This window comes from Elaeis guineensis, chromosome 4 (genome assembly GCF_000442705.2).
Source record: "Elaeis guineensis isolate ETL-2024a chromosome 4, EG11, whole genome shotgun sequence".
Lineage (NCBI taxonomy): Eukaryota > Viridiplantae > Streptophyta > Magnoliopsida > Arecales > Arecaceae > Elaeis > Elaeis guineensis.
Genome location: NC_025996.2, coordinates 38426278 through 38491901, shown reverse-complemented (window position 1 = coordinate 38491901; position 65624 = coordinate 38426278). Strand labels below are relative to the sequence as shown.

The 65624-nt window shown below is 36.0% G+C and overlaps 1 protein-coding gene across 1 annotated transcript; it reads right to left on the bottom strand.

Annotated features, from left to right (window-relative positions):
* Positions 1-14643: 14643 nt before the first annotated feature.
* LOC105042928 (phosphoglucan phosphatase DSP4, amyloplastic) lies at positions 14644-48336 on the bottom strand. The gene is given in 16 exon segments (XM_073256363.1): positions 14644-14737; positions 14740-14773; positions 14857-14964; positions 17647-17706; positions 22648-22743; positions 32473-32529; positions 36730-36789; positions 38449-38531; positions 38534-38580; positions 43433-43513; positions 44655-44731; positions 44824-44900; positions 45033-45135; positions 47882-47923; positions 48023-48086; positions 48180-48336. Coding segments are annotated over 16 exon segments (1104 nt in total). The 5' UTR covers positions 48206-48336; the 3' UTR covers positions 14644-14648.
* Positions 48337-65624: the final 17288 nt, after the last annotated feature.

Below are 65624 nucleotides of genomic sequence, written 5' to 3'. Positions count from 1 at the left end.
TCCCTATAATGGTTATTATGATCTATATCTGGTGTGGTATATGAGTATCACTAGTGATTCTGTTGGGAATAGTGTCCAAAGTCAATCGTCAGCCTGTTGACGGTTGTACTCCTTTTGTATTAGTACATGAATTATAAATAAATAAAAGTTATTTTGATATTTTTTCATCACAAATATTTCATCTTCTAATGAACTCCTATGTTGTGGTGAAGTCCTTAGGACTATTTAGACTCGACAAAGGAGGATTTGTCGCTTAGTCCTTAAACCTGTTCGCGACCAAATGATACGTTGTTACCAAGGACGACAATATGTTATCGAGCATAGGTCGTTGTGTGCCATATGGGTTGGTTGTCCTCATAACCAAAGAGTGTGGAGACACTGGTATGGCATACAGGTGAGATGTAATGGTACATCTGCACTGAACGTGATCGACTCCCGGAGCTATTTCTGCTGTCAAATTTGCTCCGATGGGATATGGGTATAAATGTCCCTCCGATCTGAGACCGCCACGGTGACCTACAAGCAACTCACTGCACTTAGGCACTGGACTACCTGAATTTTTAATTCAGTGATGGAAGGCTGCTGGGGTAGTCAAGTACTTGACTTGTCGGTGCGTGTGTCAAGATGGGATTGACCACTCCAGTTTAGGACTGTGTACAGTCGTTATTTCAATTTAGCAAAAACCTTGGCCAGGGTAGTCCTAGTGAGGAGTCACAGGATTAATTGAGTTGAGCACGATTCGGATGATCTCATCAGGATTGACAGTTTAACCCTGAGTCGTCCTAAACACAGGAATCAAAAGGATGAATTATACGGTAACCATATTCACATAGGTTTTGAATGTTGCGATTGTGACTATTCGACCTATCCGATCATCGGGTACCATTGCTAGATGGTCACTTCAATTAGTACAGGAATTGGTTTCTGTGCTACCGGCTTAGGTTCGAACCTGTGGGGTCACACACATTAGATGTTCCTTTCTGATCTGATGGCTGATTATGAGTCTTATGTGTCTGGAACTCTATGATTGAGAATTAGGATTCTCTGATCATGAGTTCCACACATTTTGGGTACCGGGGTCAAAATTTGAATTTCAAATTTTGAATTTGAAATTTGAACTCTTTGATCAGGGTTTCATATCGATGGTCTCTGATGCCTAATTGCCCATCGGATTTGGACTCAATATTTATGAGAGATTTAATTAGTGATTTGATCGTTAATTAACTCAATTTGATTGAGTAATTATTTTTAGATCAAGTCCAATTGAATTGGATTCAGTTTGGATTGACCCGATTAGGTTAAGTGTTGATCTAATCGCTAAGGTGGCTTAGTCCCTGATTTGATCAGGGTTAGATTTAGTTAATTCCTGATTTGATTAGGATTTTATTGAGCCTAATTAAGCCTAATTGTATTGCGTTTAATCTGATCTAATTGTGTTTAACCTATTTTAATTAGGTTAGCTCAATTTGAATCAAACCACCTTGTTTTAAATTTCCTGTGCCACCCAACTTTCTTGCATCCATTTGAATTCACGAGAAAAAATTTTTTCGGAATTTTCTCCCATGCAAAGCTCTCTCACACCCATGTTTCTGTGCACCAATTATTTGGATTAACTTGGTTTGTTATCCATCCAAATTCAAAGGGATTTGAATTTGAATGGATAACCAAATAACCATGCACCAGCTTATCCTCTTTTGTGCGCCCCATATTCACACGAGAAATGGTTTCTCGTGAAAGTCTCCACACACAAAAAAAAGCCACGCCATCTCTTCTTTCTCGCACAAATGGATGAGGATAAGATTGGTTGACACTTGAATTCAAATTTGATTTGAATTTAAGTGAGCAACCACCTCTTCTTATCCACTCACACGCTTTCAACATCTCTTGCGATGTTTTATAAAATGAGAAAGGGAGGGGGCATGAAAAAAGAAAGAAAGAAGAGATAAGGGGCGTGGAGAGGTTCTGGAAAAATTTTGAAGTGTTCAAAATTTACCGAGAGGAGAGAAAAAGGAGAGAGAAGTGGACGCAGGGTTTTTGGTGTGTACCCTAGGGTTTCTACCTAGGGTTCGGGAAGTGAGATTGGTGTGCCACGAGTATCGTGAGTCCACCAAATTTTAGAGAGAGATCCATCAGCCTCTCAACCAACTATGCAGACGATCTGGAGCATCCGAGGAGTCGGCACACATCGATCGAAGGAGTTCGATCAACATCAGCCATCAAAAGGGTGAAATCACGAACTAGCATTCGTGAGGAACCGATCAGACGGGAGCTTCGTGTGGATGATCCGCAGAGGCCAGACACTAGTGTGGCTGCGACGTGATGATCAGAGCCCCCAGATGGCGATCAAATTATGATGATCGACTATCCGCAAAAGGTGATGTGTTTTGAACACAGTACAGTAAAAAGTTTACTGTTTCAAATTTGAATTTCAAATTTAAATACATGCTGTTGTATCATATTTAGATCCTAGTGTAGGGTTAATTAGTATTAATTAATAAGATTAATTAATAATTCTGCTGTAAAATAGTAATTTTGAAAAAATTTTAAAATTATCATTTTGTCCTTGCACTGAATTTTTGCTTCAAATGGTATCAGAGCATGGTTCTAGAATATGATATACATATGCATGCGTAGATTAAGGTGTAATCTATAAGTTTAAATTTAAAATTTAAAATTTAAAATTTGAAATTTGTTAGAAGTTTCAAATTTGAAATTCAAAATTTGAAATTTGAATTTTAAAATTTAAATTTTGAAATTTGAAATTTGTTTGAAATTTAAAATTTAAAATTTGAAATTCAAAATTTAAAATTCAAAGATTGAAAATTCAAAATTTGAAATTTAGTTGAAATCTCAAATTTGAAATTTAAAATTTAAATTTTGAAATTGGTATATTTAGATATACTTGATACAAGTAGCAAGTAATCTAATTGGATTGGTTTGCCATGACCGTCCGGTCATAGGAGAAAAGTAGGGTTTAAAGGCCCTCTCTTCCCATTCGATGGGGTCTCCTATGGCGGTAGGGGTGCCGATGCAATTATATCCCATGCCGATGAACAGTGAAAAGACTTAATTATAAAATTTATCATGCATGTGTTAGATTAGATCTAAAAGAAAATTTATGATTTATTTTGAGTTATTTTCTGTTATGAAATGAGCAATAGGATTGCTGTTTATGAATTGTGCTGACCCGTTTGTGAAATGAGTCAACACATTTGGTGAATAGAAAATAAAATCTTTCAAAATTTGAAAATTATTTTCGAAATGCCAAATCCTGACCCATCAGCCCAAGTACTTAATTAAAAGAATTAAGTGTTGTCTAGTAGGTCTAAAATTGTGAATTAAGACCTAAGACAATTGCATAAACTTGTGGGTCAATGGGTTAGATGAATTAGATCCATAATTGGGTTAGACCTAAGGTTAGCTTAAAAAATAGACTAAATAGAGTAATTGGTCAAATCTAATCAAAAGTTGAATTAGATTAGGTCAAGGATACTCTAGACTCAACTTCAATAGTTGTAGTTAAATGGGTCCATGTCTTTAACTAGACCAAGATGGACTTAATTCATGGCTACGCGGTGGAGCCCTATTTACTAAGTTGATCAAAATTAAAACTAATGAACCGGTTAGTGTCTAAGGTAAGTTCGGCAGTTTTGACCAGTGGTTCTTAAGCGGGAGCTACTCGCATTAATTCGATCATTGACGAGTTAATGGCAAATCCCCACCACTGATCTCACTTACCTGGCCAATCTGGTAAGTTAGATTTTGATTAGATCACTTGGTGATTAGAGCTCACCCATGTCATTAGGTAAATCAGTGTGACTGATTTAGGTGCTCCTAATGCCAGCTTTAATTAAATCCTTTTTAATCTGACTTGATGAAGTCAGTGGGAGGATTGAAATTGGCTGGATGATTTTTTCTCTACTATCCTTTAATAAAATTCTCAAAAATTATTAGGTCCCTAAAATGATTAAGTTATAATGATAACTAAGTCAATACCTCCCATTAAGTGAGTGATAATGAGTCCATTAGTTCAATGATCATTGGAGGCCCAAAGGCCTGGTGCTTATTGGCTAATGGAATTATCATTCATAATATGATAATTTGGTTGAGTCTTTCTGATAGTGGTTAGGTTGGCCGGCCAAAGTCGGGCATGATCATTTATTGGACCTAACCAGATCTTTTTAGTGGAGGCCAAAGCCTACTGATTAGGTTCTGGGGAAAAATCAATTACTAGAAGTTGTTTAGAGAAACAACTGGTTAAGAACCTACCCATAGATGCACATGGGTTGACTAACCAAAGTTGGGCTCGTGTGTAGTCTGTGTGGATTCTAGTACCCATTAAGGAATTAAAGTAATTCCTCGAATTGGAGGTTGAGGCTATCAGTTCGTAAAAATATTGGGAAAAACTTTAGACTAAAGTCCAAGTCTTTAGTATTAATATATGTACTAATAGAGGTCTGATTTTTCTTTATACAGCTATGGCCACTATCCTGTCGCTCCGGTCATTATTAGATAATGACAAGCTCATGGGACCTAATTTCGATAGCTGGTATCGAAAATTAAAAATCGTCTTTGAGCATGAGCGGATCCTTTATGTAGTAACGGATCCAGCACCTGAGGAGCCAGCTCCGAACGCTAGTAAGGCGATCCGAGACACTTACCAGAAGTGGCTTAATGACCGCATCACCATCCGATGTATTATGCTGGCAGCAATGAATGACGAGTTCAGCCGCAGGTTTGAGAACGCCCAGCCACAGGAGATGCTTCAAATGTTGAACGACTCCTTTGGCACGCCTGACAACGTTGAAAGGCACAAAACTAGTTGTGCCATTTTCAATGCTCGGATGAGGGATGGGGCCTCAGTCACTGATCATGTACTCTACATGATCGAGATGATTGAGTGCCTGAGCAAATTGGGTTTTCCTCTGCACGAGCAGCTCGGTAAGGATGCGATCCTTAATTCCTTGCCCAAGTCCTTCCTCCCATTTCTTACTCATTTTTGAATGACAAAGCCTGCAGTAAACTACCACGGGTTGTTGGGGTTGCTGCAGAACTTTGAGAAGGATCACCAGCTTCATAAAGAGTCGGTGAATGTAGTGAGAGGGTCTTCTTCTCGTCATCGATCCTTTGGGAAGGGGAAGAAGAACAAGAAGAAGAAGAACAAGAAGGTCCAGCCTCATGCTGGGATGGTTGCACAGGGTCAGACCAAGAAGCGCAAGCCCGACCAGAGCCAGGCGGAGTGCTTCTTTTGCAAGAAGCAGGGGCATTGGAAGAGGAACTGTCCTCAATACATTGCCTCCCTGGATTCGAACAGGCCGAAGAAGAAGCAAGGTAATTATATGATAACTCCTTGTAACTTTTTCATTTGTGATACTACTGCCTGGGTATTGGATACTGGAAGCCCTTATCATATTTGTAATTCGATGCAGGGTCTGCAGGTCAGTAAGAGATTTGATGAAGGCGAGAGGTTCCTGAACGTTGGAGATGGAAGCAAAGTTCCAGTTCTAGTTTTAGGAATCATGAGTCTTGTAATCAATTCTCGTAATGTAATTCTGAGTGAATATCACTATTGTCCAAGCTTTTTATTAAATATTATTTTTGTAGGCCTTTTGGCCATGTACGGTTATAATTTTTTAATAAAAAAAAATATTTGCAATATCATTTTGAATGGTGTTACAATATTTGTTGGACAATTAAATAATAGAATTTACTTACTATCACAATCTGTTAATGTGGTTCAAAACTTTGGTAAACGCCCTAGAATAGATAATGTGTCAGAAGCCTACCTTTAGCACTGTAGGCTAGGTCATATCAATAAGAACAGAATAAACAGGTAGGCTCAAGAAGGAATTCTTGAACTTGATGATTGTGAATCACTTCCAACCTGTGAGTCTTGTCTTCTTGGAAAGATGACCAAGTCACATTTTACTGGAAAAGGTGAGCGAGCCAGTGAACTCTTGGGTCTGGTACATTCTGATGTATGTGGACCTATGAGCTCAAATGCAAGAGGTGGATATTTCTACTTCATAACCTTCACAGACGACCTATCGAGGTATGGATATGTCTACTTAATGAAGCATAAGTCGGAGTCGTTTGAAATATTCAAACTATTCCGAAATAAGGTAGAAAAACAAACTGGGAAGTGTATTAAAATTCTTTGATCTGATCAAGGAGGTGAATACCTTTCCAATGAGTTTCTGACGTATCTAGGGGAGAATGGGATTCTCTCTCAATGGACTCCTTCTGGAACACCACAGCATAATGGTGTGTTTGAAAGGAGGAATCGGACCTTATTGGACATGGTTCGATTCATGATAGGGTTTGCTGGTCTGCCGATCTTTCTCTGGAGATATGTGCTCGAATCGACTTGTTACCTTCTAAATAGAGTTTCGAGTAAGTCTGTAGCTAAAACGTTATATGAGATATGGATAGGACGTAAGCCAGTACTCTCGCACCTTAGGGTTTGGGGGTGTCCGGCTTATGTTAAACGTTTAATTACAGACAAGCTTGGACCTAGGTCTGACAAGTGTAATTTTATAAGGTACCCAAAAGAGACCAAAGGGTATTATTTCTACCTTGCTGATGAGCAAAAGGTGTTTGTCAGTCTTAAGACAATCTTTTTAGAAAAGGAGTTCCTTAGTGAAGGAACTGTTGCCTCTAAGGTCGAACTTGACGAAGTTCGACAGGTGGAAAAACCAACACATGTTACTGAACCTGAACCGGATTTGATTAGATCAGATCCGGAGCCCATTGATTATGCACCCTTAAGGCGGTCTGGTAGAGTACCACATCAACCGGATAGATACTATGATTTCTTGATCTGGGATGGCGATCCTGTCGAACTTGATGAAAACGATGAGGATCCGATCACCTACATGGATGCAATTCAGAGACCTGACTCTGAGAAATGGCTAGAGGCCATGAAATCCGAAATGGAGTCCATGAAGGTCAACAATGTGTGGACATTGGTTGACTCACCCGAAGGAGTGAAACCCATAGGGTGTAAGTGGGTCTTCAAGAGGAAGAGGGGCGCAGACGGAAAGGTGGAGACCTATAAAGTCCGTCTGGTTGTCAAGGGATATCGTCAACGTTATGGTATAGACTATGACAAGATATTTTCTCCTGTGGCAATACTCAAATCCATTCGAATTATGCTTGCGATAGCTGCCCATCTAGACTATGAAATCTGGCAGATGGATGTGAAAACAGCTTTCCTAAATGGAGAGCTGGACGAAGAGGTGTATATGATACAACTTGAAGGGTTCACATCCACAGATGAGTCTAAGGTATGCAAGCTACAAAGGTCCATTTATGGACTTAAACAGGCATCTCGGAGTTGGAACATACGTTTTGATAGGACGATCAAAACGTATGAAACGGAGAAGAGCCCTGCATTTATAAGTGGGCTAATGGTCCAGTAGTAGTATTTCTTGTATTGTATGTGGACGACATTCTCTTAATCGGAAATGATGTCCCTGCATTACAGGGAATAAAGATTTGGCTATCATCACAGTTCTCCATGAAGGATCTGGGAGAAGCTTCCTACATCCTAGGGATGAGGATCTATAGGGATAGATCCAAAAGGTTACTTGGCTTATCCCAGTCCACGTACATTGATACTATGCTGAAAAGATTCAGCATGGAGAATTTCAAGAAAGGCTATCTACCGATAGGCCATGAAATTTCTCTCTCGAAAAGGGATTGTCCAACAACACCTCAAGAGAGAGAGCGTATGGGTAGGATTCCATATGCTTCGGCAGTGGGATCTATCATGTACGCCATGACATGTACACGACCAGATGTGGCATACTCACTAAGGGTAGTGAGTAGATACCAATCTGATCCAGGGAGAATCACTGGAAGGTTGTTAAAACCATCCTGAAGTATTTAAGAAATACTAAGGACCAGTGGCTTGCATATGGTGAATCAGACTTGAGACTTATAGGATTTACAGACTCTAGTTTCCAGTTTGATCGCGATGACAGCAAGAGTGTGTCAGGATTTATTTTTACCCTTAATGGTGGGGCTGTCTGCTGGAAGAGTTCCATGCAGTACACTGTGGCTGATTCAGTATGCGAGGTGGAGTATATTGCTGCATCAGATGCTGCCAAAGAAGCGGTGTGGCTGAGAAAATTCATCACCGAGCTCAGAGTAGCACCCTCCCTTGTTGGTCCAGTTTTGCTCTACTGTGACAGCTCTGGAGCCATTGCTCAGGCGAAGGAACCGAAGGCACACCAGCGGACGGAGCATATTCTGTGCCACTACCATCTCATTCGGAAGATCGTGGATCGAGGTGATGTCGACCTTCAAAAGATTGACGGGAAGGAGAACCTGGCCGACCCATTCACTAAAGCCATTGCGGTGAAGGAGTTCAACGACTATAAGTCGAAGATAGGTATTAGATACTGCACCGATTGGCTTTAGGCCAAGTGGGAGATTGTTGGGAATAGTGTCCCAAAGCCAATCGTCAGCCTGTTGACGGTTGTGCTCCTTTTGTATTAGTACATGAATTATAAATAAATAAAAATTATTTTGATATTTTTTCATCACAAATGTTTCATCTTCTAATGAACTCCTGTGTTGTGGTGAAGTCCTTAGGACTATTTAGACTCGACAAAGGAGGATTTGTCGCTTAGTCCTTAAACCTGTTCGCGACCAAATGATACGTTGTTACCAAGGACGACAACGTTTATCGAGCATAGGTCGTTGTGTGCCATATGGGTTGGTTGTCCTCATAACCAAGGAGTGTGGAGACACTGGTATGGCATACAGGTGAGATGTAATGGTACATCTGCACTGAACGTGATCGACTCCGGAGCTATTTCTGCTGTCAAGATTTGCTCCGATGGAATATGGGTATAAATGTCCCTCCGATCTGAGACCGCCACGGTGACCTGCAAGCAACTCACTGCACTTAGGCACTGGACTACCTGAATTTTTAATTTAGTGATGGAAGGCTGCTAGGTGTAGTCAAGTACTTGACTTGTCGGTGCGTATGTCAAGATGGGATTGACCACTCCAGTTTAGGAGTTGTGTACAGTCATATTTCAATTTAGCAAAATCTTGGCCAGGGTAGTCCTAGTGAGGAGTCACAGGACTAATTGAGTTGAGCATGATTCGGATGATCTCATCAGGATTGACAGTTTAATCCTGAGTTGTCCTAAATGCAGGTGTCAAAAGGGATGAATTATACGGTAACCATATTCACGTAGGTTCTGAATGTTGTGATTGCGACTATTCGACCTATCCGATCGTCGGGTACCATTGCTAGATGGTCACTTCGATTAGTACAGAAATTGGTTCCTGTGCTACCGGCTTAGGTTCGAACCTGCGGGGTCACACATATTAGAGGTTCCTTTCTGATCTGATGGCTGATTATGAGTCTTATGTGTCTGGAACTCTATGATTGAGAATTAGGATTCTCTGATCATGAGTTCCACACATTTTGGGTACCGGGGTCAAAATTTTGAATTTCAAATTTTGAATTTGAAATTTGAATTCTTTGATCAGGATTTCATATCGATGGTCTCTGATGCCTAATTGCCCATCGGATTTGGACTCAATATTTATGAGAGGTTTAATTAGTGATTTGATCGCTAATTAACTCAATTTGATTGAGTAATTATTTTTAGATCAAGTCCAATTGAATTGCATTCAGTTTGGATTGACCCGATTAGGTTAAGTGTTGATCTAATCGCTAAGGTGGCTTAGTCCCTGATTTGATCAGGGATTAGGTTTAGTTAATTTCTGATTTGATTAGGATTTTATTGAGCCTAATTAAGTCTAATTGTGTTGGGTTTAATCTAGTCTAATTGTGCTTAACCTATTTTAATTAGGTTGGCTCAATTTGAATCAAACCACCTTGTTTTAAATTCCCTGCGCCACCCAACTTTCTTGCACCCATTTGAATTCACGAGAAGAAAATTTCTCATAAATTTTTTCCCATGCAAAGCTCTCTCACGCCCATGTTTCTGTGCGTCAATTATTTGGATTAACTTGGTTTGTTATCCATCCAAATTCAAAGGGATTTTGAATTTGAATGGACAACCAAATAACCATGCGCCAGCTTATCCTCTTTTGTGCGCCCCATATTTCACATGAGAAATGGTTTCTTGTGAAAGTCTCCACGCACAAAAAAAAGGCCACGCCATCTCTTCTTTCTCGCACAAATGGATGAGGATAAGATTGGTTGACACTTGAATTCAAATTTGATTTGAATTTAAGTGAGCAACCACCTCTTCTTATCCACTCACACGCTTTCAACATCTCTTGCGATGTTTTATAAAATGAGAAAGGGAGGGGGCATGAAAAAAAAAAGAAAGAAGAGATAAGGGGTGTGGGGAGGTTCTGAAAAAATTTTGAAGTGTTCAAAATTTACCGAGAGGAGAGAAAAAGGAGAGAGAAGTGGGCGCAGGGTTTTTGGTGTGTACCCTAGGGTTTCTACCTAGGGTTCGGGAAGTGAGATTGGTGTGCCATGAGTGTCGTGAGTCCATCAAATTTGAGGGAGAGATCCATCAGCCTCTCAACCAACCGTGCAGATGATCCAGAGCGTCCGAGGAGTCGGCACACATCGATCGAAGGAGTTCGATCAACATCAGCCATCAAAAGGGTGAAATCACGAACTAGCATTCGTGAGGAACCGATCAGATGGGAGCTTCGTGTGGATGATCCACAGAGATCAGACACTAGTGTGGCTGTGACGTGACGATCAGAGCCCCCGACGGTGATCAAATTACGGTGATCGACTACCTGCAAAAGGTGATATGTTCTGAACACAGTACAGTAAAAAGTTTACTATTTAAAATTTGAATTTCAAATTTAAATGCATGCTGTTGTATCATATTTAGATCCTAGTGTAGGGTTAATTAGTATTAATTAATGAGATTAATTAATAATTCTGCTGTAAAATAGTAATTTTGAAGAAGATTTAAAATTACCATTTTGCCTCTGCACTAAATTTTCGCTTCAGATTCATCTTGCCATTGATCGAGCAAGCGATCAGAGATGAGGTTCCATCCTTCGAGCAGTGTGATGGATATTGTGGTAAGTACATTTTACTTTGTTATGTTGTTATTGTTATACTTAAATAATATATGTTTTCTTTTTTATACCGACAGTTTTAGAGGATCATGTCACTATACCATCGGGCTTGGAGCGGCTTCCATTCAATTTTGTTGGGTGCAAGGATCGATCGTTTATCGATATTATGGATGGTCTTGTTGATACTATGTGAGTCGTCTCTGAGGATAGATGACTTCAAATTACACCATCGACGGATAATCCGAGTATCTCATCATATGCCAAGCACACCTCATATCCTGGCTTCTCGGACTTCGACCTTCCCATAGATGATGCATCCATATCACAGATGATGAGTGAGTCGGAAGACACATCGTACCGATCCGATGTATAGCACATCGATCGTACGTATGGCAGGATCAGAGGTAGGGATAGACTGAAGGTTTTTCGAAGTAGAGGTCAGGCACATGTTGATAATCCTAGCACGCCAGCACCTTTTTTTCCACTTGTCGATACCGTGCTTGAGCCATCACGACAGCGGCTAGAGGTGACATATATTTATGAGAAGCGGATACAGAGGAGGTCCTAGTATCTTGATATATACATCTCTCGACAGTTGTGATATTTATATTTTTTTTTGCTAAGAAACTTTATAATGATCAATTATTTTGAAATTAGTGTTACAATTTTTTTTTAATTTGAATGCACATGTTAGAATTTTTGTTGCTTGTGAAAATAAATATTGTTGAGCTTGATATGATCGATAATATAAACTAAGAAAATAAATAAAATGAATTAAATATTAAAAAAATATATAAACCAAAAAAATGAATAAAATGGAATACATAAGCAGCATTATTGGTGCATGAAAGCATATCAAGATGTTACGCAGTTGAGAGCGAGGTCTAAGTGTGCACAACAATTTAAGCAAATAGAGAACCATGGTTATGGAATAGTAAGAGCCATAAGTGGCCTACCATGCAAGACCACTCATCTCAATAGCCAGGTTGAATCATAATGAATCACTCTTTACACTATATGGTTGTCACCCTAGGACATTGGAGCATTGCCAGAATCTAAGTCTATTATTTTTTAATTAATTACCAACAAGTTCATCCAATTGAACTCATAACTTCATCTTCTAAAAGAAGTTTATGGAACTGGGCATAACAAACCAACATCTTAGCGATTATTTCATTAACTTCACTGAGACTGTAGGATTTCATTTTGAAACTGACATGATTAATTTGGTTGAATTTACACAGTATAAACAAACATCACCCTTCCATTATAGAAGTCTAAGCTGTTTGATGATGGGCTTGCCAAAGTGTGGATTGGGTATATCATAGTCGTCTTATGGTAGGGCGATTTATAAAGTATAAAATCGTCCTACCATAAGGCGGCTCATATTGTCCGACTTGTCCTCCCAAACTCATGCAATGGGTGGTGAGTTAGCATCGAAAGTCGTCCAATGATAGGATGATTTTCGTTTGGACAGTATTTTGATAAATACTTTCGAACGAACATTATTTTCATAATTATTTTTTAATTAGACATTAAATCGGTAAAAAATTCTTTTTTTTGGCAGCATTTCAAGTTAAGAAACAACAACGTGATAGGATTACAGAAATCGGTACCATTAATCATGGGAATGACCGGAAGAAGCTAAAGAGTTTAAGCCGAAAATTTTGGAAATATTCAGAAATTAATGATAAACAGGGACTGTATGCATTAATTAATTATATATGAAAACTAAATTTCGCTGGAAAAAAAATAAACCTAGAGCAGTTCCAAAGAAGGGATTTCGTAGTTGCATGAGAAATAGGAATCTACACAAGCAAGGCTTGGAGAGGAAAGAAGGGTTACTGTTGATTGGGTTGGCACCGTGGACCCACAGATTCCAGCCCTTGGTACAATCCTGGCACATCACTTTCCCTCCCACGTGGATGACCTTACTCACATCATAGTCCTTCCATGCCTCCACGCCATGGGACGTCGTCCCCAGCGCAGCTGCAACAGCAACCAAATGCCAAGGTCCAATTCCAATCCCTTCCATCTCTCTCCCTCCCTCCCTCTGAAGTCTGAAGGGATGAGGTCCACTCTTTTACGTTGATGGATAAATACAGGTATTTTGTTATATATAGAGAGAGGGTGTTCCACAACGTGAAACCGAATGTTACGTCCTATGGACGTGCGCTCCACTTCTTTTACCCAGCATATTTATTTTAGTTAGGAAGGGCCCGAGCATGTATACATGCCTGAATATTGAAAATCTATAGGGGTGGGAAGCTTCTGAGAAGCACATCAACTGTTGTAATGGAGCAATTTGAAGAGAGAAATGGTTATAGTTGCATTATTTCGTAATTTTATTGATAAAAAGGATCATAATTTTGTTTGGATCTATTATTTGAAATTTTAGGATCGACGAAATTGGCAATCCACAGCGGTCTGTCAAAACTCATTATATTTCACGGAACAATTTCTAAGGTGATAACATGAAAATGTCAACTAATTACCACCTTACACTTTAATTAACTTGTATATTTTTGTTTCTAACAAGATATGAGTCAACTTTCATGATTTGATTTAATTAATTATATTATATGTATCAAACTTTGATGATAATGCAGCGCAAATAATTATATTAGTGAAAAATGGAGCTGATAGACGTGCAAGGAAGTTCTAAGAAATATAAAAAATTAAAATAAAAAAAAATATAAAAACCCTAGACTTGATAGATGGTGAGCTGCATTAGTCATGCATGCCTCCTTATATCTAAGACATAAGCTATATTCCACCGCAGCCTCTCAAGTCAAGTAGCATCCGATCACAGATAAGATCATAAAACAGGAAGCCATTCCTAACACACTGCAGAGCAAAAATTGGATTTGCTGTCAACAGTCAACATACCGAGATTCTTCAAACAATCATTTCCTAAACTTGAAAATTCTCTATTAATTTGTAGTTATTACTCCATGTAACCATCAGGCAACAATTTGAGTGCTCGATGCATTGTAATGCCAACAAAAGGGCGATCCCATCCTCAGCTTCTGGCAAATGCTCAGCTTTGAAAGTTTAAGACACAGAAGTTTAGAAGAACAACAATTACACCAAAAGCCCAGTCCAACGTCAGAATTATAGTTTTTTCTGTACAAAGATGGATAACAGTCTCATCAACATGTTTAAGGACCGACCACAATACTCTCAGCTCAGCAAGGATTTGTCAATAACAATTGCAAATTTGAGGCAAAAGTGAGGCGCTGGCTGATTATTCTGTTACAATTATTTGGATCAATGTGCCCTCGAGCATTCAGGAATCCATAAAAGAGAAGTAAATGCGTAAGACCATTACGAACTTATCTTGCAATATTGAAGATTTACATATCTGACCAGTTGTTATATACATATAACATGGCATTCATCTTTAGCACTCTATATAGGCCGAGTGCTCCAATTCGTATTGTGATTTGCTGTTCCTCTTTTCCATGATCACTTCCATCACCAACCAAATGTGTCCATCCATATCTGAGATCTGCAACATTACATAGCTGAGGTAATGAGAGATTCATTATTGGTCCAATAAGAGTAGTTGTGAATTATACTACAAAAGCATAGAGAACTAACCTCTGCTACTCGCTATATGACTCTAAATACTCTCTGATCATTTGCCTTTCCTCCTTCGTGAGATCTGCATCATTACCAGTTAAACGCTTTCGAGCTCTCTAGTTTCCACAGTAGCGTCATCACTGACGACCTACAAGACAAAAGAAAAACTCGCATTACACTATTCAAAGAGTTAAGAGTTTATTATAAATGCTTCATTGTGGAAGATCTTACATGGACATAATTGTTCACATGGCCATCACCATTTGGTCTAGTTACCAACTCATACTTATTGTATGTCCATTCACCATCTATTATGTACTTGTATTCATAGCGTCCTTCCTGCAATTAGGCATGCAAATAAATGTAACAGTTCACAGTTACCAAATCAAAGGTTTAACTAAATTACATAAGCAATATGTGGCTAAGTTTTATACAACAAAAGAATTCCCAACTCAAAGATGAAGATCATACTATTACTCTTATCACTCATTTTTATAAGCAGAAGGTACAGAATACTCCATTATATGGTAACAAGAATTTAGACGGTGATGGCACATTTTGAGTTGATCAAGTTATTTCATCTTTTTTAAACACCTTCTAACACTTTTTGTTTTTATCTGCATTAGGTCTGGGTCTCATAAGAGCATACTCTTCATAGGTGATCCCTTATTTTACATGAAAGACTCAACCACACAACCTCCTCAATTTCATGTTAGATCTTGGACTCATGCCTGGTGCACTCCAAAACTGTAGTTGCTTACCAAATTTTCAGCTTGAGCCTTACCTAATCCAAATCGGTCTTCACCAATGACCTCTTTTGGCCTCCAAATTCTCCATGTGTTGCTTTTAGATCCTCCAAGCCATTTCCATCTCTATATTAGTTTTACATCCTTGGTCCCATTTCCTTCCTTCTTTGGGCTTAATATACCACTAACGGATGGTATACAAAGCTGACGAACAATTTTACCTAGTGGTAGACCTTGTCAAAACTTTCAGTATTCTAATTATCATGGTTATCTATTTTTAAATTGTTTTTAGGCTTATGGACTCTTTTCTTGATTTTGGAGCTTCAAGAAGGGCCACAACCAACACAAAATATGATTCACATGAAGATTTTAAGTCCCGACAGGATGGGAGGTGTCCCGGCAGTCCCGTACCATTCCTGTGAGAAAATGAGACCGGGATGAGGTCGGAATTCTAAGACCCATCCATGCGGGGAGAGAAGAAGAAAAAGGAAGGAAAGATGAAGAAAAGAAAAAATGAAAGGAAAGAAGAAGAAAAAGAAAGAAAGAGAGAAAGAAAGCGAGAAGAAAAAGAAAGGAAGGAAAGAAAAAAGAAAGGAAAGAGAGAGAAAAAGAAAAAGAATGAATGAATGAAAAGAAGAAGTGGAGAGAGATGGAGGATATCTATCGGGATGCATGACCGGGATTGTTGCCAGGATGGGATGGGACAACGGAGCATCCCATTCCATGGAGTAACTGGGATACCCTTGTCCCATTAGATTTAAAACCTTAATTCACACATCACACCTTAATGCCCCAAGTTTAGTTAATAGTGACCTTATTTACCTCCTTTCTTCATTTCTATTAAACTACTTCACCTCAATTTTCATGACAAAAATAGATGTGAATCTCATAATCTCGTCAATCCTAAGCAAAATCATCATTAGCCCATAGTGGCCTTTAGTTGCCCTCCAAACCAATCAAATTATCCCTCAATTTGATGATTGACCTGTCTTTGGCTAGACTTATTCTGCTCATAACTTCCCCAAAAATGTTGCATAATGGAACCATTACCCTTGTACTAATCCAAGGTTCATATATCATTATTTATAGATAGCTTATTGCCATTGATAATGATTGGTTCTCTCTCTAGTCTATGGTGTGCTTCTATATGCCATATAATGGGCTAGTTTCCTAACTAGCCATGATCCCACACCATCTAGGATTTTATTTTTTTGCCTCTTTGCACATCCTTTTGATTAAAAAAAAGAAAAGTTGCTTGCATGCCCTACTTTTCCACCTGAATTTTGGTCCATATGCATTTCAAGGTGTATAAATCATGATAAGCAGTTCGAACTTTGAAAAATCTCTATTTATATGACCCATCATGTATTTTTTTCTTTAACTACCTAGCTCGATTGTAGAATAACATATAAGTAAACCTTTGCACCATGATTAGCAGCTATATCCAAGGTTTTAAATCCTGTACCAAACCTTATACATTTCAGAACACTATGGTATTGGTACGCTACCTATATGGATGAGCATATTTTGAAACTGAAAGCATCAAAAGAAAGGGAAAATCATTGGTACCAACCAGTACGGTATTGTTGGAACACATGGGTATGGCCATATACCAGCATAGGTGGTTTTGTCATCAGACAACTATTCATGTGCCAATGCCAGTTTGGTATCAGAATGGTATGGTACCAATGGTATCATCCCATTCCAGCAGTTTTTGCATCCATAGTCATACCTAATTGGCTAATATCAAAATGAAAAGAGGTCTCATATATTTCTTACTTATGCATCTTCGTATGTTAAAAGGACAACTTCATTTTATTGTAACTTGCTAAATTTTGGTCCATATGAATTTAAGTGGTAAATCAATTTTGGATAGAGTGATTCTCAATTCCACTGGGTGCTGCCCTATATGATACCACATCTTTATTGTCATTGTCCATTTGGGTCCACTTATTGCGTTAAGGAACTGTCAATTTTCATTTTTTTAGTTTTTAGGCATTTTGAACATTGTAGATCATGATCGACGATGTGGATTCTCAGTTTCCACTGCTATGATTTGGGATCAAATTTTAATGTATGTTTCTAGCTCAATTCTCTTTCTCTCTCTCTATGTACACACACAACACACATCAAATAGTGCCAGCATATCTTTCCAAATGTACTTTAATAGCATTTCACTAAACATTACAAAAGCAAGAAATTTCACAGATATGGAAAAGTTAAATTGAACATACTGGCATCTTCTTAAATGTAAGTAGCAGATCACCATACTCACAGGTAAGTCTCTCTCGATAATCCATGATCTTTGGTCTTTATCAAATTTCAGAGGGAGTCTCTGCAAAAATATTAGAACTTACGATGCTTACATAAGCAACTGAAGCGAAGAACTGAACTTTTGAATGACAAGCTGAAAAAAGAATCTAACATTTATTATTCAACATGATGGTAATGACAAGGTCAACATCAATTAAATTAGATGGGAAAAAGGAAAGCTATGAATGTAGGAAATCCTGACGAAATTTTAAATAAATCAGGAACAATGATAGGACCTTTCAGGGTATTCCATCGCTTTGACACACTTTTAAATGTTGTTTCGTCCATCATCATGCTGCTTAGATGGATATTTGCAAGGTTTTCTCTAGTCCAAGGTGAATATAGAAATTTCCATGTCTGATGCACATAACTTTCAGGCACTGCTGATAACAGTTCTATGTGATAAACAAATATGTTGATCATTAAAAAATGACTTTTTTGTGAACTGAGAATCTTCCAAGTAGTCATACTCACCTGATTGGGCATTTTCATTTCCACATAAATGAACAGCCCAAGTTGCATTTCTATTGTTATTGGTTAGTTCCTGATGGTGTTTCCATGAATGCAGCATGACATGAGATCTTGAATTCCAATTTCAGCAGAAAAGCAAGCTTGACTTCGGCCTTGGCCTTTGAAGTCAAGTTACATGTGGGTACTACTTTAGTGTGCTCCCATTCATCCCCTCTTATAAATGCACCATTTAGATAGTGTTAGGTGATAATTATCATGAATAATAACTTGACAAAATTAATGCCTGAAATTTGTTCTTCTTCTATATTGACTTCTCTCTTGACATGATTGGAGTCACCTTTTACACTTAAATGGACACAAACACACCCTTTGGAAAGGCCCAAGTTTGGAACTCAGATAAATAGAGTTTTCCATGCCTATCAAACTATCACCACTTTGTAGTTGAAAACTTTGGGTATTTGATACTTGAGGAACAAAAGCAAGAGATTGCAAAAAGAAATGGAAGAAATGAGGACCAAATAGAAGCTTGGTGCCTACATCTATCAAAACCCTTGGATGCTTATGTAGAATAGTTGCTAGCAAGGTTTAAAATAATGGTAGTGAGCCTTGTCCCAATATTTAACTAGAGCAATATTGTCTCGACCAAGATTTTCAGAACCGTCCCAAACCGGACGGTTTGGGGCATTCCAAACCGGACTGGTGGAGAACCGGGACGATTCCGGCTTGACAAGCGACACATGCCAGCGCCGAGGGAGAAAGAGAGGAAGAGAGAGAGAGAGGACGCCACCGGAGGCTAGTGGTGGCCCACTGCAGCCGTCGAAAGGCCGCAGAAGCCTCTGTGGCTCAGTTTGCCCAATAGAGTTGTTAAACGAGAGAGAAAGAGAGAGGGGGAGCAACTTACCAGAGGGAGAATAGGACAGCGGAGGGGCTGCTGGAGGTTTTCGAACAGCCGTCATGGCCAGCGAGCGGCGAAAATTGTACGGGTGGAGTCACGGCCGTGAAACAGGGATGACAGTCCGTTCATGCGTCGGCCTTTTTTAAAAACGGAGATGAACAGTGAAGCCGGTAAACCATTTGCCGACTTCATTTTTTTAATTTTTTTTAAAAAAAGCAAAAATAGTGAAGCCCACAAATGGTTTGCCAGCTTCACTTAAGTTTTGATTTTTAAAAAAATCCCATGAAATAGGAAGCCCTGTTTCACGCCCGCGGCACCGCACGCATAGAATGCGTCGTCCAACGGCCATGATGGCCAGCTGGAGGCCGTCCGGCGGCCCCTCCGACTCCTTCCCCTCCTTCCTTTTCTTTCTCCCCCCTCTCTATTTCTCTCTCTTTCTCTCTTTTCCTCCTCCCAGTTCCCTTTCCTTGTGTCGGTTTGCACCGATACGGACCCATACCGACCTCTACTGCCGACCGGCCAGCACGGGCTCGATATTAAGTCCATCAACCTGGGTCTTGACTTTAGGGTAGTCTTGCCTCTTGGTATTGTATTGGACTTTTTTTATTGTTTCAATTCAACTTTTTATCTTAAATAAACCTTCAGTGAATATTGATATATTTTGGCATGATTTCTCTTTTTTTTATATATATATTTGCCAAGTTAGTGGTGCAAAAAGGGAAGTGGCGAAATACTAGATGCATGAGCTGTCTAGCATAAGAAAGATAGTGATGAAGGGAGGCTACATTGACCCTTATTCCCCTCCTTCGTCTCTCTCTCTCTCTCTCTCTCTCTGCGCTCGCTCTGCCCCTCACTCTATTTCTATTTACGCACCCTACCCCCATGACTAACGGAATGAGAAAAAAGCATGCCCCCTTATTGAGTAGCCAAATAACCTGAAAAGCTTAAGCTATTGAGAAAGGGTCAACAACATATATCAGACTTAACATCCCCCATATATGCGCCTAGACAATACATATAAGAATCATCAAGTTAGGACAGACTGGAAAAGGATAATTGATAACTGGAGACAATTAAATAAATAACAAAATTGGAGGAATTCGAACTCAAGTTCTCTAGCAAACCTGAGCTTTCATATCATGTTGAGTAACCAAATGACCCTCAAAGCTTAAGTTGATAGAGGTGTCAAAAATATATGTGAGGTTCAACACCCCATCCTTGACAACTCTCTCTCTTTTTCATTGAAAACCAAGCAACTCGATCAGGTCATGCCTTGGCATTGGACGGTCCCAACCAGTTTTGATCAGCAAGGGTATAGCATCTTGGCCCATGAAGGGATCAATGTCCTACACCTGCTTGAGTGTTGGTTTTTGGGTGGAGAGATTCAAAACCAGCGACATTGACTAGACCTGCTGATACCATAGTCCATGATTGCTAGTATCATGCTTTGGGGAAATTCGTTAAAATTATGATGATAAGATGTGTGCTTAACACAAGCATCCCTTTTAAGCCTCTCCATGTAATCTATCATCCTATCCCACTCTTTAGATCAGGCATGTGATGTGGAGTGTAATGAAGTAAGAGAGAATTAGTTAATACCTCTTCCTAAAAGATAACTAGATAAGTACTTTTGTTCATACAGATAGACTTTGTTCCAATATCCGATCATTTAATTCCACCATATCCTTTATGCCTTCTCATAGAAAGAATAACACCAGAGTGTGAGAACACTAAAAAAGAATAACATTCCCTCAATCTCACGATTTTTTTAGTAAAACCCTTAATTCAACATAGTCATCAATATCATCCTTAATCTTGCAAAAATCATATGATGACAGGTCATCAATGGATGCTGTCTGTAGTTGTATTGAATATATCCAAAAATTTTGGATCATCTACAGCCTCCATTTAAATGTCACAGGTTCTAAAGAACTGAAGCATGGATAATAGGGCTCTCTATCAGTGCAACTTGCTGATCGGCATGTTGAAGAAAGATGCTCAGGATGACAAATTTCATGTTTGCTTTCCTAAAACCCCCTATCCCTAAGCTTTGCAACATAAGTAAACAAATTGTCCTAGGAACACTAACTAGTACAGTTAGAACAAACATCTGATAATTGCAACAAGGGACATGCAGATACCACTTATTGTCTCCACCAAACTCATCCTAGGTATGCCCAAGTTGCATAACATCTCCACCAAATTCTACATGCAATACATAAATTTGAAATTTTTCCAACCCAATACTTTTAGTCCATCGGACAATAGCACAAACAGCCGCACATATGATATCTAGTGGAAAAAGCCTGGCAGATTAAAGATTAACTTAAACAAATGTAATTATATTTATTAAGTCAACAAATATGATATAAAATTAAAACAATTTCAATATTGTTTTTGTAATAGTTTCGGATTTTCTAAACAATCAGACATGGAAGTATGGAACAAATAATATCCAAACCCTTATCTGTATTTATTTGGTGGATAGAAATATGCATATGGATCAGACATTGGCCACATCCATATTGTTTATAAAAGATAGAAATATTACTAATCAAAAATTTGTATCCATCTAGATAAATTCAGGTGAGGGTACGCCTTATGAGTATGGAGCTGGACAACAAACCAAACGGACAAATTTTCCTTCTTATAATTCATTGATCAAATTTTCTGGAAAATTTTGTAGCAAAACCATTTTTCTCAGAAAATACGTTACATTTGGCATCATTCAAGAAGCAAAGATATGAAATCAGGGAAAAACATATGCATATGCTTTCCTGAAAAGATTCATCCACTGTTGCGTAGGGCATCATATGTGACTGAAAAGGGAATATCAAAAATCCCCTAATCTTGTTGAGCACATTTATATCATGGGATGGAGAATCTACAGCCAGATTCAAAGTAAAACCTATGTAAAAAGAATTTTATGGGATAAAGTACTTGAAACCCAACAATCTTGACCAAGAAACACAGATTTGGGATTTGTTCAACTGTGAAGTTGTTTCAATTTTTACTGAATTGTGATGGCACAGATCTAAGTGTATCACACTATATGCTATGGGACCAGAATGATGGTATGATACATATTGAACTCTGTAATCAGCCCTGAATATTATATGGGATATTTAGCAAGATTAAGGAACCACTGAATGTAGTAATGCAAATGGTGAACCATGAGAAACATAAAAAGTTTAGAAACAGTGATGACTAATTATGATTCTGAACTTGTTCTTAAAGCACATTTGTTCCATTTCTCACTCACATTTCTTGTTTCACCATGAATTATGGGTAACATTTAATTTATGATTCCATCTGTGGAATCATGTTTCCTTCCTGCTCCATGTCTCTAGCTGCAGTCAAAAGAGTTCTAGGTAATCCTTGTTGTAGTTCTGAAGTTTCTATGTGTCATACCTAATTATCCTTGCACAATTTGTCATTGACCACATAGAACGACATTTTATTCACTGCTAATGGCTTTAAACTGTCATATGCAAGATAACTAACATTTTATAATGAAAAAAATGTGCTTACCATCAACAGAACTCATTTTTTAATTGAAAAAGTAATAGTAAATAATTTCTATATTTTCAAAGATACCTGGCCCCATCCAATATCAAGTCCAGATACTTCTACCAAGGAGCAGTTATCACCTTCCCACATGAGAGTGACACGGTTCTTGGATAGACCTGTAAGCTGTAAACAAGAAAACAGGTTACAGAAATGAGTAATATTGCTTAAATTCATAAGATGGTCGTATGTGATTACTTGTAAAGAAAAGATTCATCAAGAATAACTCAGTCTCAGACCATAAGGTGAGTTTGGTATGTAGTTGCTCAGTATACACACAGAATGATACAATAATTGAGAATATATTGCCCTAACAACAGTTCAGCATACTAACCCAGTTCAACCAGGGCAAATAAACAACAGTATAATAGCTGGTAAAATGTAAACCCATAAACTATACAAGAACTACTGGTATATTCGATATGATGGATGCTAACATAAGGATTAGTTCTTTGTTAGATCAACAGTCGGAGCACTAAAAGTTTTAACGTAGAAAAGTATAAAGAGGGTCATATTCAGATATATAGCAAACGATAACAACTTAGCAAAAGTCAAGGTGTAAATTATCTAAAGAGGTCTAACAAGATAATGGATGGTCGAGGTACTATTCAGTTACAATCTCGCATAATCAATAGTCTAGAAATAAATCATCTAAAACAAATACAACTCCAGTCTCAAATACAACAATAATTTCCATGTAGCAAGATGATCAACATTGCTTACAAATTGCTAAGAAGATTCTGCTGTACATGATTTTAATGTCCAATATATTGGGTTGGCTCTAATGGTGGATCAGGTGTGATCTTCACACGACATACAACCGAAAATTAAATTGGGTCCTTGAAGCAGGCAGACTTTCGTGCACTCAGTTACCAGAAGCAGGTACAAGTGTCAAAGCAGATTTGGGTGAAGATGCAGGAAGTGAATCTCATAAAACAATAATAATAATAAGGAAATACTCAGGAAGCGGACATTGGGATGAGTTTCAAGAGAGAATATGGAGGGGGTGTGCCTCCCAAAATGGAAGTTTCCTGCAGCTAAGGCTATGCACTCAAAAGGTAGATTTCATTTTGCCAAATTGGCCCTTCAAAATATGTGCTTTTCATGGATGTAGTGAGATGATTGATGTAAGAAATTTAACAACTGTAACATCAAGATACTTTCTTTTCCTCAAACAACAAGTGTATTAAGTTTTTTTTTTTAAAAAAAATGCAATTAAACTAAAATATTGTACATGGTCAGCCTTTATTGGGAAAAAAAGACTAACAACTCTAAATGCGTTGTTGAAAAAAGAGAGATTACATGGATGTCATAACTCATAACATGTTAAGCTTGAAGTTGTGAACCAATTCACAATCCACCAGCTCTTTGTTAACAACTATGCAATTAGCAAATAGGTTTCTTATGGATATTCCCATGGATTTTTTTAAAAAAAAACATCAGCCAAAGAATCAGCATAATATTCAACATCATTTACCAAAACTATTCTTGCATCAGTTTCATTATTGACATAAGTAAAGCCATTTCGCAATAGATTATGCCAGATTGCTAGTAAATTCAAGTAGTAGTAAAGTGGCATAGAAGTACGATTTGTCACTTCTAACAAATGTCAAACATGACAACGGAGACAAGTGGATCCCATGGTGCTATCTTGTAACAAAAAGACAGGCTGGAATCAGGCCATGATGAAAGGAACTACTAGCAAATAGTGGACTGTGGAAGTAACTAGTCTCGAAGATATGGCAGTTTCAGGATGTTGACACAAGTGTTGTCAAGGTAAATATTCTGATAGCCAGCACATTAGTGGGTGAAGAAGCAGGCATATGAAGTATAATGAAAATGATGATTGAAGAGCAAGGGATTCAATGATGGAGAAATCAGGCTGTGTTGTGAAGAAACCGAAAAACCAAAATATGAATTAAAAGATTGGACATAACAAGGCAACAACAATAAAATCAACAAAGAAATATGAAGAGTAAACCAGATTTATGAACAAGGTTTCAGATCTTGTGGTATGACCCCATAGTTCATGTACTGTCACAGTATGCCCCTTGTATCTTCACATAGTTCGCTGAACCGGATGATAACCCCCATACCTTACAAATCAATACAACATACAATGCAGGTCTTTGTGGTATGGTGCGGTCAAGATATGAAGGCTTGGTCAAGACTGTGAATTTATTATGGCCAAGGTTGATGGTGTGATGTATTAGAGTATTCATTGAAGTCCATTTGGTTGTAGTGGTAGATTCTACTCGCTGTCACGGTGTCACGCTTCTTCTTCTTCCACCACTTTAGTCTTCTCCCTTCTGCGCTGAGGAGATTGAGCTTGTCTGCTTAAGATCAATTGGTATAAGAGCAACAGTCTCATCACCATCCTTCTTATTGTCTACCATCTTCATCAATCAACAAATATGCCATTTTATCAGATCATGAATGCATCCCACGGCAACCATGGACATGGTTTGCAACAACATTTCTAGGAGTCATACCAACAACATGAAGACAAATCGTTTAAATGGAAGTTTGAGCTTACGAAGGTTTCAAAGAACAAACAAAAGCATACATGATTAATTCCAATAACTTCAAGCCATGATCTCAAATCATGAAAACATAGTATCTTCAAATGATTAACCACTATACCACAAGTTGCTCATCCTATACAACATCAAGATCAACAAAAAGGCAGGTGCATATAAGCATAAACCCATGCTGTTGTCTACCCTCCTCCATAACAGCCACATAAAGTACATTCTTGTTATACATGAGCCCTTGGTGCTGTTTTATGAGTGCAGAATATTGTAAAGTACATGGAGTATTTTAAATAATTCACATAATGATACCAAAAGTAACTGAGCTACCCACAATAACAACAATATGTTCATAGAATCTATAATATTCTAATCAGTGCAAATATATTTACATGTCCCATTATAAATTTTATGGGGAACTTTGATCTTCTTTCTGCTGTTAAGGTTTAAATACAAATAACACTTTTCAGATTCTCCAGTCATCTCATCATGCAAGCCTTATTACATCAAATATTGGTCGACCACAAAGCACAAGCCAGAGTCAAAATTGCTCCATGAAGGACTGGCAGATTTTACAGGTACCAGAAAACATCAATCCTGAAGAAATTGGTGCAGATTTCTTGGTGCACAGGCAAACATAGGCAAGAGGGACTTTACCATGAAAAACATAAGGCTAGTGGCAGGTAAGGAAATTTACACTATTCACTGCAGCTTAAACTAATGCAACTAATAAGCAGACCTCCAAAATTAACAAAAGCTTGGAAACATACTGGACAAAGGAGGAGGAAACTTTTACGGAAGCAAAATGCATTTTTGTGTCCAGAACAGAAGTAAAAAGCCAAACTGCCAAGTAGATGCACTATTAAATATTAATAATAAATCACTATTTGCTAAAAATTCTGCATCCTAAGAGTTTAGATTGTTCGTTAAATTACTTCTCTGCAATGCATGTGATCAACCATAAGGAACAACTGATTATCTAATGTGATCTTTTTTTGATGATTATCTAAGGTGATCTTGCGTGCTAGAATTCCACATAGTAGCCAAAATCTATGTTTGTTAGTCCAAAATATCACTAAACATTATCAAGACCTCTAGGTTGACAGTTGTTGTGTTAACCTAGATACACGTTATACTTGAAATCTGATGGAAAAAATAATCTTTTGTATTCTTGTATTATTGAGTATTTGTCGCTATGGTGACCATATCACCATATAATTGACCTATCCATGTATAAGTGGATGGATGATGGTGCAGCTTTCCTTGACTCCCATTCCCCAAATAATTATGGTCTCTAACTCTCTATAATTATAACACACATACACATAAATATATGCATTTGTCTGATTACTATTGTTAAAATCTCATGTTCCAGAATCTGGATCCTGTGATCCTAATCTCATTCTTGGATCATGATTAGTTAAAACCATGGTTTTGAAAACCGGACCGAACCACTTGGTTAAGGGTGTACCGAGCCAGATTGATGCCGAACCGGATTGGTTCGACCCTGATTTTCGGCACCCGACAAGAAAAAATAAAAAAAAAATAGAAACCACTCGGTTCGGCCTCGAACCGGACGATTTCAGCTTGAACCGGGCGGTATGCAGATTTATCGAGCCGAACCGCTTGGTTCGGCTTCTTTTTTTAATCTTCTGAGACAAAGAAGAGGACTTTCGACTTCTCTATTTCTTAATCTCTCTCTCTCTCCCTTTCTCACTCTCTAACACTGAGAGCGGTAGGAAGACTCCAAGAATATGTGGATTAAAGCCCTTTAAAGTATGTTTCTCATTTCTATCTCTCTTTCCTCTCTTCCTCACTTTTTTTTGAAAAATTCGTAAAAAATGAAAAAAATAAGGGGAAACCATGTCAAAAATTTTTTTAACATGATTTTAATACATGTTATAGATCTATGGATGATCTACACAATGACACTAAAATTATTAATTTTCATTAAGTATATAATTTTTAAATTAAAAATATATATTTGAAATAAAAATTATTAAAAAAATAAATTTAAAAAAATAACTGTAAAATCAAATTATTGTTTACAAATTTGCAAGCTACTTTTGACATAAATTTGATGTCTATTTATCAATGTTTCAACACATCTTGCGTATAGTAGCCTAGGCCTAAATTTGAAAAAAAAAATAGCATTTCATGCATGTCCACTATCTAAGAAAATTAAGTATCCATGATAAGATTCTACATGAATCTAAGACCAAATTATTTTTTAATAATTTTTTAAATTTTAATATATTTTATTTTAAAAATAATAATAAAATAAATAAGTAATTTAAAATATATAAAAAATTACGTAAATGAAATATATCATTTTTACGTAATTATTGAAGTGATGTGCTTATCAATTTTTAGGAATGGATCCATCAAAAAAAAAAAAGATCCAGAACGTGACATTGGTTGAGAGTATGGGGAGATGCTCTCAGATCAGCATCATTGAAGATGTAAATGGTGTAGCATAGAATTCAAGGAAGGAGTAACACGATTGAAGCAACATTTGGCTGGCGGCTATCTGAATGTAGCTATATGCCGTAAGTATCTATAAGAGGTCCGTCAGTTAATGAAAAAAATACTTCACTGATTTTAAAGCAGTGAAGAAAAAATTGATGAAGAAGGCAGAGGTGGACTGTCGAGCAGCAGAACTACTTTTTTATCACTCCAGAGAGTCAGAGAAAGGATCTGTTCCAGATGTTGAGCAGACACAGATTGAGACTGCCTTTCAGACGAGCTTGAATAATCAGTGACGGCTAAGCAGGTAGCCAGGCATAGAGCTCGATTTGGACCGTTAACTTATGAAGGCAGGTCAGGCTCAGAGAGCACTACAGCAGAGTTGAATCACGATTTAGGAGGACATTCTCAGTTAGAGAGTCCACCAGTAAAGGCACCAGCATTTTGCATCCATGTTGAGAGCATTTGGTAGTAGAAAGAAGTCCCCTAGAGAGATTCTAACAGGAGCCACTATCCACGATTTGGATCCACATGCATTTTCTAGCAAGGATTCCAAGCAACAGAGGATTGATACTATGTTGAGAAAAGATAAGAAGAAAAATATGTGACGAGCTATTAGATCTTGGTTTCACTTCAGTCACATCCCAACGAACGCAGCAGATAATCCATATTATCGCTCTGCCATTTCATCTATACAGGTTGCTGGTCCAGATGTAGATTCTCCAGGACCAAGAGATATCTATGGTGAGCTTCTTGACTAGAATAAGAAGGATCTTGAAAAATGGATTGTTTCGTATCACAGCAAATGGCCTATGCATGGGTTGACTATGATGTGTGGTGGTTGGACTGATTCTACTAGATGAAGCATCATCAACTTTATGACATATTGTGATAGAAGAATATTTTTTAACAAGTCTGTTGATGCTTCAACTGAGGTGCACGATGCCACTGCATCCTCAGATTGATGGAGGAGTGATTGATCGGTAGGAGAGTGGAATGCCGTATAGGTTATCACAGATAATGGATCACAATATAAGACTATAGGGGAGATATTAATAGAGCAGCGATCGCATATTTTCTAAACCCCATGTGCTGCATATTGTATCGATTTGATGCTGATGGATATTAGGAAGATTCATAAGGTGTAGAGGATAGTGGAGTCAACATAGAGCATCATCAGATTCATCTACAACCATACATGCATTCTATCATTGATGCGGCAGTTTGCTGGTGGTGATATATTGAGATCAGGTGTCACACGATTTGCTACTAATTATATAGTACTTGATAGCCTGATTATAAGAAAGTACATCTACGTCAGATGTTTGTTAGTCTTGAGTGGCAATAGAGCAGATATGCTAGAGCAGGCACTGAGGAAAGCAATGTGGAGAGCTTAGTGACGAGATAGTTATTCTAACAGCGGGTCGAGAAGATAGCGGGGCTATCAAGCCCTATATGAAGTGCTTCAATACATGGATGGTGAGTGATACCCTCAGATGGACTTCTTATATTATATGATGGAGAGGGTAAAGAAACAAATCAAGGTGATAGATCCACAGTATGCCGATGAGTACATCAGGATCATCGACCATCGATGGGGCTATCAAATGGGTAGGGAGTTGCATTTAGTAGGTAAGCAGCAAATTAAAAACTTTTTCAAAATTTGTATAAATAAACTTAATCAATTATGAAAATCTATGTATAGCTTATTATCTGAATCCAAGATTCTAGTACTCCATATCTGAGATTGGCATGGATGAAGAGCTTTTATCCGCCTTACGAAATGTAATAGATAAGATGGAGCCCGATCCAGATATCACGATTTTGTGTCTTGAACAAGCTAAGTTCAATGATGTTTATTAACTTAGTTGTATCTTTAACAAGATATTATAACAAATAATTTTTTTACAGATGAAAATATTTAGAGAGGACATAGAATCATTTGAAAGTAATGGAGCGATCAGAAGCAAATCAAAGATGAATCCAGGTATATATTAATAAATCTATTATCATATTGACATATTCAATCTTCTTTTTGATTTTGCTAAATTTTAATGATTTTGCAGCTGAATGATGGATGCATTTTGTCCCATTTAAGATTGCCATTAAGATCCTCTCCCAGATGGTTTCATCGAGTGGATGTGAGCGCAAATGGTTGGCTTTTGTCCTCATTCACAGCAAGCAAAAGAACCATCTAAAATAGAAATGCCTCAATGATCTGATGTATGTGCACCATAATTTGAGGCTGAGGCTCAAATACATTGAGAAGGAAGTTCAATTGAAGTACTCAGATCCGACTACGAGTGATTTTGTTGATGAAGATGAAGATCCAATGATCGGATGGATTATGAGTCAACAGCAGGAGCCAGAGCTTGATGAGCCAGGATCGCGTCCACGACCTTCCAGTTTTGTTGCTAGTGAGGCTGGGGTGGATGCCTCTGAATAGGCAAGTAGCAACATTCATGTAGGCTCCAGCCAATACGCCACAGCATCCACCCTCGCAACCTAGATGGCCAGAGCAGGCATGACGAGAGGGCAGGCAGCTGCCATGCACAGAGATAAAAGAAAAGAAAAGACAGTTGCAACATCAATAGAGAGAGAGCATTCGATTCACTTAGATTCAGAATCAGCAGAGCAGTGATGATAGTTCTTCAGCTATTCATGGATCTGATGATTATGGAGGGATCGAAGGACAAAGATGCAGTCGATTGGTCTTCAATTCACTGATGAATCTCAATTTACGCATGTCACACAGGATAGAGACCACGACATACGAGCTGGTAGAGCCCGTGATAATACAATTTCATACAAATGACGGATTTCGCGAGGTCGTTCAGGATATGATGCAGCTACAGATGACCTCATACGTGGAGTAGGATCCATAGATGTATCAGGTTCTCTTCGTATTTTGGATCCTCTTATCCGCAGCCACAAACAGCCTATAATCCTTATGGATATGGATATGGTGCATCGGAGATATCATCTTCTAATGGCTATTATCTTGTGTAACCCAGAGTGTCTTATGGATCGAAATTTACTGTCGGTATATTTGGATGGATCCTTTCACAACCAAGCTATCAACCCGATGATAACTCTTAAAGCCAGGATCTCAATGAGAGATCGAGGATGAGTTACGATCCAGTGCGCTTATCTTATGGAATGAGTATAAAGATTATAATGCTATGTGGCTAGAGGGATGGACTGATGTTCCTCCTGACTGTAAATGATTCAGATATTTATGGACATCGACGATCGATCAGATTCTGATGATCGGTACGTATTGAGTATTTTTAAATTTTTTAATTGATTTAAATATTTTAGGATCTAATGATATCTACTTCATGTATTGATTATTTAAGCTGCTAAATAACATAATATCATACTTAGATTTTTGTCACACACGATTAAAGATATATCAAAGTGATATGAACATTAGTAAATACCATTAAATATCAATTTAGACTTTAAAATATTAAATAATCCATAAAAATTTGATTGGACATCCCCTCCAAAAAAAAGCAAAAAAAAAAATTGGCATGTCGTTCGACTAGTATGCCCGCATACCGTGTGTCGGTATGGTACCGAACTGGTCGGTCACCGGTACCAGGTTTCAAAACCTTGGTGAAAACCATATGATCTAAATCTATATTATGCATTATATAGTCCCTTTCGATCATATAGTCCAACAGATCATGTTATTTAGATATTAAATTATGTGGAGGTCCATCGTATGGCTTTTAGAATTACTTATTTATCTTGAACCCTGGCATGTAAAATTAGTGAAACAGATTTGGAGTTTATGGAATTAAGATCAAGAGGCAGAATTTTTCATATTTTTACAATGACTTGTTAATTGTAATAATCTGATTTTTTTTTTTTTGTGTGTGTGTAGAAACATTCCATCTAAAAGTTTAATTTTATTATTAGATTGCATATAAATACCTTGAATAATTAAATATGATGCTTGTCTCATTAGACATTATATATATGGAATGGACGCATGGTTGTCAAAACAAGATATCTTATATTATGGCCTTTTACTCTTTGTTCACTTATTTTATAATTGACTCATTTTCAATTTTCACAGTTTTTAAAATTTTAAAATTTGAAGATCAAAATAAAACTATGGTTTGTGATGCAATCCAATCTAACAACGTACATAACTTCAGACTCAATCCCTTATCCTGATCATATCGTGTGACTTCAAAGTTTTATGGAGATACAAAAGAAAAAGAAAGCAATATTAACCTCATCATTAAGTTTTGGTCAAAGAATGCAAATTTTAAAACTCAAATTTTATCCAAAAAAAAAAAAGCCTTTGCATGCTAGTTTTCTTCTTAGTTTCAAGACATGGAGAATCCTTGCCAAAATGATGCTACCTGCCTAACAAATAAAAAGGTGGCAAATTGAAGAATTCATGAAGCATAACTTATGAGTTTTTATGTTAAGCTCCTCAAAAAAGGATATTCCCAAATCTCCAGATTTTTGGTTTCTATGTTGAGCTACTTGTTTGGTTTAGCAGAGTTCATTATTGTATTACAGTTACTAGTAGATTAATTAGTGAATGCTCACTTGAAACAAAGAGCGAGTCTCAGGTTAAGAGAAAAGTTATATCTTTAGATATAATTACACCAAATGTGTAATATACAATACTTAGCTCCAGCAATCAATACTGTAACCAAGAGCAAGAACATATTGTAAACACAAAATTAACATAACATATGGTAGGAATAAATGTAGATATATTGCCTATTAAATACTAATATTTGGAAAAAAAAAAGATTTCAGGTTGTAGATTGATAGACAACAACATATAGAAGAACTTGTAATATCTTGAGATACAAATGATTTGACTTACAATATCAGCAGTTGCACTCTTAATGGCATCCAGTTTTGGGAAGCACGGTCGCTTACTCTACAATCAAATTAAGGATCATAGATGAACAAGTCAAAAAAAGTTATAGCTCGATACAATTTGATTCAATTATTCATGATAAAAGGCATATCTAATTCAAAATTTATGTACAATTCAATGCAAGGTTCACCATTTCAGTGCCAGACTGCATATGGGGACTATCCTATTATAGTGTCAGTATGCTTGGTACAAAAGCCGATTCGGCATACCGAGTATTGGTACACTCTCATACCAGATACCGATATGGTACAATATGGTTGTTACGCACCGGTATGATAAACCACAATTCAATATGAATTAATTAAAAATAATGATATACTTTGATAAAATGATCTAGTATTAATTCTCTAATCAAGTATCTCATGACAAATGTCTAGCCTAGTACCATGCAAATCTAAATCAGTCTTACCATGTAAACACAAATCAAAACCATTATAGGTAATGTATATGATCAAATAGTTAGATGCAAAATAAAGGCACTATTCAAGGAGAGTAAGCAACAAAAAAAAAAAAAAATCACACACCCAAAGATTGAGATGTTTATTCAAAAATTTTCTCAATTAAACAAGCCTCCAAAGTTCAATAAATTACCTACCTAAAGACATAAATTTCAATCATTTAGGCTTCTAGTCACAATCAGCACTCTAAGGTGTCAAGGAATGATATCTGCTCAAGTATTTTCACTTTTCAGTAAGTTATTGTTCAAATTTGAACCCTAGGCATAGCTTGACATGGAGGGTGACATAGTGAACTGGCCGGCTCAGGGAAGAGATGGAGAGGGGCAAACATAGTTTAGGGGAGAAGATGGAGTGGAGCAAACATAATATTCAGCAACAAGGTTTGCTAAACCATGTTGAACTAGCTGGCTCGGGGTGTATCAAATCAGACTGGTCAGTTACCGGCATGGTTCAGCACATCAATGTGAAACATAAATCCTATCATGTCATTTGAGCTAGTACAGCCTCATCTCTCCCCTCCCGATGATCTCAATGCTTTGTCCAACCTCCTCTCTCCCCCCCACCAGTTCAAAGCTTGAATCCCTCTCTCTCCCTCTCTCATCACCTCCTTCAGCCCCTTGGAAGCTCCGATTGATGCTCAAGGTGAGTCTCTCTTCCTCCCTCCCTCTCCTTCTCTCTTCCACCCCTCCCTCTCCCTCTCCCTCTCCCTCCTTCCCTTCCTCCCTCTACTAAAATAGGGGGTTGCCTAGATTTTTCTTTGTAAATCTCAAATTGAAATCAGCAAATGGTTTGCCGAGTTCACTCAGAAGAAAGTTGGCAAATTGTTTGCTGATTTCAATTCAAAATTTACAAAAAAAACTAGGCATCTCTTGTTTCAAAATGAGATAGGGGCAATCCCCTATCGATGAGGGCCTTCTAGTCCTCTCTCTCTCTCAGCCTTTCTCCCCCCTCCCTCTCCCTCTCTCTCTCTCTCCCTCCCTCCATCCCTCTCCTCTGTCTTCTTCTTCTCCCGCTCCCTCTTCCTCTCCAGCTCTTCCTATGTCAATGTGCTCTGGAATGGCACAACATGGACCTGCACCATGCTAAGCCAATTGCCAGCCGGTACCCCCTTCAATATCGGTACAGCAAACATTGTTCAATGATATCAGAGTCTTCTCCAATTCCTCTTTCATTCTGAAATCACTATGAGGTATCGTGATTTCTTTCAATATAGAGGTTGAAAAGAATGCCTTGAAAAACAAAATAGCTTTTTGACGATCGTCTTTGGTGTGTGAATGTCCTGAAAGTTGAAACATAATATTATTGCAAGGATTATAGTCTCAGTACCAGACAGGTCTGCTTGGTATGTTATGCCCCCACAACACGTTATGTTGCTGGAGTCTGCCCAGCAGCTATACCATGTGTCAGTATACCATTATATCGAACTCCCATACACATGTAATACATTACTAGGTTGGTACGGTATGAGTTATGAGTATAACAGCCAGTACTAGTTGATATTGAAAACCTTGATTATGAAAGCACCTTTTCATTGTGGTCACAAAAGAGATAAAATGGTCCTCTTTTCACATGTCCCAATCTTAAATTTTTCTGAAAAAATTGCACCTCTTGGCACCATGCAAGCATGTCTCATGCTTTTATGTTTCAACATAGAGCCCACAATCAATCTACTAGCTAATATTTCCTTTTGACCATGGCATCAAAAGAGGTCATTCTCCGCAACATCTGCCAAAAAATGCTCATAATTTTGGGCTGGATATCCCTAAGCCATATAAATTTTATGTCCACAACTCCATATAAATCACTATTTGCATAGAATCTATGCTGTGTGATAATAGAGAAAACACCATCTGATCCAATTCTATACCAAAACTTGCATTTCTGATGAGTGGAATCAGTTGAACTAGAGACAGCACCAGACAATCTTCAAGGCTTAAAAGTTGTGATAATAATTGGTCCAGATTCTCACCAGAGCCAAATGAATATCATCAGATCTGTAGTGCCATTGTTTGGCATCCCCACTATACTCTGTGAGCTCAAACAGCCTTCTCATGCTTTTTTGAACACCTTTCATCCATTGTTCTTCAGAAAAGTTTCCCTGAAACCTAGTACATGTGTGCGCTCTTTGTTAGACAATCCTGATGTAGCATACACATACTTTTCCTCGAAGCCAAGGACATGTACTGGAGATGATACTTCCACATTTCATATGAAGCTGCATTGCAAGGTCAATTTGAGATAAAGAAACTTAGCCTTTTCTCTACTTCTTGGATCTTGAGTCATCTTCCTCTTGCAAACCAGTTGTGGCAGTATATTTTTGATATACACAGGCATTCCCACCTATATGGTTCTGACCCAATTAGTAATTTAATACTATGACATAGATTCATCAGAAGCTTTCCTCTAAAGGTGCTTGATCATCCCCTTGTTAATGACTGCTTGACGATGCCTTGTTTGTCTAATAATTTCTCAGTGTAACTTGCACAAGCTGTCCGCATAGCAACTGGTTCAATAATACTACTACTTTTTTTTTTTTTGCATTGTCTCTTGCAATTTTAATATCTTCATGAAAACCCTAGCCTACCACTCTTCACTTCCACCTTGGCCCCTTGTTCTAGAATCTCAAGCTTATATTTACATTGAATAAGCTTGTGATCTCCTGATTATCTCTTTCTGTTTTCTGTATCTACGTTAAGGATCATTCATCTCTTGAAAAAGCTATAAGCAAGATGCCATGACTTGCTCTGCTTTTGATGTGGAATAAAGTTCAACTTTTGCTAGCTTCTCATGGATGTGTGTGTCAGCCAGATTTTCTTCCCCTACTCCGGTATATTGTGATAATCAGAATGCAATCCAGATCGCTGACAAAAAGGCTTCTTGTATGTGGACAAGACATATAGTGATTAAGGTTGCTTCATCTGTTAGTTCCATTATATTATTTCACATTTTCCTGCATCCCATCTACCACGCAAAAAACTAAATCTCATCATGAAGGCGTATAACTCTTGTTTCTAATATCTTAGACACTATCATCAAGCCACTGAGATTTTAATGATGGATGTTACAAGATATGTTGTTGCTTGTTTATGTGGTTGTGCATGTAAATGTTTTACATAAAACTATTTTTCAGTTATGTGTCTGTGTAACATTCTCATCTGTCACTGGCCACACACATGTTGTATATATTTGTATAGACTAAAGCACAAATACAAGCTTAAGTCTTGAAGTTTTCAGATGGAAAACAGTAAAATTTGATTATTTCCCAGTTGGAACAAGAACTCCTTGTTAAGAAACCTCAGAATATTTGCACCAAAAAAAAACCTCAAAATATATCCTGACAACCACATTCATTTTCTAAAACATCTCAGTCACTCTCATTTTATGTCAGATCTTAATTATTTGGTTATGAGAATCACCAATGTAGATTGTGGTGATTATATACCAATATAATACTCACAGTGCTCATAATTTTTTATTATATTTACTATGCAGTGCTCAAGATTTATTAACACAAGCATTTCAAGATCACATATATTTTGAAATGATTAGAGAAGGAAAACACCAAAATCATGTTTATGATATAGGTATGAAATGTTTTCACTAATTCAGCAATGTGCACAAAATCTTTTATCTAAAGTGTGGGGGGACCAGTAATATTTCACCATGTCCTCCACATGTTTATTAGAAATGATACAAAGAAGATTCCAGTCACATCATCTTGACTGAAGATTTTGAGGATTACCAGTAGTAACTGATGTGCTTCACTAAGTTTATAGCCTTGAATCCAATACATGTATGCCAACTGCATTTACAGAAGCATTAGTATGCCAATATCTGAAAATTCCCTGGGAAATATACATGATGAAATCATCGTAACTACAACCACAAGCCCTATTCCTTCAGAATCATAGGGCAGAACCATGCCAAGAAGAAAACATAAACAAGATTCTAATCCAGCTCAAAAAACACAGTTAGCACAAGCATGTCAACTTGTCAATAATCTGAGCAAGATACACAAATCAAAATAACCACCACATCAGGAATGTGAGGCAAATGAAAGCATCAAAAGAGAAGGGAAAAACATAAAAATGTGATCATAATCCATCTTGTAAAAAATATGCTTAGCAAAATGAGGACATTCTTTCCTTCTCAATCAACAAGGCTGAAAAATTTAGCTGCCAGAGATCAAACATCATGTTTTGCAAGCAAATTACATCCTTAGAAGTTAGAATTAATCTCAAGTTACTAGAAATTATTCAATTGTCATACCAGACTAAGACGCTTCTTAGCTATTAACTTTTTTAGTAATGTGTTTATACAACACGTGAGTTTTACAAAAAAAAATGATTTCTTTTTATAAAAAATATTTTAGAAAAACTGACAGGTCATAAGTCTTGACGAATGAATTTTATAAAAGATAGGTCCTTTTATTTTCCTAAAACCTGTTTTATACAATCATGTTTGATGATCATACATCAAACTAAAACTGATAGCCAACTAGACAGCCACCAAACCTAAGCAGTCATGATTTGCTGATGAAGATTGATCAAGCTTCCATTAAGACAGATTAAATAAGTTCATTATGTCAGGAAATTTGATACTCTTTAATCACTAAGTGCATCAATAATTCAATACTACATTACATGACTATTGGTAGGATGTAACTTTTAGCAACTGATAATGGTGCTTCAGATCTTTTGACCTTTCTGAAAATGCATAAAGCTATTAATTTACATATGTACACATGTGCTTTGCAAGCAATAACACGAGAGCAATTGATACAAGCTGCCGTAGCTCAATATGCCAACCAAAGCAAAGAAAATTAAACATAATAAAGAAAACAAAGGAACCCATTTGATTTGATACTGTGACTTTAAGCATGCAAGAAACTTGAATATTGAGAATCTATATATGTCATTATGAATCAAATTCTCCATATGACTCCACACGGTGTGGCAAATCAAAAAATTAATCCAAGCAATGAGTCCATTTCGTTTCTTTTTTTTCATGTTCCTCCTAGATAAAATCTCTCTTTCTTCTATGTCAATTTTCTAAACTATCATGAGCAGAACCAGGGTTCAATTATCTTTCCTTTTTTTTTTAAGGGCAGACCTGGTATGCAACTGTCAAACCAGTGAAATATAGGTTTGACTCCCAGGGTGTTGGTTCAGCATTTCCATTATCGTGTAACAGTTGGAAGAGCAAAAAAAAATCTCCATTAGATCATTAAAGCTATCTGCCTTAGACAGAATATATATAAGATAAAATTAGAATATAAACAATGATCAATCAATTTCAATGGACAACAAACTGATCGAGCAGTACTACATGAAAAATACTAAAGAAGCAATAGAAATGTTTGAAAGATCATGTAAAAAATTTTAGATAAATGTAAATAGGTCTAAGAATATATTATAAGAGCAAAAACAGATTATTATGCTGTTGATAAACTGGTGTGTACCGCAACGGCAGGAGCTCTTCCAAGACCAGCAGTGCAATGTACATAAGTCACACCACCATTACAGTTTATGGCCTTGTGTAATTGCTAACTACAGCAGGAAGCCTTATCCTCAGATCAAATGCATCAAAATCCCTGCTCCATTTCACATTAGAGCACATAGAAGGCACTATATAATGCAGTAAATTTGCCATGTATATTAAATTTTCAAAGTAATCCTGTTACAAGCTAAAACATTAACATGTCCAATAGATTTGGAGTAATTAAGAATTTAAAAGTATTATAATCAGGAATGAGTTAGTATATGGAACTTTGAAAACAGAATCTTGAAAAGAGGCCGCTGATTAAAATGATATGCTGGAAACGTTCTTATCTCCAAACAACACTTTTAGTCCATCAGAGGGCCACAAATAATGCTAAGAATCAAAAGATAAGAAGTTTGCATGCATAAAGGCTATGCAACATATGTATCAATGAATCAGTAGATCAAACTCTCCCTAGAAAGAGTCCTCTCAATGATTTTTAGAATGTTCACCGACCTGCATGCTGTTGGAGCAGGCATGCAGAATGACTATGCAAATAAAGGTGCATACTTATGAACCCAAGCATCCAAAGACATGGAGAAACATGCAAAAGTCCTTAGGAAGAGGGAGAGATGGAGGCCAGAGCAATCTGACTGATAATGGAAAAGATAAGCACCCAGCTCACTTATACTCCTCTCCAATCTGGAAGAAGATAGTTACTTACTTGTATTACCACTAAAATCGTAGTATTAACTCCACATATTCAATGGAATATCTATATCTTGCTGCAATATATTGCTTCCTACATTTGTAACATTTCATAAGATGTCATACCTTCTCATGTTTAAGCATAGAGTATGTTTATTCACATGCTTTTGGGATAACATCAATAAAATCAAGATGGCCTCGATGAATGTGTCTTACAGAAATTACTGAACAATGACTAATATCAACAGAAAAAAAAAAAACCTTTATTGCTATCATAAATGGCAGATCCTGTCAGATCATCATGGGTTGGGTTTGTTTATTCTACTTTGCTATTGATTCCTAATTTCCCATCAAAGAATCCTTCAGAATACAATGTCTTCATCCCAGCTTTCTCTAGTTACCATTTATGAGACCTGTACACAACATCTGCTCCTCACTTTGTGTGGCCAATTATCCACATGTCAGAACCACTTTAAATGGTTTTACGGTTACCTGTCCTCTAGTGATCCCACTCATAACATATCTGATGTCATATTGAATTATATCTCTTCAGTTTTCAGCCTATCCATTGTTGACGGACTCCAATCAAACTACCACCAAAAAATCAGCTAAAGAAAACTGGCCTTGCATTTCTCCCATAATCTTTTCTTCTATGTCCCCATGGTATTTATAGAGCACAACATGAAATAAGCATCTCCACATCATATACTGCTTTAGTTCTATTGTGGACACCTTGATGAGAACTTTAATCTTCCAGAACAGTATTATGATAGCGAAAATGGTTCATTTTGGGAATCTCTTGTCCCCTAACTCCTCCCACATGCACATTGGAATTTGCACTTGCATGTCATGTTCTCCATCTCGATCTGAAAATCTTTATCCTTAAAGTTCCACTTACAACTTTGCTATCAAGACCGCATTTTCCCTACGATCACCCAAGAACATTACATATTGACATTGTATACAATTATTATATCAAGCTCTTGGAACATCAGTATTTTAGTGCATGCACAGACAAGGAATAAGAAATCTAAAGAGCATCCAATAAAGGCCTACTTCCATTGTTATCACTGTATTTACTCCATCAATAGTTGGTTACTTCAAGTGATCCTCTGCACAGACAAGTTATAAAGGGAAAATCCAGTTCAAGATCACTGAGAATGGAGGAAGAGGGTGGAGGATTTGAGTCTTTTACTCTGGAATAGTTCGAACATGAGCTTTGAGTCAGGATCCATCTCCATTGTCTTAGTGTTACAAGCCTGAGTGAGCCAAGATCAAGCAGGTTCGGTGATGAGCTGAGCATAGGCTGGTTACTCTCTAGCTCAACTTGAGCTCAACCTAGACATCAGTTCAACTGCACCTGCACCCCGATGGCAAGCTTCATCTCCTTTTGCTTCTATTTGCTAATCCCAATTTATTCTTATCTAATGCCTACGATCATTACTAAGCAATGCAACAGCATGAGACCAAGCCTTAATTATGGAACATATGTAGACATAGTAGATCATATCTTCCACTTCTACTATTGTTGTAAAGAAACCAGTTATGATGTCTCCAATGGAAGTCACTACACCTGCTCTATCTTTCACCATGAAAACATCTTCTGCCTGGTATACAAATGTTCATGTCAACAGCTTAAAAATCTTCAGTGAATACTCAAACATCATGCCCTCTCGTTGATGAAGGCAAAGGAACATGATGTAAATGCTTTGCATCTGAGAAGAAATCTCTCTTTCGAAGACTTCGCTGCATTCCATTTGATCATCATATTGAGTCTACAAGTTGATTTTCTTTGTGGATGCAACTCCACCATGTGTACAAGCTCCTTTAGCCCTGTCAACATAGGACTCACCTATCATTGAAAAACAAAATTGTCGACAACAAAAGGTCCAATTCATAAATATTTTGGAAACCTTAACCTTCACTAGTTTCTATTTGAGAAGAATCATGTGAATTCTGAGGAACACAGGAACTCAAAGGAAGGTCTCTTGGGTCATAAATTTAAAATTTCAAGCTACAAAAGAATTAAAAAGGAAAAAAGAACTTTCTTAACAAATCATTGAAATATGTAATATGCTGTCTACTACTAGAAGGCATATAATTTCCAGTCCATTGACATCGAAATCTCTTCTTTGCTGTGCCCACGTTCCAGTCATCCATACACTGCCCAGCAATATCACAAGCATCTGAATGAAATAGAGATTGTTTTCCCTGGTCCAAATTTCATTATGTCATCATTTCAGGCCTTCTGTAGATCGATTAGGTTGAAGATTTAACTTATCACACAACTTAGATGTTCTTTTATCTTCTTAGCTGAAGAAAATGATGGATATTCTGACTTAGCTTTGTCATATTGAACAGTTAATATGGATTTCCTCCCTTTCATGAAAATTATAACAATTCTTCCTCTGATAGATTGAAGACGTCGGTGATGGTAACATCAAATTGGCCCAACCTTTCGTCATGTAGCTGTAGCTTCTCATTGAAATTGGCATTTGTCACTAAGATGAAGAATGCTATTGAAAGAATGATGTTATAACTGATAACGGCATCATGCAGCTCTAATACCAATCATGATCTGTTTCCTCTTATATTTGATCACATGAGGGAATTTCTAAATACAATCAGTTCCTTGTTATACATGCATACTGCATCTATATATGTATGTATGTTTGGGCAGCTTTTTGGCCCATAAAATTAGATGGAGTTGAACACAAAAAGGGAATGTCCTTATCTTCATCATTTTCTGGAAAACAGAGCAACATAAACAACCTAACTTCTCCTAGAGAGATCTCTCCAAAAAAGACAAAAAAAAAAAGACAATATAAAAAATATACATCACCATAAATCTAGGAATCAAAGAGTGCATGGAACTCAAATAGATCATGATGTGGCTAACTTTTCCAAAGAAAATACCGATCGATGTGTTCCTATATGTCCTGCAATGCCTAAGAATCCTTTTAAGTTTTAATCAAACCTACCAAATACCAACCACTCCTTGAGTCCTCCACTTAAGATATGGACCGAAATAACTTCTTGTTGCACGATCTCCAACCCCAACCCCAAAAATAAAAAAGCTCAAAGAATCCCAACGATTTAAAAACCAGCTTATGGTTGGTATTGTCAGTGACTCAGTACTGTACCATTTCAACACAAAACCAGCACCAGTACAAGTGCTAGATGCTGAACCATTCATATCAATACATACCAATCCATACTGGTGCAGAGATATTTAGGTCCCAATGGGACGTCCCGAGATATCCTGTAGGACACCAGGACGGGGAACCATCCCATATGTTAGGATAGGCCATCCCGCTAGCGTCCCAGCATCCCGATCGGGATGCCTTGGGACATCCTCTGTCCTAAGTGTCGGGACGGGACGGGACAATGACGCGTCCTATTTCATGAAAAAACCAGGACAGTTCCGTCCCACGGGAGACCGATAGTCTCGTACCATATCAGTCGGTATTGATGGTTTGCATTCTTTTTAATGCTGTCAGTTTTAGTACCACTACTGTACTGATACCGACAGATCCGATGGAAAAATAAAGGGTTCAGTATAGGTATTTAAGACCTCATTAGGATCCTCTTCCCCAAAAAATGTTACATGGGCATGCGCAATGGACCACATAATATTCCAATAACTAGAGGGGCTTAGATTTTCTATAATCAAGAAAAGAGAGGTGAAAGGTATAGAAAAACTAGTTGGCAACTGTGAGAAACAGTGTAAAATACTCGACTGAAACAGTAATTATATAAGCAATGAAAAATGTCAAAGTATTAAATGGGGGCAATAATGCTGATGAAGATATAATAAATGAACTACACTAACACGTCAAGATTAATTTGCATGGTGTATCTGGTTACAGCAGGATGAATACAATAAACTTCACCAAGACTAAGTAGTAAGTACAGACTAACTTTTCATTAAATAGTGATCGAATATGGATGAGATTAAAGGTATATTGCTCTTAGCAGCAGGAATAGCCATTCCCAGATATTTGCAATTTTTAAAATCTGACCAACATTGTTCAAATCTAGCCAAACCACAAACAAATAACCAGTCAAAAAATACAGTATAAGATTAAGCCTCACATGGATAAGGTATAAAGAGTGTTGAAAAAGCAATAAAGCAATAACTATGAGGTTAGCAAAGCATTGTAACAATTTATAATGGCTTGCTGAAAGAAGAAACAGATGGCATCAGCTTGATAATGAGACATGGTGAAATCACTGCAATATATCCATCAACTGACCTGATTTCAGCACGATAGTGCTCAATATCATCAAATTTCATGGCATATTCTTGAATGGCACCAATATCAACCCCAAAATATCTAAAGACATTAGTGAAGGAAGCTGGAGCTCTAAATATACATATTAATAGCTTTGAAAGAATTTATGAGAGAGTGAAGAGTAGAGCCAGAAGTATGCATGCAGAGACTGGTCAACATCCAACTAACCAAACCAAATAACCAGGAATTACACTTAGGTCAATATATTTACAACACACAGATCATGGGAAGAAATAAGTCAAAAAATAACAAAGAGCAGATAAAGGAGAGAAGTATAGTATAATGTCATAACAACTTGAAAGTCGCGACAATAAAAAAAATCTAAATAAATATCCTTCTAAAACAAGGTTTCTTGGACTGATATCCCAGCTAGGTACTGTGTACATGAAACCTTTTTGCATTGCTTTTAGGAAATTTTCAGATCATAAGTGAGGGGGCTAATAGCCAACGTATGAATGAGAAATTGCAGAAGTGTAATTCCTTGTTGGAGTTTGGAGCCCCTCCCTAGTTGCCAGATTCTTGAGAATTATTGCCATAACATTTTTGAGGTAGGTGCTATTGGATGGATGGCTTTAGGAGGTCCCCATATTATTCTCATAGATGATTAGGAATTCTTTAGTTCCTTGAAAGATTCAAGATTTGCTAATAGTAAGCCTTGCTTCAGTATGACTACTTCAGAAAAAAGGCGAGGATGTGTAAAGAAGCTTAAAAGGACATACAGTTCCGAAAGATTACTGACAACCATGGACTGCCATACCACCCTGAACCACCCAGTACAGGGCATACCATACCAGGCCAGAACTGGTACGAAATTCATGTTTGGGTTGGTACAGACCCCATATTGCCCATACTTCATTTCTTCTCACCAAATTGTGGGAGGTATATAAAGAACAATAAGCAGAACTTTAAAGAAAATCTTCAGTTGGGCTTGTTCTCACTTCTCTTATGTGGAAATCCAGTTCTTTTTTCCATCCTTCTTATCTTCTGGCTTTAATAAAATTTTGGTTTGGTGGAACAATTTCTTCTTGGTGTCGACCATATATTTTGTTAAATATATGACAATCCAAAGCTTAAAACCAATTCTTCTTAAAAGACTTGTTATTGAATTTCAGATTATATAAATCAAGAGAACAGGTTACAAAAAAATCAAGAAAGACTACTGATGAAGAAACAGTCAGGATACTCAAGGTCTGAGTCTTGTTGCAAGCAGAAAATGGTTTTCACTCCTATCTTGCGAAGCTTGTCAACATCTGATGGGGTCTGTAATAGAACATATCAAACTAAGATTGAAAGAAAAAAGGAAGCACAACAGATAAACCTTACAGTGATTAAAAGGCAGATGACAACAGCACCTGTAGGCACGAGCCAACAATCAAGTCTGGACGAATAAAATTATAGTTCATTCCAAGTTCATGCCTATATGTTAGCGCTGGATCACATTTATCAAAACAACAAAATTAGAAAATTCCATTTATTATAAACATAGTCCTAAACAGGAAAATCTTGGAAATTTCTTTAGAATACGATGATGCTGTATGACTATAGAATGTTGTAACTTTACCTGCACCCATTGTCTGTGTCATGTTATTGCTGTATATTTCAGATTTCTCATCCTGCACTTCGGCATCACTCTTCTCAGTACTGGAAGCAGAAACAGAAAATGCCTGAAAAAAATCCATCGAGAGCCATCATAACAAAAACAACATTCAGTGAAACCACAAAAGCACTCTTTGGCAGTCAAAAATGTAAAATTCCAACTTGAAATATTCAGAAAGTGGTAGAGTTTGCAAATATATTGTAGGTTCTATCTATTGGAAGCTCTTTCATATTTCTATCACAAGTTGAACCCTGATGGACCCTCTCTTTAAGAAATGTCAATGTATGCCAGAGTACACCAATGCTTTTTCTAACTAGGCATTAGTGTTCTGAACTATGAATACAACATATGTACAGAAATAGATGGTTACAGCAACAATTCCTGCACACGCATATCATTCCAATGAAGCGGGGTAATAAGCAGGTTAGACTTTGCATACAAAATATGTCTCTTTTAATCAAAACAAAAGATAAATGAACTTGATCAGAGAAATTATTTTTCACTTCAGATTATTTTACTAGCCTTATATTTGATGGCTGTGCTTTTTTTTTTTTTTTTAATTCAATCATCTTTCAAAATAAATGAAGAACAAAGCTGGAAAAAAAGGGTAAACTGTATGAAATTTCAACAGCCAAAAGCATTTAGGTTCCATGTTGATACACAGAAGTTGACGACACATATTTGTCATTTTTATGAACAAAGATAATTGATGTTTCAGTTCGTGCTAATGGATATGCAAAGTAAGATTGGGAAGATCAGGAAAAGAGTTGGAAGATATTTATAAGTAAGATGAAGTTTCAATTGAAGCCCCATTGATGCATCAGCAATGTGGAAATCAGCCAGTCAAGCAAGGTTAATCAATGTGGAAGCAGCTTACATTTACTCTGACAACAAGTACCTTGCAAGAGAAGGTTACCTCAAGAAACAGATTGAAAATTCTTTCAAGCTAATGAAGTCATTAATACTTCAAGTATCTTTTAGCAGAAATATTATTACCAATGATTATCATAATATTGTCGGCATGGAGTCCATGGAGAGCCACATTGAGGGGAGAATTTCAATGTAACAGAATTTGCCGAGTCGCTGTTCTGAGAAAAACTTGCCAAAATTGACATTCTGGAAGATAAGTCAAATCAGCCAGGAGCTGGGTGGTTTGCTGTTTCTTGACATCAAACAATTAAAAATTGTTTTTTTTTTTTTTTAAATAGAAAGTTATGTAGGTTTCTTTATCTTTCTTTTCCTTTTTTTTCTTTTTTGGGTGCATGTGGGGTCTGCTCGCCCTGCGCGGGGTTGGGGGTTTGTATAAGGTTATGGGCATGATAGACATATTGAGCATGAGATAACCTGATTTAAGTTGGAAACCCTATACCAAGCTGAAGCAGCCAAGGCACCAAATTTAATAAAGTAAGCTGAAGCAGCAAAGGCACCAAATTTAGGGTAAGTTTGGGGTCAGGTTCAACCAAAATTAATATGAAATAGGCCAAACAAATCAAATTTGTGGAACCTAAAAGCATAATTAGCACACCCAAAAGGCATAGGAAGCTACTACCACGATCAAACACTTTAAGCTATACTATTCTTCAAATCATCTTTGTTTTGACACTCTCAACTACAAATATCATGGTAATCAATTTTCCACCTTGCAGTACACTTGGCAAATCCAAAATAAGCAATCTTTCATTTTCAAGCATCATTCAATTAGTACCGTCTTTTTAATCTTTATTGATATTACACTCCATTGAAAAGGTCAGCTCCTATGCACTCCTATAAAACACACACACACACACACACACAAACTAAAAATAAAAATTAAAAAAAAAATGCTACAGAATACAGATACTCAGAAGTTAGCATGCCATATGCCCTCACAGCATGCTACCAACGGTGACCTTATGCTGGCAAATCTTTAAATCCTAAAAGCATACTTTTTTGTGTGTGTCTAAACTCATTTAAAAGAAAATGCAATATGCAATGATTAGTTTTAGATTATCAGAAGATAAGCATGAGGCCAAAACTATTTTTCCTAGTTTTCGTCTAATGGAGCCAAAGTCAAGATAGAGATCATGAAGAGCAAAACTAGAGAATATTGTAAATTTTATCCCTATGGGATGGCATGCATGAAATTAAGAAAAAAAGGTAAATGCATAAAAAGAAATGCAGGCAATACTTATCAGTTTTTACTACAACATGTTTTTATGACTATTTCACATGTCATGATTGGCTAATTAATGTTTTCTTAAGTAACAAAAATTGGCATGTTCAGATGCAAGTATATAACGCGCATATGTTTAGATTTTTTTTTTTTTTCAAAAAAAGTGGCTAATATGGTATCATTTGGTGATTTGATATTATATCCCATTGCTCAGGTTTATGTTCCTACGATCAAATCAAATGGTTTTATATCATGCCAGCAGTTTCAAACAAGACAGAGTTAGTGGAAAACTCTGACCAGAAAAGAAGAAAACAAGGCTATGACGAGGAAAAAAATCCTACCTTTATCACCAGTCTTAAAGGAACAAATACGTTCCAAACAGAAAATATATCCTTCTGTGACACAATTTCACAACTAGAATTCATCTCAAGCGCCATCCGAGTCTTACAGGCCTAGCATCACTATATCATAAATTACACCAAATTAAAGCTCCATCGGTAAGCCCCTCTAATTATTCCCCCAATAAGCGAGGGAATCTACATAAGAAAACACTTGGGCTTAAAGGGACTAAACCAGTTAAAGTTTTATAATTCAAGAATCAAACATATCAAAAAGGAACAACAGTAGATTGAAAGGACAAGAGAAACAAAGAACGACTTACATTCATGCCGATACTTCCACCAAGCCCACCCCGAACCATCCCCTGCTCAAGAATCCAAAATCAGATTCCCAAATAAAGCATTAAAAGAATCCAAAATCCACAAACCCATTCGGGAAAGCGAAAGGAATCGGAAACCCGTACCAGATTCAAAATTGGAGGTCTTCTTGAGTGGTTCTTCATGGCATGTAAAGGGGGAGCACGGGATCTGGAATCAAACAGCGGTAAAAAGTAGAAGAATAAAGGAGGTAATAAAAGAAATAGAAAGAAGATAAAGTGGGACGATTGGCATTCCACTCACTTGGGAAGGTTCTGAAGGCAGTTCATGGCCGTAGGAATCTTGGGTGGAGTCCGAAGAAAAGATGAAAGAGAGAGGAGTGAGAGAGAAGCGTGGTAGACCAACGATGGGATTTTCTTTATTTTTCCTTTTCCTGAATTCCGTTATTTTACTAATTACAAATATATATATATATATATATATATATATATATATATATATCTGCCCTCGGATCCACAGCCAGACGCTGCTTCTTTGCAGGGGAAAGAGATGCGAGAAAATCCATCAGGCTAGCAAGAAAAGAACGTGGACGGCGGAGGGGGGGTGGGGTGTGAATAATGAATGATTGATTGATCGATGAAAGATTGGCGGCTACTCCGCCATCGAGATGGAGAAATTATTTAACACCGGTGACGTTGTCCAACAAGTTGTGATTCACCTGCAATCCGTGATTAGATTTGGTATTTAAGAAGACAGACAATATGTTGATAGAGTGTTTTACTTAATTAATTTATTAAAAAAATTATTTATAAAAATAATTTAATTTTTAATTTATTTATCAGATTGATGCAAATAAAATAAAATATTATTTTAAATTATATTTTATGATCATATCACCCATCTTTTACTTCTATTTTTAACGTAGATAAAAAAAATTAAAATTATCAAATTAAATGATGCTTTTTAATACATCATTTCAAACAGTATTTTTAATGACATTTTAAACAATATCATTTTATTCGATGATTTTATTTTTTTAAAAAAAATAAAAAAATTAAAAAATAAAAATTATAATTTTAAATTTATAAAAAAAATAAAAATTATAATTTTGATAAAAATAAAAATTATCATTTCAAATTAGTATCTTCATTTTAAATTATTTTTTTAAAAAAAATAACTGGAAAAAAAATAATGTAAAAAAATAAAAAATACCATAAAAAAATTGAAAAAAAATAAAAATTATAATTCTAAATTTAAAAAAATAATAATTTTAATTTAAATAAAAATCATCATTTCATATTACAATCTCATTTTCAAATTAATTTTTTTAAAAAAAATATCATAAAAGAAGAAAAAAAATGAAAAAAATAAAAAAAATAAAAATTATAATTTTGAATGAATTTTAAACAATAAAAATTCTAATTTTAATTCAAATAAAAATATTATTTTAAATTATTTTCTCTATTTAAAATTATTTTTTTAGAAAAATATCTCAAAAAAATTATAAAAAATTAAAAAAATATATCATAAAAAAGAAAAAATTAGAAAAAAATGAGAAAAAAATAAAAATTATAATTTTAAATTTAAAAAAATAAAAATTTTAATTTTAATTCAAATAAAAAACATCATTTCAAATTACTTTTCTCATTTCAAATTAATTTTTTTAAAAAAATATATCCAAAAAAATAAAAAAATAAAAAGTACCATAAAAAATATAAAAATTAAAAAAATTAAAAATAATAAAAATAATAATTTTAAATTTAAAAAAAAATAAAATTTTTAATTTTAACTAAAATAAAAAACATCATTTCAAATTACTTTAAAAAATATTCCAAACAAATGAAAAAAATATCTAAAAAAATTTCATAAAAATAGAAAAAAATAAAAAAAATTATAATTATAATTTTAAATTATAAAAAAAATTAAAATTTTAATTTGAATTCAAAAAAATAAAAGAAATAAAAAATACCATAAAAAGTGAAAAAATGAGAAAAAAATAAAAATTATAAATTGAAATTTTTATAAAAATAAAAATTTTAACTTTAATTCAAATAAAAAATATCATTTCAAATTACTTTCTCTATTTTAAATTATTTTTTTAAAAAAATATCTAAAAAAAATTTGTGTAAAAAAATAAAAAACACCATAAAAAAAAGGAAAAAGAATTGAATTGAATTGAAAAAAATAAAAATTCTAATTCTAATTCAAAAATAAAAATTATAATTTTGAATCTAAGAAAATAAAAATTCTAATTATAATTCAAATAAAAAACATCATTTCAAATTACTAAATTAATTTAAATTTAATTTTTAAAAAAATATTCCAAATAAAAAAAAATACCTAAAAAAATGCCAAAAAGGGTAAAAAAGAGAGAAAATTAAAATTATAATTTTAAATTATAAAAATTTTAATTTGAATTCTAAAAAATAAAAAAAATACCATAAAAGAAGTGAATAAAAGGAAAAAAATAGTAAAAAAAATAAAAATTATAATTATAAATTTTAAAAAAAATTAATTTTAATTTAAATAAAAAATTATCATTTCAAATTACTATCTTCATTTTAAATTAATTTTTTTATTAAAAAATTACATATAAATAACTAAAAAAAATTTAAAAAATTAAAAATATCATAAAAAAAGAAAAAAAGGAGAAAAAATTGAAAGAAAATGCCAAAGAGAATGGCATTTTTGAAAACGCCATCCTTTTTGGCATTTTTGAATCATAAAACTCAAAAAAAAACCCTCCCTCCCTCTTCTCCCTTTTCTCCGGTGTTTCTCTGACGTTTTCTCCTCTCCGATGGCACAGTGGCGAGCTCCCGATGGCGGTGAGCTCCTTCCTCTCTCTTTTCTCTTCCCCTCTCTCTTCCTCTTTTCTCCCTCTTCCTCTTTCTCTCCCTCTTTTTCCTTGGCCCGCCGGCGACAGACGGTCGGCGGCAGGCCCGCGCGCCCCCCAGTTGTTCCGTCAGTGGACCATTGGCGACCGCCCCGCCCCTCCCCTTCCTTTGGCTGGTCCCCTCTCTCTTTCCTCTTCCTCTCTCTCTCCCTCTTCTCTCCCTCTTCCTCTCTCTCTCTCTCTCGTCCTCTTTTTCCTTGGCCCGTCGACGACAGACGACCGGTGGCGGGCCGCGCACCCCCCCGGTTGGTCCGTCGGTGGGCCGCCGGCGGCCGCCCCTCCCCTTCCCTTGGCCGACCCCCTCTCTTTTTCCTCTTCCTCTCTCTCTCCCTCTTCCTCTCTCTCTCTCTCTCCCTCTTTTTCTTTGGCCCGCCGGCGATAGAAAGCCGGTGGCGGGCCCGCGCGCCCCCCTGGTTGGTCCGTCGGCGGCCACCCCGCCCCTCCCCTTCCCTTGGCCGGCTCCCTCTCTCTTTCCTCTTCCTCTCTCTCCCTCTTCTTTCTCTCTTCCTCTCTCTCTCCCCCTTTTTTCTTGGCCCATCGGCGACAGTCGGCCGGCGGTCCCCTTCCCTTGGCCGGCGGCCGCCCCGCCCCGCCCCTCCCCTTCCCTTGCCGACGGTGGGCCCCTTTTCTTCCCTTGGCCAGCCGCCCCGCCCCATCCCCACCTATGGCGGCCCCTCCCCGACGGCGGCCCCGCGGTGGCGGGCCTCGTGGCGGGCCCCGACGGTGGCCCTGTGGTGGCCTCCTCACGGCGGGCCCCGTGGTGGGCCCCCAACGGCGGCCCCGCGGTGGCCCCCTTGGCTGGCCCTGATGACAGCCCCGCGGCAGCCCCTCGAAGGCAGTTCCTCCGGTGGCAGGCCTGTAGCGAAAATTTAGTGCAAGGGCAAAATGATAATTTTAAAACTTTTTCAAAATTACTATTTTACAGCGAAATTATTAATTAATCTCATTAATTAATACTAATTAATCCTACACTAGGATCTAAATATGATACAACAGCATGCATTTAAATTTGAAATTCAAATTTGAATCAGTAAACGTTTTACAGTACTGTGTTCAGAACATATCACCTTTTGCGGATAGTCGATCACCGCAATCTGATCACCGTCGGAGGGCTCTGATCGTCACGTCACAGCCACCCAACTGTCTGGCCTCTGCGGATCGTCCACACTAAGCTCCCGTCTGATCAGCTCCTCACGAATGCTAGTTCGTGATTTCACCCTTTTGATGGCAGATGTTGATCGAACTCCTTCGATCGATGTGTGCCGACTTCTTGGATGCTTTGGATCGTCTGCACAGTTACTTGAGAGGCTGATGGATCTTTCTTTGAAATTTGGTGGACTCACGACACTCATGGCACACCAATCTCACTTCCCGAACCCTAGGTAGAAACCCTAGGGTACACACCAAAAACCCTGCGCCCAATTTTCTCTCTTTTTTTTCTTTTTCTCTCGGAAGGTTTTGGACCTTCACCTTGCGCAGAAGCCTTCCTCACGCCCCAAAGTTTCTCTCCTAATTTTTCTACGCACGTCCCACCTTTCTCCTCTTTTTAAAACAACGTCGAACGTGTCTTATCTGCATGAGAGGATAAAGACAAGAGGTTACACATTTGAATTCAAATCAAATTTGAATTCAAACGAAAATCAACTTATCCCTATCCTTTTGGGCGTGAGAAGAGAAGGGGCGTGGCTCTTTGTGCGTGAAAAAGTTTCACGAGAAACCTTTTCTCGTGTAAGTAATGTGGCGCACAAAATGGATAAGGATGAAAGGGCAAATGATAAGTTATCCATTCAAATTCAAACATGCTTTGAATTTGAATGGCTAACTAATTAATTTATCCATCCATATGGCGCACAAATAAGGACGTGGGGAAGGGTTTTACGTGAGAAAAATTTCACGAGAAGTTTCTTCTCGTGAATTCAAATGGGTGCAAGGAAGTTGGATGACGCAGGGAATTTAAAACAAGGTGGTTTGATTCAAATTGAGCCAACCTAGTTTAAAATAGGTTGAGCACAATTAGACCAAATTAAACCCAACATAATTAGGCTTAATTAGGCTTAATAAAATCCTAATCAAATCAGGAATTAACTAAACCTAACCCCTGATCAAATCAGGGACTAAACCACCTTAGCGATTAGGTCAACATTTAACCTAATCGGGTCAATCCAAACTGAATCCAATTCAATTAGACTTGATCCAAAAATAATTACTCAATCAAATTGAGTTAATTAGTGATTAAATCACTAATTAAACCTCTCATAAATGTTGAGTCCAAATTCGATGGGCAATCAGGCATCAGAGACCATCGATATGAAACCCTGATCAAAGAGTTCAAATTTCAAATTCAAAATTCGAAATTCAAAATTTTGACCCCGTTATCCAAAATATGTGGAACTCATGATTAGAGAATCCTAATTCTCAATCATAGAGTTCCAGATAGATAAGACTCATAATCAGCCATCAGATCAGAAAGGAATCTCTAATGTGTGTGACCCCGCAGGTTCGAACCTAAGCCGGTAGCACAGGAACCAATTTCTGTACTAATCGAAGTGACCATCTAGCAATGGTATCCGACGACCGGATAGGTCGAATAATCGCAATCGCAACATTCAGAACCTACGTGAATATGGTTACCGTATAATTCATCCCTTTTGACCCCTGTATTTAGGATGACTCAGGGTTAAACTGTCAACCCTGATGATATCATCCGAATCGTGCTCAAGTCAATTAGTCCTGTGACTCCTCACTAGGACTACCCTGGCCAAGGTTTTGCTAAATTGAAACACGACTGTACACAGCTCCTAAACTGGAGTGGTCAATCCCATCTTGACACACGCACCGACAAGTCAAGTACTTGACTACACCCAGCAACCTTCCGTCACTGAATTAGAAATTCAGGTAGTCCAGTGCCTAAGTGCAGTGAGTTGCTTGCAAGTCACCGTGGCGGTCTCAGGTCGGAGGGACATTTATACCCATATCCCATCGGAGCAAATCTTGACAGCAGAAGTAGCTCCGGAGTTGGTCACATTCAGTGCAGATGTACCATTACATCTCACCTGTATGCCATACCAGTGTCTCCACACTCTTTGATTATGAAGACAACCAACCCATATGGCACACAACGACCTATGCTCGATAAACGTTGTCGTCCTTGGTAACAACGTATCATTTGGTCGCGAACATGTTTAAGGACTAAGCGACAAATCCTCCTTTGTTGAGTCTAAATAGTCCTAAGGACTTCACCACAACACAGGAGTTCATTAGAAGATGAAACATTTGTGATGAAAAAATACCAAAATAACTTTTATTTATTTATAATTCATGTACTAATACAAAAGGAGCACAACCGTCAACAGGCTGACGATTGGCTTTGGGACACTATTCCCAACAAGGCCCGTGTGGAGATTGTGAAACTGATAAAATTTGAAACTTACTGTTTTAAATTCGATAAAATTTATTTAACATGAGTAGATTGTGAAACAGATGGAATGTTGCATTCAACATTCATTACGTATCGACGAGAGTGGCACGGATTTATAGGTGCCAGTTGGATACATTAGTTGATACATATAGACAGGTAAATTTGATTTTTTTACAAATATCATTTTACAGTATTCATAATCTATTAAAATTTTAGCTTACTAATTTTTTTTATTTTAACTCTATCAGTTTTTGTGGGAGCCATATACAGATGAGATATTGACTATATTGCCGCAGATGTTTACAGTTGGACATGACATATGGACTACTAGGATACCACTTATTTATTTTGATGTGGTAGAATGGCATCTTTCCGATCGTGTCCTGCGGCAATTTGGTCAGATTCAGTGCATCCCAGAGCCAGCCAGGGACTTCATCGTATTGATCAATGAGGGAGAGCTCGTATTGACTGGCGTGTCAGACATGCAGAGTACATCGATATTTGGGATGCACGTCGAGATCACATTGTTCATGGTGATCCCATTTTGAGAGGTCGTTCATATACCGAGGACTACATGGCTTGATTTTTTAGCATTACAGTGCGAGTCATTAGATAGCCTCGGTATGCAATTTCCGGATATGAGGATAAGAGTTCTGCTGTGCGTCTTTTGGTAAGATTACGAAAATTAGTTTATGTTGTTTGTGTTATATTTTTGTTTTATATTATACAGTATATTGACTGTTTTATTTTTATTTTATAGACTGATTCTATGTTAGATCTTGTGTTGGATGCTCATCGTACTTTATCTACGACTGATGAGGATGAATGGATTCGGATACTACGTGAGATAGAGAGAACAAGTTTCGAAATATTGGTGGTGATTGATGTTGATCCATATAGCTGTGTGCCTTGGTATGGAGTAGCCGATACGCCAGATATGAGATATACGCCGTCATCATATGTTCCACATATGCCATCACCGCATAGTCCGCAGATGTCATCACTAGATGCTGCACAGATGCCACCGCCTTTTGATCCACAGATGGTAGTGCCTTCTTCTTCCTACATCCCTCAGATAACATCATCGGGTACCAATTGGCCATATGGGTATGATACTTTCTTTTCAGGCCCATCCGTGTATCCAGATGAGAGGGTTGAGCGGGTCGCTCAGTCCGTAAACGATCTGACAGCATCAGTTATTCCTGATCAGCATAACCAGCAGATCTCCTCCACTGATATAGGGGAGGAGCCATCACAGCAAGAGCAGGAGCAGCCATTGAGGACTTTCTTGAGAAGGTCCAAGCGACCACGGACACCACGACATCTTTGTGGGACTTAGTCTTTTTTAGATTTGTACTTAGTATTTTTGAAACTTTTATTGTACTATTTTTTATACACTTGATATTTTTATTCTATTTAATATTATTAATTATTAATTTTATTTTATATTATTTAATTTCAAGTGATCAGATATTATGCTTTGTGGATATGGATACACATACTCTAATTTGTCTCAGAACATTAGGACAGAAAAAGTTATGCTAAAAGGACTATAGAAATTATAACGTAAATAATAATAATATATTGGATAATTTAATTATATTTCTTAAAATATCTAAAAATAAGTTAAATCAGACAAGTCGGTGGGGAACCATCAAAATTCAAACCGATATATGAGATGAATCAGACCGCACTCGTACATCTCGATCGGGTACAGACACGAACAGCTACGTACGGTGCGGTATGGAAAAAAAAATAATTAATTTGAAATAGAGAAAGTAATTTGAAATGATATTTTTTATTTGAATTTAAATTTAAATTTTTATTTTTTAAATTTAAAATTATAATTTTTATTTTTTTCTCATTTCTTTCTCATTTTTTATGGTATTTTTTATGGTATTTTTTATTTTTTTAGTTTTTTTGGATATTTTTAAAAAATTTAATTTTAAAAAGAGAAAATAATTTTGAAATTATATTTTTTATTTGAATTAAAATTAAAAATTTTATTTTTCAAAATTTAAAATTATTATTTTTATTATTTTCATTTTTTTCTTCTTTGTTTGGAATATTTTTTAAAAAAATTAATTTGAAATGGAAAAAGTAAGTTGAAATGATGTTTTTTTATTTTAATTAAAATTAAAATTTTTATTTCTTTTAAATTTAAAATTATAATTTTATTTTTTTTTTCAATTTTTTAAATTTTTAGCTTTTTTATGGCACTTTTTATTTTTTTGACATATTTTTTTAAAAAAAATTAATTTAAAATGAGGAAAGTAATTTGAAATGATATTTTTTTATTTGAATTAAAATTAAAATTTTTATTTTTTTTAAATTTAAAATTATAATTTTTATTTTTTTCATTTTTTTATTATATTTTTTATATTTTTAATTTTTTTAAATTTTTTTGAGATATTTTTTAAAAAAATTAATTTTAAATGGAGAAAATAATTTAAAATGATATTTTTTATTTGAATTAAAATTAGAATTTTTATTTTTTAAAATTTATTCAAAATTATAATTTTTATTTTTTTCTCATTTTTTTCATTTTTTTCTTCTTTTATGATATTTTTTTAAAAAAATAATTTAAAAAGGAGATTGTAATTTGAAATGATGATTTTTATTTGAATTAAAATTAAAATTTTTATTTTTTTAAAATTTAAAATTATAATTTTATTTTTTTTTCAATTCTTTTTTATGGTATTTTTTATTTTTTTATATCAAATTTTTTTAGATATTTTTTTAAAAAGATAATTTAAAATGAGAATAGTAATTTGAAATGATAATTTTTATTTTAATTAAAATTATAAATTTTATTTTTTTATAAATTTAAAATTATAATTTTTATTTTTTTATTTTTTTTTGGGGAAAAAATTAAAATCTCCAAATAAAATGATGTTTTTTAAAATGTCATTTGGAATGACGTTTTTAAAAACGTCATTTCAAATGGTGTTTTAAAAAATATCATTTGATTTGGTGATTTATTTTTTTTTTCGTTATCTACATAGAAAATGGAGGAAAAAATTGGATGACGTGACGATCATAAAATACCATTCAAAATGACTTATATCCTGTTTGTATCAATCTGATAAATAAATTAAAAATTAAATTATTTTTATAAATATTTTTTTTAAAATTAATTAGATAAAGTACTCATGTTGATGCCAATCTTACGCTATTTCGTTTTCGATGATGTGAGTGGCAATAGCTGTCCTTGTCGGAGCATTAAACCCAGCCCCATCTTTTTATTTTGTTTCCTGTATATGGGCAGTGTTTGCTTTAGGTTCGTTTTACTGTGTTATTGTTTTACACACCCTGCATGTTGTCTTCTTGTTATCAAAAAAAAAAAAAGAAAAAAAGAAAACCTCATTTTTTTAAAACTTAAATCGAGATTTCCCAGCGCCCCCCCCCAGGATAGGTATAGATCAAACTTCTTTTATTCAAATTTTGGGTAAGCCAAATATTGGTTTGAGGTTAGACCACACTCGAGCCAAAAAGAATGGAGATTTATTTGGATTGAAAGAGCCCAAGTTGGGTTCATGACCTTGTTAAAAAAATTTTAAATGATTTTCAGTAATAATAGTTAAAAGTCATTTAAATCATCAGTACATCTTGACTTAGTCTATATCATATTTAACTATTCTTTATCATCAGTTGTTTTCTAACTAATCATAGAGATATTTTCAAAAGATATTTTTTCTAACTAGAAAAGAAAAAGGGAATGGGAAGGATATACATATGTAATGCAAAAGTATACATACGTATATAAAGTAATATATATAGTAGTATTCTAGCTATATTCTTATTAATTAGGTGGAAGAGTAATGCCGTCGTTTCACATTTTGGGCTTTGATTAAAGGCAGCAATCCTTATATGGGCCTTTGGGGTATTTTTATGTTGAGTAATTCTTTGTGCACCACATGTGGTGCAACAAAAATGCACCACTCCACTTTATTAGGCCATATAGCCATTACTTTGTAATGCGTATTTAATGCCTGTAGTTCTATTTTTTCGTTTGAAATTTTGAATGAAAAAAATGTTCCTCCTCTTTTGAAAAAATTGTAACATCCTATGGTCATATTATGACAACCTGTGGTCAAATTATGACTTCTTACGTAATAAAATGTCATAATTTTTCTCAAAAGTCATCAAGAGAAAAGAATATTTTCATCATTGAAAATTTATGAAATTTTTAAATGATGAAATACCCCTTCCTTTCTTATGATATTTTGTGGCTAAATTATGACTTGCTATTGTATAGAAAGTCATAATTTGATCGTACGATGTCATAATATAACCACAGGATATCATAATTTTTTTAAAAAAGGAGGGACATTTTCATCATTCAAAATTTTAAACGAAAAAATATAACTGCAGGCATTAAATGTGTGTTGGAAAGCACTGGTTACGTGACCCAATCAGATGGGGTGGTGTATTTTTACTGTACCTTATGTGGTGCACAAAGACTTTCTCTTTTGTATTAAAAGTTATATTCTTGAGGTGTTAGGAGGTTATATGGTCTTTTGGAAGGTTACTTATGTAATATATGTTGGTTTCCTCAAGAAGTCTTATGGAAAATATAAGTTCGAAGCTTCCAGCCTACTCCATCAATTTTTAGTCATTTTTTTTAAGAGATATTCTATAGAGAGTTACAACTTCAAACCATGAAGCATTAAGGGGCTAGGGTTTTGAGGAGTCGACCCCGCAGTGCCTTTCGATCCCTCTATTCTTGCAATACGCACAAGAGGCTAGCAAAAGCTATTAATTTTCTCTGTTATCCTGATTTGAAAGTATTTAGATTTTAGGTATTTTTCCTAATTTTAGATGAATACTTGATGTTCTATTTTGATCTACTTCTAGTACTAGTTGTTTATGAAAGATTTGGCATGAGTTTGCTATTTTAAAAATTTTTGATACTTGTTTTCTATTTTATCTACTCTATTTTCTGTTGTTGTTTGCATCAAATTAGTATCAGAGCAAGTTCTTTCCTTGTGCTTGTATATTCTTGGGTTTATTAAGTGTTTGGGCTGTGAGAATGATGGCCATAAGAGGTGGAAGAGGAAATCGTAGCCAAAGGGGCAGATATATTATTGTTAAGATGTTTGAAGCGCTGCAAGGGCAAATTAGCAACTTACTCGCTTGGTTATCCAACTAAATAATAATCGTAATCATAGGGATGGGAGTGATCAAGAATCTGATCATGTTAGAGAGGCTGAAAATGAACTAAATCATGTGTCGGAGGCAGAAGGTGATAGCTCTAGTGATGGACACAAATCTAATTTGGAAAGACTTGTTCATCATAATAAGAGCCTGAACCATGGGAAACTCGTATTGTACGTGCTCTACAAAATTTCAAAGAATACAAGGTTCAAGTTCATGTTGTAGAATTTGATAGAGACATGGAAGCAGAAGAATTTTTGGATAGGATGACATCATTGAAAGTTATTTTGATTAGAAAGAAGTACTTGAAGAAAGGAAGGTGAAACTTGTAGGAGCAAAGCTAAGGAAACTAGCTTCTACTTGGTGGAAACACTATTAAAATGATTGAGAATCAAGGAGAAAAAGGAAGGTTAGAAGATGGGACAAGATGAAAGAGAAGTTAAAAACTCAATTCTTTTCTCAAGATTATGAACAGACTTTGTACCAAAGGGTACAAAACTTAAGGTAATATAAGAAGAATTATGAAGGAGTACACTTAAGAGTTCCATGACTGTCATTGAGAAGTAATCTTGCTGAAACAACTTTATAAAGTGAGTAGTCAATAGATATGTGAATGGTCTCATATTGGCCATACAAGATCAAGTGAGCTTAATTACAATGGCCTTATAAAGTGAGTGATGCTTATCAACTCACACTAAAAGTTGAGGCCCAACTCATCCGTAGATCATCTAAAAAAACTAGGAATGATCACATCAATGGTGCATCAACTGTTGAAAATTGTGTCCTAAAATCAATCGTGTGACGATTGAGTTCATCCTTGTATATGAATTATTGATTATTGAATAATAGTTATTTTGATATTTTTTATCACAAAGTGACATCTTCCTTGAACTCTTGTACTGTGATGAAGTCTCTAGAACTATATTAGTGTACGATAAAGAGAGAATTTATCGTATAGTTCTTAAACAAGTTCGCGATCAAATAATACGTCATTACGGGATGATGACGTTAATCGAGTGAAGATCGTCGTGTACCATTTGGGTTGGTTGTCCTCTTAATCAAGGAGTGTGGTGACACTGGTATGGCATATAGGTGAGATATAAGGGTACATCATTACTGAACAAGTGACTCACCTGTCGAGCATTCTGCTGTCAAGAGCTGCTCGTGAAACACATGGATATAAATATCCTTCAGACCTGAGATCACTATAGTGACTTGCAAGCAACTCACTATGCTTTGGTACCGAACTATATGGACTTTTAATGTAGTGACGGAAGGCTACTGGGTACAGTCAAGTACTTGTGAAATCTATGTGTGGATCAAGATGAGATTGCCCCTCCAGATTATTGGAGTCTATGTATTACTGTATTTCAATTTAGTAAAATCTTGATCAGAGTAATCTATGAGATGGATTTGAAAGGTTGAAATACAATGTGGATGAAGCAATCTCGATTGACAGTTAACCTAAGACTATCCTAGAGCATCCAGAATCAAAAGGATGAATTATACGGTAACTATAAGTATGGGTTCTGGAATATTCTTTTACGATAATTCGATCTATCTGGACGTCGAAAACTATTGCGAGATGGTATCTTGATTAGTGTAGAAATTGGTTCCTATGCTATCGACTTAGTGTTTGAACCTATGGAGTCATGCACATAAGTTAGACAAAGTAGGAAGAAATTGACTTATGTTTATATGTCCAATCTGAAAGTACTTGACTTGATTGAACATATAAGCTAACTTGATTGAGAATTGAGTTATGGGTCAAACGAAATTGAAGAGTTGATTATGTCTAGCTAGCACTATATATGAGGTTCAGGTTCAATTCCAGGGATGAACAATTTCTATCTATGATCCATGGAACATATGAAAGATTAAATTTAAGTACTAATTAATTTTAGATTAGATCTGAATTAATTAGACTTAAATAAGTTCAAAATTCAAGTTAGACTTGGTACAAAAGTCCTAAAGAGTTTAGGATTGACAGCCTTTCGAAATTGTTTCGAACCGACTTCGAATCGGACTCGAATCAGACCTGTTTTGGATGAGATATGAGTATTCCTACTTGCACTGAAAATACCCACTCATGAAGTACGATCAAAAATTGATTTGGTACTTATTTGGGGCATCCCAAGTGGGTGTGGGAGTGGGTGCAAAGTGGATGTCATAAGTGATGGCAATTATATCTCATGTAAGAGTCCTTTCATGAGTATTGGACTAATTCAAATCAGATTTGAATAAAGAGTCCTCCTCTCATTAGGTCATGAGAATCATCTATAAATAGAAAAGGTCTCTACCTATAGATGAGAGAAGAGAATAGAATAGCAAATAAATTAAATTGAGAGAAGAGAAAAAGAGAGAGGGACAGACGTGTGAGAGAGAGGTCCTTCATCTTCTACATCTCTCCCTTTGTTGCCGCCTCCTCTCCTTGGGCGTGGATCTTTTTTTGGCATCCCACTTACTGGTATGAGATGTCACGCTATCACATCTCATCCCTCGATTGATTGAGTTGCAAAGCCAATTGGATTGGAGTTTATCCTACTTTCCTGCAACGTCTGACGTGCATGCGAAGTAGAGGGTCTGCATATCCAGGCCTCCACGAAGGTTTATATCAGATAATTTGAGATTTGATCTCTGATTCTATTGTGATTCAAATAAAAATTTGATCCATAAATAAGTAAAATATTAGAAAAAATTTTTAGATGCAACCTAGGCATTCTAGAGGAAAACTATTTCCTTTTCTTCAACCGGTATCAGAGCAGGTTTGAAATATATGCATGTAAAATAAAATTTTTTATGATTATTTATATGAGATATAATTAAGATTTTTTATATAACATTAAATCTTATTTAAATCTATTTATATAAAATTTTTTATCTGATTTTGATTGGATTAGAGGTGCCTAATCAATGGTTGATTGAGGTTGTTATAAATCTGTGATAACAAAATTCTAGTGTTGCTAAATTTTTGATAAAAAATAATATGAATTAAAAATTTATTTTAAATCTATTTTAATAAAATTTTAATTATATTATTTTTTTTATGAAGTAAGAATTATTTTAGATTTAAATTGGATTCATTTCGATGGATATTTAGATCTGAATCCTATCATAATTCAGCACTGTGTGAAAATAGATTTTATCAGAAATTAATTTCTTATGCATTCATATTTACATCTAATTATTTTTTTATTTGATATCAAATCTAAATTTAATATTTTATAATCAGTATAAGATAAGTTTTAGATTTGATATGATATATATGATACATCAAATCTAATTAGATTAGATGAAGAACATAATTGATGAGATCAAGGATATATTCATGACATAAAATAGTTTTGTCAGTAATTGCATGTTGATGTAATTATATATAAAATTAGATTTCAGATCTTAGTAGCCTAGTACTCGGATTGATAAGATCACCAGATCGTCCGATCATAAGAGATTGAAGAGATTAATCTTTCTTTTGTCTATTCGATGAGTTCTTTTATGACGTGTAGGGATGTCGTTGTGATCCTGTTTCATAAAGAAAAAAAGTAAACAAACTTTTATATATTATTTTGATCATAAATATATTTAGATTAAATCTAATATAATTTATAATTTATTATAATAGGATAAAATTTAGATATAAAATTATTTTAGATCTAAATTATATGTTAAGTATGATGTAATTGGTATTGATCTAAAAGTTGTCATGATACATGAGATGTATGAATGAAGTTTAGATCATATCTATGTATGTTTAATTGTTAAATATATTATGAAAATTTATTTTCATATATTGAAACATATGGTATGCTTCACTTGAAACCTTGTAGAATAGTTCTACAAACCGAAACATATGTTTCACATACTTAATTTTAAATTAAGTTTGAAAATCTAGAATTGAGAATTGAAGATCATTAAGACACCACATAATATGATGAGCAAAGAGTTAGCATGGATCAGATCCTTTTAATGGGTTAGACCTAGGGTTAGGAACACATATGGACCAAGTAGAGAAATTAATTAAATCTAATCAAGTGTTGAATTAGATTAGGTCAGTATTTCTCTAAATCAATCTCAATAGTTAAAGTTTGATCAAGTCCATATGTTTGACCCTAATAAATGGACCATGATCATGACTTCGTGGTTAAGCCCGAATTTTCTGATGTGCCAAATCGAAACTAATTAACCAGTTGGTGTCTAAGGTAAGTTTGGCAGATTCGATCAAGTGATTTTAATTGGGAGTTATTCACCTAGATGCATCTATGGTGAGTTAAGGGCAGATCCCTCTCACTGATCTCACTTACCTGACCAACATGATAGATTATGTTTTGATTAGATCACTAGTCGATTTGTGCAGACCTATGTCATTAAGGTGAATCAGTGTGATTGATTTAGGTGTCTTTAGACCAGCTTGTGTTTAATCCTTCACATGACTTGGTAAAGTCAGTGGAAGGATTTGCAGCTTGCAGATCGACTTCTTCTCTTATTCTCAGGTCAATGAAATCAAATATTCTAAATTATTAGGTTCATAAAGTGATAAAGTTATGAGATAACTTGATCATTGCCTCCCATTAAGGTGTGTGATAATGAGTCTAATATTTCAAATAGGCATTGGAGGTACCACATGCCTGGTGTCTATTACGTATTAAAATTATCATTCATCATATGACCATCATGATGTACCTTCAGATCAATGCTCAGATTGGTCAAGCCACACTCGGGCCGGGACATTCATTTATTGGATACACTTAATGTGTCATGTTAATGATTGGACCTAACCAGAATTTTCAGTGGAGGCGCCACACGCCTGTTGAAGGGATATTTGGGGCAAAACCTAATGCTAGAAGTTGTTTGAAGAAATAATTGATTATGAACCTACCCATGGATGCACCGAGATTGATCGAGCCACACTCAGATCCGAATGTAGTCCGTGTAAATTCTAATACCTGCTAAAGAATTAATGTAATTTCTCGAGTTGGAGGTAGAGGCTACCAATTCACAAAAAATAGTGGAAAGACCTTTAGACTAAAGTCCATATCTTCAGGATTAAAAAAATAATAATAATAATTTATATATCAATAGGTTAATATTTTTTTCTTTCAGTTATGGCCAACACACGATCCCTCTGCTCCTTGTTGGATAGCGACAAACTCACCGGACCCAACTTTGATAGCTAGTATCGAAAGTTGAAGATCGTGTTGGAGCACGAGAGAATTTTATATGTCCTTATGGATTAGACACCTAAAGAATCTACAGCTAATGCTCTTCGTGTTGCGAGAGATATTTATATGAAGTGGCTCAATGATCGCACGACTGTGTGTTACGTGATAAGGGCAGTTATGAATGATGAACTTAGTCGTAAGTTTGAGGATGCGTAGTCTGAGGAGATGATTCAAATATTGAATGAGTTTTTCGGCACCCCTGAGGATGCGGAGAGACATAAAATCTCCTGCACAGTGTTCAATACCCGTATGTGAGAGGGAGCTTCAGTCATCGATCATGTATTATACATGATTGAGCAGATTGAATGCCTTAGCAAACTTGACTTTCCGTTGCATGAACAGTTAGGTAAGGATGCTATCCTCAAATCGCTATCGAAATCTTACCTATCCTTTTTCAGTCATTATAGAATGACAAAGCCTGCAGTAAACTACCATGATTTGCTAGGATTATTGTAGATTTTTAAGAATGATCACCAGCTCCAAAAGGAGCAAGTAAATTTAGTGGGAGGTTCATCTGCAGGGTATCGATCCTCTAAGAGAGGAAAGAAGAAAAAAGTACAAAAATCTTGTGTCGTCGATCTCAAGCAGAGCAAACTATTAAAAGTTGATAAGAGCCAAGCAGAGTGCTTCTTCTGTAAGAAGCTGGATCATTGAAAAAAGAATTGTCCTGCTTATATAGCCACCCTTGACCCAAACAGACCTAAGAATAAGAGAAAGAGACAAGTGGTTGCTTCACAAGGTATTTATATGATAACACCTTGTAATTCTCTATTTGTGATATTGTTACCTGGGTATTGGATACCGAAAGTCCTATTAATATATGTAATTCGTTGCAGGGACTGCAGGTAAGTAGAAAATTTTGAGAGAGCGAGCGATTCCTTAACGTTGGAGATGGAAGCCTTGTTTCAGTTCTGGCCTTGAAAATTTTGTAGCTTGTCTTTGAGTCCAGTAGTGTCATGTTAGATGATTGTCATTATTGTCCCTCCTTTATGATGAATGTCATCTCTGTAGGCCTTTTGACCAAACTTGGTTACAAGTTTATAATAAAGGATGATTTTTGT